This window comes from Carettochelys insculpta, chromosome 1, assembly GCF_033958435.1.
Source record: "Carettochelys insculpta isolate YL-2023 chromosome 1, ASM3395843v1, whole genome shotgun sequence".
Lineage (NCBI taxonomy): Eukaryota > Metazoa > Chordata > Testudines > Carettochelyidae > Carettochelys > Carettochelys insculpta.
Window position 1 is genome coordinate 284,274,838 of NC_134137.1, and position 60,948 is coordinate 284,335,785.

The following is a 60,948-nucleotide window of genomic DNA, read 5'->3' on the forward strand; positions in this document are numbered from 1 at the left end:
GGGTCAGATTCTGAAAGGGTTTTGCAAGAGAAGCACACCCTGGGATCCACTGTCGGCAGAAGCCTGACATACCTAAAAACCCATGCATATGTTTGCAGGTAAGGGGACAGGGAACATGTAAGATGGCCTGAATCCGATTACGGGAAAGATGGCATTGGACAGCCAAGAGTTCGTGGCCCAACTATGCAACCTTGGGGAGGCAGAGTTGGAGTTTGCTCTTAGAGGCCTTGTGACCCTGATGAGCCAATGCAGTCAAAAGAATAAGGGAATCCTGTTCCCAAGCCTTGAGGTTAGGGGAGGCAAGCAAAAGATCATCTATGTACTGCATGAGAGTCGAGCCCCCTGGGAAGGAAACAGAATCTAGGTCTCTCTTAAGGATCTGTGAGAATAAGGTAGGGGATTCGGTATAGCCTTGGGCAGTCTAGTCCAAGTATACTGGAGATCTTGGTAAGTAAAAGCAAACAGAAACTGGTTTTCTGGATCAATTGGAATAGAGAAAAAGGCAGAGCATAAATCCATGACTGTGAAATAGGTAGCAGTGGCAGGAATACAAGACAAAATAGCTGGATTAGGGACAACTGGAAAGGTGGGCAAAAGAGCAGCATTAACAGCTCTGAGATCTTGGACAAAGCGATGGGTATTTTTGCCAGGTTTTTTAACAGGCAAAATGGGGGTGTTACATGGGCTAGTGGTGGGTACAATAATGCCATGCTCCAAAAGCGACTCAACAACAGGGTGAATACTTTCCACCGCTTCTCTAGAAATAGGACACTGGGGAGCAGGGGAAGGGGTTTGGACGGATTCAAGATAATGCGCACAGGCTCAGCACTAAGCACATGACTGACCTCGTTGTTGTGGGAGAACCAGAGTTGGGACGGTACTGGATCAAGAATCTCCCGTTGCATAACAGAAAAAACTGGGTCAGCAATAGAGTCTGTTCCTTGGTCTTGGAGCAAAGCCAGAAACTCACTCTCACACCACGCGAGGACATCCAGGAACAGGCCGTCGGGAGAACAATAGATTGTGCATCCTAATTTACAAAGCAAATCCTTCCCCAGTAGGTTAATGGGAGAGGTCGGACTTAAGAGAAAGGCATGTTGTTCAGAAATGGGTCCTAGGGATATGTTTAAAAGGGAGGTAACTGGATGCGGAATGGGTTGGCCTGCGACACCAATGGCCTGTATAATCTCTGAAGACAGAGGAATGTTAGCAAAATCAGGGGCACGCAGAGTAGAGTGGCAGGCACCTGTATCAACCAGGCAAGAGACTGTTCTTCCATCAACAGAACACTGAAAGTAAGGACCATCCTGGACAAGAGGTATGAGGGGTGCAATGAGGTCAGTATCCCTCAGGCTGTCCTATTGTGGAAGGATGCATTAGGGTGGCCCAAAGGGCCATAGGAGGTTGGATCAGTGCCAGGGCCCTTGGGTCATTGCTGCAGCAGATGTGGACATTCTGATTTCCAATGTCCCAATTGTTTGCAATAGTGGCACTCGTTGCTTGAAGGCGGGGTTCTCGCAGGATTCTCTAAGCGACCTCTACCATAATTATTACCAGGGAGAGGAGGACATGGAGGGCCCCAGGGTCTGTGACAGCCCTGACCCCTTTCTCTTCCTCTCCCCTTTGATAGGCCCCCTGAAGCTGCTGGGTTTGAAGGGCCATAAGTTTACTTTCATTGTGATCCTTGTTTTTTATCATCTTAATATGGAAGTGTTGGGTGGCTGCAAGGAGGTCATCCAATGTTTTAGCCTCCTAGCTAATAACAAGTGTTTGAATTTTTCAGAAATCTTAGGGTCTAACTCTTGCACGACGCTGCAGCTATAGCCTGTTGTGCATTTGTGATAGGATTGTCCATCCCTGCATATCTCTCAAAAACTTGTTTTAACCTTTCTAAATAATCTGCAGGGGTTTCATCCTTATTCTTCTTACAAGCATAAATTTTGGTCCAATTGGCCTTTGCCTTTACCAAATTTTCATGGTGCCCATTAAGAGTAGCTTCTGCGGGCTCCGTAGTAGGCTAGTGGGCAGATGCAAACAGGCGATTTAAAGTTTCCCGAGGCAATACAGATTTTAAGAGTTGATTTAGGTCTGCCCAGGTGGGATTACAACAATTGATCCCAGTCTCAAGTGCTTCCTTAAACTTGACTGGTTCTTCTTGAATTTTGGGAAATTTCTGCACCGGATTGTACAAGTCACCTGGAATCCAAGGTGTGTGAACGGTGACAATATTATTGTTACCAGGGTTGATACTGAGCATTTGTCTGAGAGGATATTGTTGCACATTATCTCCTTGACCCAGGTTTTTAATTCCTTTACTCCTGGTACCATAAAAAGAGATCAAAGAAATAGAGAGAAGCCAGTACTAGAAGGAGGATAGGGTCCTTTCTCCTTAAGATATGAGCGGTTTGAGGAAGGGGCTGAGGCCTCATGTGTTAGGGGCTTACTAGTAGTGTTGGGTTCTGCATATGGCGGTGGCTTAACTAAATCAGGGTGTATTAGTCCCAGGCTCATTCCGGGACCTCAAACATCCTCAGGGGTTTTGGCCAGCCAGGGTTCTGCCTGCATAACTGGGTATAATGAGCTAGGGGTAGAATTTAGTGGAGTAGCCAATTTCTCCTTCATTTGTTTTAATTGCAACTTAAGTTTCTCTTGTGGGTCTTTCAAACTTCTAGTTTGAGACTCAGTTCTTTTAGATGCCTCTTCACACCAACTAAAACAGGCATCCCATTGAACCTGGGGGACCTTATATCCTCTGGACTCCAAGGCACCCCTTAAGTGCACTACTTTGTCTAACTCAAAGGTACCTTCAACCAGAAATTGTTTGGACGGATCATCCTTAGTATACAAATTCCATTTATCCAAATACTTGCAAGTCTTAGGAGAGGGATGTGTATATATATATATAATATGCCAGGGTTCACTTGGGGGGATTAAAACTCCTTTGGACTATCCTGTACCCATGATGTCAGTCACACAGGGAAACAAAGGTTAAGCATTAAGGATTCCACACCACCCAGGCATCAGCCTACGAATTACCTCACCAAAGCGATGACCTGACCTGATAACAGTTTGCTTATTTAGTGGGATACAGGTAGGGAGAGGAAACAATCACGCAGAAGGGGTCCTCTAAAGTCACAGGAGCCTCCACCACGAGCCTGCCGTTACTTAGCCCGGCCAAAGTCGGGTTTCTTTGGTCAATGGATCTATAGCGGCTCATGTGGGAGCCAAAGACATGGAGGGAAGACGGGTTCACTTGCCACTGAAAGCTCACAGCATCTGAGACTTCAACTGCTAGAGCTAGTTGCTCCTTTGCAGCGGGCAGCCTGGGTTGCTGACAGATGCTGCAAGAGTCTGCCCCCAGGAGGCGACTAGACTCAATGCTCAGTTCTCAGGACTCATACATTCATTCAGGCACATTCATACATTCAGTCCAATAACCAGACTCTCCTTATTTACTAACCAAAAGAACGTTCTTATTCTAGGAAATATCTCAGACAGAAATTACTTTTAGCCAGCTTTCTGGTTCTTAACTGACCTGGGTTTCACAGGCCTGGATCCAGCACACTCACACGACAAGGAGCCTACAGGCAGTCCTCCTCTGATACTCCAAATAGGGATTTTAAAAGGTCCCTTACCTTTCCAAGTGGCTCCTGGGGTTCAGCAGAAAACCGCCTGCGGTCCTCCGAGCCAGAGCGGGGTGTGTGGATCTGAGTCACGGCACCCGAAGTGTTGTGGAATAAACACGCAGTCACGTTTGGAAGTTCAGGTCAGACAGAAGTAACAACAGGAGAGAATGCAGAGCAACAGAGGTTCAGTCCTCTGTCAGTGCAAACTCTGCCTCCTGCCCTAAATACAAGGGCTTATATAGCAAAATTACCTCTGTGATCATATAGTGAAATGCTGACAACAGGCACATAAAAGGAAACGCAGTAAGGCACAGTTAGTCCATATAATAGTAACAAACAGATAGATGTGCTAGTCTATATACTATCAAAACAAAAAGGCAGTCCAGTAGCACTTTAATGACTAACAAAATAATTTATTAAGTGATGAGCTTTTGCGGGACAGACCCACTTCTTCAGACCATAGCCAGACCAGAACAGACTCAATATTTAAGGCACAGAGAACCAAAAATAGTAATCAAGGTTGATAAATCAGAAAAATTATTATCAAAGTGAGCAAATCAGAGAGCAGAGGGGCAGAAAGGGGTGGGGGAAGTCAGAATTAGAAAAGGAAAGTATGTAAAAGCGTCCTTATAATGGGCCAGAAAATTGCCATCCCAGTTCAAACCACGTGTTAATGTGTCGAATTTGAATATAAAAGAGAGTTCAACAGCCTCTCTTTCCAAATGCCTGTTAAAGTTCCTTTTCAGTAAAACACAGACTTTCAGGTGATTAATAGAATAACCCACTCCATTAAAGTGCTGGCTGACAGGTTTGTGAATCAGGAGTGTTTTTATGTCTTTTTTATGCCCTGTTGATCAGAGGAACTAAGAAATAGCAAAGGGAAACTAGCAGGTCTTTGGTAATTAGGCAACGGTCGATAAGAGTCTAACTGCCAGCCTTGCTGTTTTTACGTACATTCAACTAAGTCTATTAATATCTCGCTTATGACATAGCCTATGCTAAGATAAACCAAACAGCCTTGGCCAAACTTTTAGGCCTAATGAGGTCTTCCTCGACAGGAAGATCCTGTGGCTTGAATGAATCACATGTTGTTGTTTGAACATAGAATAAGAAATTCAGGGCCACTTCTTAACAGCTTATCTCTTACTCCAGAGCATGGACCAATCTCTGAGCATGCCCCTCAGTGTTGGCAGTCATGTCCACCCTTTCTCCCATTTCCAGTCCCCATATAGTTTATTCAAACCCTTCCTATGCAATACCCCTGGGATGAGAAAAAATACAGAGATGCTGATTTCTGAGCAAATGCCAGTGCAGTGCACTGGCTGGATTGGTAATGCCCAACAACAAAACAAAACCCTACTATTAAAGCTGGAACTTCCCACACAACATATTTCAGTTATTAGTATGTGACAAGGCACCCTGAGTTTTCCTTTCTCCCAACTGCCAACCTGAAAACAATTTGGTGCACCCCAACCCTGACGTTCCTGGTTACAGAACTCTACCAAGAAGAATGAAAAAGTCTTTTAGCAATCAAGGGACATCTACTCACCTTCTCCTTTTGGGGTTACTTGCATGGCAACTGCAGGGCACCATGGTCTACAGGGTAGAAAAAAAAAAACCAAACCAAAGCAGTGGCTCTGGAAATATGGGACCATCATCAGCCATTTCAAGGTGCACCTGCAGGTTTTCAGAAATCTAGATCTACTTTTTTCATCTGGAAGAAAGTGCCATGGAACAACTCTGTTAATCTCACTTGAAAGATGGTAGAGCAAGAAATATAAGCATGAGCAAGTAAATGAAACCTGATTCCTGGCATTCCCCGTCCCTGACAGTATCATGGTGATGGAGTCCTCTAGTATCAGTCCAGTGGTGGTCAAGAAAGAAAAAAATATATACAAACCTGTGGCATAAATGTTGCTAGACTTAACTTTCTGTCTGTGTTTTATGATTAAACAATATGTCAGTGTTTGAATAAGTGTCTGTCTTCTTTCTTATATGTGTTTACACTTTTTTTTCCTTAAACTTTTCCTCCCCTCTACAGTTAGGAAGTGCCTGGATCCCAAGCCCTGTCCATCTGGCACTACACTTGTGTAGCACAATCCTGCACCTGGCCAGGTGACTGGAATAATAAAAATAAGACATGGAAAAGAGCTGGTAGGTCACATCTTGACTGTTGCCGTCCAGTCCCTCTCCAGGGCAGGCTGATTCCGTATATTTCATATACAGTTCATCTAGTATCTTGGACTTTGTCCAGCCTGATTTTAATCACAGCAAAGCGTAAGGTCTAAGCAACAGCAATACTGTCTCTGTCTCGCAGTCTGTCAAATGCACCCAGGAAAATAGCAGAGCTCCTCTTCTCCTTTGTGTGGGAGGCGACCCCACTGGTTCCCCCGAAAGGCACAGGCTGCGCTTCTGAATCAAGCAGGCGGTCCGCACGCTGCATTGCCTCACAAAGCCAGACTAGCGAGGCAACCCACTTGCAAGCCAGTGAGATTGCCTCCTCCCTCTCCCGCGCCCTCCCCCTCCGGTCAATAGCCCTCCTACCTCGCTGAGCCGCCGGCCCTTTACTGACACGTGCCAGAGTCCTGCCCTGCCCTGCCCTGCCCTGCCCTGCCCTGCCCAGACACGCCGCCCACGCGCGCGGCTGGCACCAGCCTGCTAAGCTCCCTGGGAGAGGCACAGGTGTGCCCCGGTTGGAGCACCGGCCTGCCGAGCCCAGAGTTGTGAGCTCAGCCCTGGAGGGGGCCACCTAGGGACCTGGGGCAAATAGATACAAACAGCCGCTGCCCGGGCTGGTGACAGGGGACCAGGCTCTACGAGCGCTGGAAACCCCTTCCAGCTCTGGGAGATGTACGTACGTATGTATGTATATAACCCCGCCTACGAGCACCCATTGGCCCGCCAGACCCAGCTGCGGCCACGCCACGCCACGCCCCTTGCCGGTCCCACCGCCCATCCCCTACTGCCCCGGGGGCGTGGCCGCGTGCCATGACGTCAAGGGGCGTGGCCGCGGCATAAGGCGTTGGGGGTGGATTGGGAGCCATTGGTCGGGAAGATGGCGCTGAACAGGAACCACTCACAGGGCGGCGGGGTCATCGCCCCCCCCGGGGAGAGGTACCGCGGCGCGCGGGGTGGGGCGAGGCGGCCCAGGCTCAGCAGCTCGTCGCGATCTCCCCACGGGCCCCAGCCAGGCGCTCTGCGAGAGGCTCCGGGGCCGCTGCTCGGCGGCGCGGGGTTCGCCCTTGGCAGCCTGCGCGGCGCTCCCTGTTGCGGGGGTTACGGGCTGCGGGAGCCCGGCCGTCCTGTCGGCCCCGGACCCCGCGCGGGCTGCCCGGGAGCTCGGTCCCCGCTCGGGAAGTGGGGCGGAATGGGCCCGCCTCTGGGGCAGGGATTGGCGTAGTGCCAGGCTAGCCGCGCCCCGCCCTCCGGCCCCCAAAGCCGCTGTGGCGCGTCGGTGAAACTAGCGACCGAGCTACGTCACAGGGTGTTACGGGCCCTGTCGTGACATCCGGCGCGGTGCTGGGTCACGAGCTGCAGGGCTCGGGGTGTGTCCAGGGACGCAGAGGGGGGCGCCCACTTCCTGAATGGGCGTCACGCGCCGGTTCAGTATACGAGCCCTGCAAAGAGCAAACGCACCTCTCCTTTGAGCCCAGACTAGCGCTGTTGACCAGTAACACGCTTACTGGTTGACCAGTTGCCAGTTAAAGCTGGCAGCCACTGGCCAGACCGGGCGAGACTAAGCTCACAGCGGTGGGGGAAGGGGGAGGGGCTGGTACGGGTGGTCCTGTATATACATCAGGGATTGGGACCATAAAGTTGTGACTTAGAGCAAAGTGCCTTATGATGACAAGTATTGGGGATAGCAGTCAAGTAGCAATTTAAAGACTAACAACATAATTTATTAGGGAGCAACAAGAAGTCCTGTGGCACCTTATAGACGAGGAGATATTTTGGAGCATAAGCTTTCGTGGGTAAAGACCCGCTTCACTCATGCATCTGATGAAGTGGGTCTTTGCCCACAAAAGCTTATGCTCCAAAATACCTGCTGGTCTATAAGGTGTCACAGGACTTCTTGTTGTTCTTGAAACTACAGACTAACGGGGCTACCTCTCTGGTAATTTATTAGGTGATATGTTAGTCTGTATCTGCAAAAACATACACTGACCAAATGGGTCTTTGCCCATGAAAGCGTGTGCTTCAATATATCTGTTAGTCCATGAGGTGCCACAAGACTTCTTGTTCTGATATCTGAGTGAAGAATTTTCCCCACAAGAAATAATGTAAATAGAGGGAGATAGGGAATATAAGTGTGTAAACTTTGCCTGTTTGACTATTTAAACCCTAATGTACCACTCACGTGCCATACCTTTAAAACATTTTAAGCAATGTTCAAAGAAATGATCTGAACCCAAAGTTTATTTTTTATCCTTTGGTCTCATACTGCACAGGAAAGTCTATTTTCTAAAATGATGCAGTGGGGCTAGGTGACAGGACCTACATTAAATCAGATGATTGGCTATATGCTATTGCTTAACCAGTTAACTGTTTTAAGCCGTGTCTACACGTGCACGCTACTTTGAAGTAGCGGCACTAACTTCGAAATAGCGCCCGTCACGGCTACACGTGTTGGGCACTATTTCGACGTTAACATCGACGTTAGGTGGCGAGACGTTGAAGCCGCTAACCCCATGAGGGGATGGGAATAGCGCCCTACTTCGAAGTTGAACGTCGAAGTAGGGCACGTGTAGACGATCCGTGTTCCGCAACATTGAAATAGCGGGGTCTGCCATGGTGGCCATCAGCTGAGGGGTTGAGAGACGCTCTCTCTACAGCCCCGGCAGGGCTCTATGGTCACCGTGTGCAGCAGCCCTTAGCCCAGGGCTTCTGGCTGCTGCTGCTGCTGCAGCTGGGGATCCATGCTGCATGCACAGGGTCTGCAACCAGTTGTCAGCTCTGTGGATCTTGTGTTGTTTAGTGCAAGTGTGTCTGGGAGGGGCCCTTTAAGGGAGCGGCTTGCTGTTGAGTCCGCCCTGTGACCCTGTCTGCAGCTGTGCCTGGCACCCTTATTTCGATGTGTGCTACTTTGGCATGTAGACGTTCCCTCGCAGTGCCTATTTCGATGTGGTGCTGTGCAACGTCGATATTGAACGTCGACATTGCCAGCCCTGGAGGACGTGTAGACGTTATTCATCGAAATAGCCTATTTCGATGTCTCCACATCAAAATAGGCTACTTCGAAGTAGGCTTCACGTGTAGACGTAGCCTTAATGTCCCTAGACTTGACTAATTCTCCCTGTCCATGAATTTGCTTTGGCTGTAAAATGCTGAGGTATGTAGTAAAGTGCTGACTGTGTAGCTTCTATTTTGCCTTTTCCAAATGAAATGCTTATGGTCATTAAAGATTCCTTAGTGTGCCCAAAACTACAAATCAGGAAAGTGGGTCTTCTCATTTCATTAGAGTAGTTCCTAAGCAGAACAAAAAACATTTTCTATTCTGGTGCCCTTACAAATAAATCTGGATCAGAGGTTCTCAATCTTCATTGCCTTGAGACCCCCTTATGACAACAGGTGTGGGAGTCAAAGTACTTCGGCAGTACTGATTAGGGTAGAAATTGAGTCTCTTGAAAGGTAGGTGACAAAATAGTGACAACTAGAGAAGGAGATGGAACTAACAAAAGGTTGTCTCTGATGATATGAAGGGAGGGTCTGAGCAGAGCAATTTGTCTTCATCTTGTAGAAGGAAAAAAACCCTGTGAAGTCCAAACCAGGTGTCTTGGCATTGTCCCATATCATCCCACTAGTTCTGGGCCTCATCTGCAAGTGAGGAAGCACTCTGCTTAAATTGCTGACGTCCTGGATGCACACCCTTACAGTTCTTAAATAGAGAAATGTAGGAAAGTAAACGGCTTTGTAGGTAGCTAAATTGTCCTATGGGCTGGGAGAACAGGAAGAAATAAATTAATTTGTAGTAGTCTTAAGCTTGAAACTGTAAAACTTATCAAATAATATTTGGCAAATGTTCTATGACCTTCCATAGTTTTCCTTGTATGTTGTTGGGCCATCTTGCTGGACAGCAACAGAACATCAGTCCTCCTCTTCAGAGCTGTTTACATCTCAAAACTAAAACATTCCCATATGAATTAGATAAACGAGGTCCTGGCCCCTTTTCAGCTCATTTCCCCACATCTGCTTTGTGTAGTTCTCTCCCAACTGAGCCTCTTCTTGGCCTGTTAACTATTACAGGTGACCTGCCAGATATCACTTGATCGCTGACCCAAACCCACTGTCTGGGATAAAGCTTAGTCATTGGCAGGGTGAGGCCAATACACCCTAAGGGGCCAGCCCTCCCTGTGACCGTATTAAGTGCTGTTTTACTTGCATATGCATATTGTGCGACTAAAACAGGCACATTTGAAGTTGGATACATGATCGTTATTCTTACAGTTATAAACATGAGCTGTGAAATTGTCTTAATTAAGGAGAAATTCCTCCCCATAGCATCATAGAGTTGAAGTGAATGTATGAGGCCATTCATTTGGTCCCTCCCAGCCTTGCTAGAGTGTAACTAGAGCTTGGTTTCCCAAACTTGGGGGAGGGGGGTGAGGCCATCCCAATTCACGCTACTTCAAGAAAGAGTCAGCCTTTGCTTCTGGCTCTCAGCCCCTGCTATTTTATGTGGGTGACCTGGCGCAGCTAGTGTAAAAAGCAGGCTGCTGGCAAAGACCCATGTGGAGATAGCTGCCTCCTGCAAAGGGGTGCAGGCTGTGGGGAGGAGGGGAATGGTGTTAGATAGGGGACTGGGGGAGCCTGCATCTGGGGAGGGGAGGGAGATGGGGTAAGAGTGGGGGACTGCTGGTGCCTGGCTTTGGGGGAGGGGAGGGGCTTGGGTGAGTGGCTTGTGGGGCTCGGGCGGCTGGCCCTGGCTTGATCTGGTGGGCAGGTGGCTGGTCCGCTGTTTGGGTGGGTGGTTGGCCCTGGCTGCTGACCGGTGGGCAGGCAGGCAGCTCTGGCAGTGCAGCGATCATGTGGGTGGGCGGCTGGCATGGGCAGCTCTGGCGGCTGGCCAGCTGGGGCTGCACCAGGCATCTTCAAGGTGGGGGCTGTGCTGTTAGCCTCACCAGTCTGTAGTCGGCTTCCGGGCTGGGATGGGGCCGGCACAGTGTCTGGCACCCCAGTCAGGGCTGCAGCTGGTCTCTGCATGGCCCAGGTCGTGTCTGCAGCTCTGGGGCCATGCCAGCAGCCCATTCAGGGCAGAGCTGATGCCCATGGGGCTGGAACCAGCCATTGCAGCTTGTGGCTGGGCTGGTGTCAGCCCAGCAGGGGTCAAGGTCCAGCAGGAGGTAAGGGGGTGGTGGGGACACGAAGGCTTTGACAGTTGGTGCGCGGCTCATAGAGGGGGCAGCACAGCTCCACTGAATCTGCTATCCACTATTTTCTGGCAACCCAATTCATAAATTAGTACACAATCCATTCAGTGTTGATGTGGATACATTGCCAGAGGTATTGCAAGAACAAGCACTGGAAATAAAATATAATTCAAGTGCAAAAGAATTTGAAAAACTCAAGCCTGGAGGAATTGCGGACAAGATATTTCCCAATGTACTTGAAAGTTGGGGAAGAAGTGCTACATATTATTCTTCCCTTTTTGTAAATATACCCCTGTGAAAAAAGCTTTTCAAACTTACTCACGTTAAAAATGAAACAAAGGAATCGACTAGATGTCTGACGATTTGCATTGCGCACTTCATCTTTCAAACCTAGGATGTCCCAACTTGTGAAGAAAATGCAGCATCATCCTTCACATTAAATTCATTTTGTTTCTGATGTTAACTACATTTTTATTAACTTTTTGGGCCAAGAGAAACTATTTGTGCTTATTTTTAATTTTAAATAACATTTTTATATCAAGTTTTTTGTTTGTTTTAAATTAATTGAATTTTTGGTTAAAAGCAGGGTTGGATGATGGTAAAGAAGAGGTGGGGGTGTGAAGGTCTCTCAGAAATCAAAAGAGGGGTGTGACGCTGAAAAGTTTGGGAACCACTGGACTGGAGTATTACATTTTCAGTAGTTCTGTAAATGTCCCTCCCTCCTTGACATCTGCACCTTTCAGGTACTCAGTATTGTTATCCTCCATGTCTCCCTTAAATAGCTCCACTAAATGTTATCTGGGCTCTTCAGAACCATACCCCTTTAATTCTTCCCTTCCAATAATTTTTCTGTTCTCTAATTTGTCAGTATTTCTGTAATAGGGTCCCTAAAACTGAATGGCACATTAGAAATATGGTCTCATCAAGGTTGTATATAGCCACCCTGTCTGATGCCTCTGCTGCTTAAAATTGCACTACTTATTGCTCCTAAATCTATCAGTATTTCATCTTCCCTGGCTTTGGTTTCACTTTCCTGAGTTGACTTTCCCTTCTAGTCACGCTTGTTATCTCTAAGTCCCTCTATTATTTCCTGTTGTTGCTAGTGTTTGGGTGCAGTGTCTGTAGCAAACTTTGCTAACATGTTGACTGTCTGTTATAGATTGTTGAGTAAGTTTAGATCCATGCTGAAATCCCCCAACTCATGCATCTGACAAAGTGGGTCTCTGTCCACGAAAGCTTATGCTCCAAAATGTTAGGCTGTAAGGTGCCACAGGACTTCTAGTTGTTTTTGAAGGTAGACTAACACGGCTACCTCTCTGATACTAGGAACAATGGCTCCACAGTTCCCTTATCCCTTGATGGATTGCTCTGTATCACTAATTTTTGCTGTTCATCCTCAGTCAGAAATAGTGGTGATGTTGGCAGCTACTGTTGGGATGAAGAAACATCTTACAGTTGAGACAGCTGTGGCTGCATCATGGGGATTATGCTTTCTTGAGTAGCATCAACATTTGGGTACTGGATTATTCAGACAGGGACTTGGCTTGAGTTGTTCCAGAAAGAAATACTACAGCTGTACTTGTTGTATGATGTGACCTTTTGTACTGAGCCTTTCAATGAGAAATGAATGGTTTCCCCAACGACTGTTTCAAATAGCTCTGGAAATGCAAGGAGAAACTGTGGTGAGGCTACAGACTTCCCTTGGCAGCACAGGGCTAAGAGTTGCGCTTATTAAAAGAGTAGCTGAAACTGTCTACATATGCATAAAGGAGGTGGGATCTGTATCTGAAGTGAGCCTGTTGGGGAGGTGACTGGCTCCTTGGCATGCCAGCTAAGGTATTTTGATTGTATGTGCTTTAGGACTGTGTTTGCACCTCTCCACCTGTCTCTTCCTTTTTCTGCAGTATTCTTAAGCAGTGTAAAGATGTGGAGCTTTCCTTCAGCGATCTGTCTGACAAGCCTGAAATCTTCAAAGGCACCAAGAAGGGAATGGTATACCTCACTCCCTACAGGGTAAGTCTCGAATCAGGGGTGTTCTCCCACAGGCTTTTAGTCCTGGCACGTTGTAAATGATGGGGTAAATCCCCTAGCTATGTGAGGAGGCTAGCAGTTCAGTTTGGGAGAGTGTGGTGGAAATAAGTCATGCTGATCCTTTTCTCCACAGCCCCCTCTTCCAGTTGAGGCCAGTGTCAGATTGTTCTCCACAGCATGTTGGCATGTGTCTTTTACATTGATCTGTTTTCAGTGTCAGTGGAGCTTTCACTCCTTCCTTTGCAAGTTTCCTTCGGAGTGGTTGTTGGTATGGAAGGAGGGGTGGAGAATGTTTAGATGTGTGATTTAAACTGAAAATGCTCCATACCCACATTCCAAAAACCTCTCTCTTCTTAACACTAACCACTGTGTAACTTGGTATATGCATTCTCAAGCCTGCTGCTGTATGTGGCCTTTTAAGCTCAAACAGGAGTTGACTTTCATGTGGGACTAGGGTATGATGAGTACAGCCTTTGACCTGGTAAGGCTTAGCACACAGGCCCAGTGGCCTAACCATGCTACAATTGCAAAGTTTAAAAAAAAAAAAAGCTTGATTGTTTTTGACAAATGGTGAACATCTAAAATCTCAAAAATGAACAACCCCTGTCTAAATAGCAAACAATATGTGATCTCCGATCGTTGGATAACTCCTCCTTTAATGTGTGCAGTGCATTATGGGATATGATGTTATAGCTGTGTTTTGATCGTGTTGCTAATAAAATCTTGATTTTTTTGAAAAGGAAACTTGCAGCATTCCTGCTGTAAAGGGTAACCCACAATTTAAGAAAAAGAACTGTTACTGAACATGAAATAAAATTGGCATAATTAAAGTGGGGTTGGAATGCCTTCAAGAAGGAAGAAAATTAAGATGAAAACAGAATTTCATATGGAATGGGCCCAATCCTTCACATTTGTGCTGGGTTAAGCTGGTTCCCTTTGTCTCATTTGCAATGAGAAACTTGCCAACAACAAACAGAAACCTCAAGAGAATATGTAAAAAGTTTCTGAACATCCTGCAGTAAACATGTATCACATCACAAATCATTGTGTGTATGCTGTTCTTAAAATAGGGGTTACAAAAAATAGGGTTTGATGTTATTTATTAAGGAGCATCTTGTATTCATATGCATTGGGGCGCTTGATTGATTGAGTTGGGGGAAAAAATGGCCCTTCTTGTTATATTGTTTGTCAACCCCCTTGCCTAACCTCATTGTGGGAGAACCTTTGAAAGCTAAAAGTTGGGAACAAAAAACAACTCCTGTTCCAAAGATTACTGAAAGAGGGCTGTGATACTTCTGCAAGTGTTTGATGGGTGAATGCACACAAAGGATGAAGGGGAAACTTGGATGAGGGTAGTCCAAAAAAATTGGACTAGGAAGGTCCTGGAAAACCTCCTAAGGGGTCTGTTCTGTCCTTGTTTGAGGGATGGATGGACAGTAAATTTTTTTTTTCATATCTTCAGTTCTGTGGTCTGTGGTGTGGCTGAGGCAAAATTTTGCATGCCCACAAGTATTTCTTGTCCTTATGGGTTATATCCAGTGTTGGGGTGCTAGTATCACATTAGGGTTCTTCATTTAGCCAGGGCTTCTCTAGAGGCTGTCACCAAACAAGCTAGTCCAGTCTGAATTCATGGCTTTTAGTTTGTGAAGTTGTAGATGGACAATCCTCATTGTAGTTTCCCTTGTTTTGACTTTAGACTCAACTAGTTATGCTTCGCTAAATCTGCCAAAGCACTGGATGCACCAGTGAGTTAGATCCTGAAAGGATATCAGAGTCCAGCCTATACTAACATTCCCTGTCTCATTAAAGTGTCTAATGTCAAAGGCAATGTACAACTCACTGGAGTACAGAAAAACTGCTGCATTGTACCTTACACAGCTCTATCTCCTACTGCTGGCTTTCCTTCATTAAGAATGATCAGAATAATTAAGTTACTATTCAAACAGACAGCTAGATTAGGGCAGCAAGATCACATTCAAGACTCTCAGGTCTATTTCAGTGCAAAGGACTTTCATGTTGCAGTGCTGCAAAGTAGTGCAGTAATTTGAGGTTTCTAAGACGTGAAAATATTTCTTGTGTGGTGTCAGCTGCACATCACTAGAAGCTGCACATGTGCCAGGAGAGTGAGACCTACATATATGATTGACAAACTTATTTGGGATCTCTCAGGAGGAAAATTATGTAGCTGTACGCTGGGAGCTTGCATGTGGTGGTGTTCTAGAATTTGAATGTATTTTTACCAGTCTCTGCTCTGAACACTCCTGAAATTATCTCTTTGACTCTACATGTAAAGATTGATTTGTACATTAACCTATAAATGTCCCCTCCTCTATCTTGCAGGTGATCTTTGTGTCCAAAGGCCAGGACCCTATGCTGTCCTTCATGATGCCATTTTACTTGGTGAAAGGGTGCTCCATTGAGCAACCTGTCTTCTCTGCCAATTACATCAAAGGCGTGATCCAGGCTGAGGCAGGAGGTGCGTATTAATGTGTTGCAGTTCTAAGCAGATGTGCTTCTGAGCTTCCAAAGCACTACTTCCCTTCTCCAGAATTTTTGGCTCAGGGCTTGTCCACTTGAGAAGTTGACTGGCTCCGCAATAGCAAAATATGCCAGTTGGCTTCCCTGTGTAGACATGCTCTAAGCTTAATGTAAAGGCCCCTTCGCCTCGTCGTCGCCCCCCCCCCCCCCCCCCAAAAAAAAAAAAAGCCTCATAGTGGACATAGTAAACCCTCAATTCTATGCACCCAGATTTAGCAGACTTCAGGAGCAACGGACATCCGCCACCTCCCTCATTGTTACTGAAGTCCACTAAATCCACCAGTCATTCCTCCCCTAAGGTAGTACGTAAATGCAACTCGCCAGAGCAGCTGGAGGACCCACCATGGCTGGAGAAGCCTCCACTGCTGCCAGCTGCTGTCACTGGAGCCGCCACATGCTCCTGCCACTGGGGTGGGGTGTGTACACTGGCAGGTGGGAGAAACGTGTGGAGGTCCAGGCCATGGCAGCTGCTGTGGCGGCCACAGCAACAGTGGTGGCAGCTTCAGCGGCTCCAGTGAGTCGCCCATTTATTTGGTGGGGGGCGGGGGGTAAGTGAGCTATGGCAAATACAGCAAACCCTTGTGTTGAACAGACTTGTGGGATTAGTAGGCCCCCTCCCCCATTAGTCTGTTAAATCGAGTGTTTACTATATTTTAGTCTTATTTTAAACTTCTGGCCATGAGCCAAATGTTCTAAGCAAATTACTGGATCTTGAATTTCTGCATATCTTAGTCCCTAGGCCCAGCTTCTGAGGTAGGCGGCGCTTGAAGGAAGTAGGGGAGTGCTGGGTTTACCAGCTTCAGCTGCTGATCTTGCTGGCTGCTATTCATGACTGCAGAAAGTGAGCATGCTTCTCTGGAGATCTCCAGACCTTTCTTAACTGAGAGGTGCATGCGTGCATCGCTGGTTCAGACTTGACCCCCAGAGGATAGTGGCTGAAAATTACCATGTGACACGACAGCCTGTTAGAGGCCACCAAGTCATTTCACTCTAGTTCTTAGTAGTCGGATGTCCTGTCTCAGGAACACCACGCACAGATGGTATTAACTGTTGGCACTTACAGACTTAAAGTCAGGATGGAAAATCGCCATCAAACCTACTCCCCTCAGTTGTAGTATTAGTCGCTCCTGGTTTGAGGCACCTGGGTAGGAGAAGGCAATGCATCTGGAAATCTTACATCTCCACTGGCTGCTGCTGTGTTTGTTCTAGTGATGACTAGGTCCGCAGGGCTTTGAATCCAGTACCTTCTGCTGCCAGTAAAATCACTCTTTAAACTCCCAAGGTTGGGAAGAGGATGCTATACTGCTGATGACTTGTTACAGTCAGGGTCACCCTGGCTCTTGAATAGCTAGAGCTTGCTGCATAATCTGCTCTTCACGTACATTGCATTGGTCTCTGATACCTCTTTTGCTAAGCCAGTGTGTTTGTCATGCTCCTTAAATCCTCTCCTCTTTCCACCAGACTTTCTTATTGGCTATGCGTGTTTATTCGTGATGGGAATTATACAGCTGAACTGCTGATACGCTTGGGCAAGATTCCCCAATATAACTGCCAAACTACTGCTGATAAGATAATAAGAGAAATAAAATGTGAGCAGTGTAGCTATACACTACACTTATAAACACCAGCCACTCTGTTTATATGCCTAATTTTTTTTTTTTTTTCCTCCCCCAGCCCCACTCCTAACAGTGTGCAGAAATTGTCCTTCCCTCCAACTTCTCATAGTCTTCTGATAACTTTTCTCGGAAGAAGCCAGTCAAGGATTTTGGAAACTGAACTTTTCGTTTTTAAAATTCAATCTTTAATTTTCTCATCTGACAGTTCTTTCTTTTAAAAATTCCCAATTCAGTTAATCTGCTTGCCCTCCAATAGGGAAAGCTGCACTCCAGTTTTGTACAGTTTTGGTGGCTTATCTTGGAGTCTTGGCACATATTAATGAATTTCTGAAAACTCCTGATAGGTTTAAAATTTGTAATCTCTCTAAGATCCTCTGCTTCAAAGAGGATAAAGTGTCTGCTGATGAAATATTCATTTCAAATCCTGGCTTGTGTTTCAGACCCTGATTCAGAACCCATTTAGTTTCCTGGAAAGATTCCCAGGAAATGGACAGGCTCCCACTGAACAAAACATGTCCTCTTTTTAAATCCAGTTTGTAACTGGATTCTCCTTTAGCCTGTCTGCAGCAAATGTAAATCTACAGCAACCTTTACATGTCCATATTTCAAACTGTCCTTTTAAAAATCAGGAGTTTCCTAATCCTGTCCTGGACTCTAGTTTTATCTAGTACACAAGTGGGCTGAGTGACCAGTGTACAGAAGCTGGCAGTGCCTTCTTGCTGGCAGGTCTGCAGTAGTGTCCAGACCCTGTTTAGTCTCTTGTTTAAGTTGGGAGGTTCTAGGAAACAAATCAACTAATCTGTATCCAAATTCAGGCAAGTTTCTTGACATTAATCTCTTACTGTTTATTTAATGGCTTCATTGTTTGTTCCCACTTTCTCTGTTAGGTGGTTGGGAAGGGCAGGCTTCCTTTAAAATGACTTTCAACAGTGGAGGAGCCGTTGAGTTTGGACAGTTGATGTTCAGGGTTGCCACTAATGGTAAGTGAGTTTCAGGGGAATGAATATTTTTTTAGCTAGTAGAACTGGCTAGAAAATTAACTTTTTTGCTGCAGTAAACTCTTGGTGTGGGGATGGGGTTGGGAAAATAACCCTTCTAAAGTTCTGAGTCAAAAACTGGAATTTTCCACAAGAACTTTGTCTTGGTTCTACACCCATCTACTGGTGCGTTAAGGCTTTAGTTTTGGGAAACTGAAAGATAAATTTCCCATGTTTTGGAATGACCCTCCACCCCCTTACCTTTAAAAAATAAACACTTTTCTCCTCTGTCTTCCAACTACAAGAAGTAGGGAAACATGAGATTGCAATGGAGTGCTGTCGTTTTACACACAGTTCACCTATCCTCGTTCTCCCAATGGGGACAAAGTATTAAAAGTGGAATGGAGGGAGGCAAGCATAACCATCCTGTGTTTGGCTTCCAAAACCGATGATAAATCTAAACACACAATTTGTTGGTTGGAAACAAATTTTTCATAGCTTTTTGTAGGGGTGAGGCGGTGTTTATTTTTGATTTGGGTTTTTAATGGAACCATCTTCTCAGAAGAGAGATTTTGACCATCCTTAATAGCTGGTATCTGTGTAGATGTTGCAGAGCAGAGTTAATCTGAGTCTTCCACGTAAGATTTGAGCTTGGGATCCAGACCCATTTCCCAGTGTCCAAACTGGCAAAGCTGCCACTGCAGCGTGTGAAGTTGGCAGAAGAAGAGAATATTGCTAGGTGGGTTTCAGGCAAAGCTATCATGCCAGGACCTGGTGGCTCATAGCTCTGTTGCAGTGACAGATCAGACTAAATTAACATGATGGTTCTTTCCTTTTCTTTGCAGCTCCATTTTAATTGCATGGCAATGTGCTGAGTCAGAATTGCTAAACTTACTCTTTTAGCTTCCAGAGGGGCTCCGGCCCAGAATACTGGCTATGGCTATACGCCTGCCTTTGGGGGATACACACCTGCTCCAGGAGGCTATTCACCTGCACCAGGGGGCTATGCCCCCCAGCCAGCTAATGGACCGTATCCCTATGCTCCCCCACCGATGAATGGATATGGACCAGCTCCACAACCCATGGGATACCCTTATGCACCACCTCCAGGTAAAGCCTCACAGCTTGTAACTCACCAATGGTGTGCAAGGGGCAGGATGCATGTGCTGTGTATCCTGGGAGCTGTAAAGGGCTGTCATTTTTTGTCAGCGTAAAGGACACAAGACTCCCTTGTAGCTGTGCGATGCTGGGTATTGCAGTAGCCCATCCTCTCTGCTTTGAGTTTGAAAAGGGCCCTGGCTCCTCGGGGTGACTGCAGCATTTCCTTGCAAGGGCTGGGGTAGCCTGGTGAAATCTAGCCTGAGTATTGTTGTCTCCCTAGAATTCCAGTGGGACAGGAAGTAAAGGTTACAACAGCCTTAATGGAGACTGGCTGCCAACATTGGGGCATGTTTGTCTGCAAAGCCCTCTGGAAGCAAAGGTGCTACAGAAATACAAAATCTTACTGTGGAGCTGCTGCTCCTTAAGCTTGGGTAATTTGCCTTGGCCTCTGTATAGCAGCACCAGACAGAAGCAACAGGCCTGTAAACTCTGCTCTGTATCCCATGGGAATGGCCTAAAACATTGCTTGTAATGTCTCCTTTCTCCAGGCATGTTCCCACCTCCTCCTGAGATGAACACCATGTATACGGCTCCTCCTCCCCCCTACCCTGGCCTTCCTACTGCAGGACCTTCAGCTCCCACAGCCCCGACAGCCTGGGTGGAGCCTGGAATGCCAGGTAAGGGGGCAGAAAGGACTCTCAGGGTCCCGCTCCAAAAGGGAGTGTCCCTGCTGAGGATGTGAATGATGGAATTGGTCGTGCTGAGCTGCCCAGTGCTAGGCAGTTTACGGTGGAAGGGCAATGGTGGCCTGGCAACCTGGCGCTGTGCTGATTCTGTCCAGCATGAGCAAGCCCGGAGAATGCTGGCTCTGATGTTGCAAGCTGGGCCTCCTCGTAATGTTTGCCTCTAGAGTCTGCTTTTAAAATAAAAAACTGTTTTAATGGGTATGAGGAGGAAGAGGACTCGGCTGAAAATGTTACATGGAAATCCTTTTGGAAAGGTGGTCTGCCTAAATGCGCACAGATCGACCTGCAGCTGGATGTTCCCTGTTAGAATTGGAAAGGTGAAGTTCGGATCATTTTATTGTCTGGCATGCTACGTAATAGCCACAATTCCACTGCCCACTACTGTGCTGAGGTTTTCTTAGAGATAAGAGTGAGGTGAGACACAGCTGATGTGATGGGAGGCTTGTTTGCCCTTCAGAGAGATGTAAAGCGCAGGACATCTAATGAGGACGCATTTGTCTAGTGGTTAAAGTGCAGCTGGGAGATGGATGTTCCATTCCCTGCTCTGCTGCAGACTGACCTTAAAGCTTGTTGGGGACTCCATTCTCCCATCTCAAAAACAGGTTTCTCTCTGGGGGCAGAGCCGGGAAGCTGAATTTTTCACTAGTTGTGAAACACTTAAAGAGAGCTGTTTTTGACCTTACACTGTAGGTGGCAGTAAAGCAGCAGAAGCAGCTTCCAGTGCCTATTACAACCCAGCCAACCCCCACAATGTCTATATGCCTATGGTAAGTGACTAGTTGCATTGTCTGGTGGGCATAAGGGTAAGCGGAACTAATGCACTTCCTGTTCAGCTGCTACAGCTGGATCCTGGGCAGGTTGCCCTCTTACTGCAGCAGACAGTCCAATCATAGCACACAGTATGTGCAGTACCATATCGTACTAGGTCTATACCCTGCTCCTGGGTGTAGCAGAGCAAGTGGCTTGCCTGTCTAGTCTAGTCCTGGGCCCACTGTTGATGCTCAAGGGAAAAGTGGACCCACACGGTTGCACTAAGGCAGGGGGTCTGCAACCTGCAGCTCTTTAAGGACTTCTTGTTGGCTCCCAACACTATAATTGCAAAGTTTTTAAAAAAAAAAAAAAAAAAAATCCTCCTGATTATTTTTGATAAATGGTGAATATCTAAAAGCCCAGCAACAAACCGCTATCTAAATAGCAAATGATATGTGATCTTGAAGCATTAGATAACTCTCCCTTTAATATGCACAGTGTGATGTGGGATACGATACTGTAGCTGTGCTTTTGATTGTGTTGCTAATAAAGTCTTGATTTTTGAAAAGGAAAAAGTAGCTTACAGCATTCCTGCTGTGAAGGGTAATGTGTTTTAAGAAAGAAAATTGAAATTAAACGTGAAGTAAATTGGCATAATTAAAGTAGGCAGGAGTGAAAGTCAGGAAGACAGTGGTACAAGCGCACACGTAAAATGTGAGGAAGTAGAATATGTAAAAAGTTTGAACGTCCCGCATTACACATGTATCGCATCACAAATCGTGTGCACAGTTCTTAAAATAGGGGTTACGAAAAGTTATGGTTTGATGGTATTTATTAGGGACCATTTCGTATTCACGTGCATTGCGGCTCTTGACGTACCGAGTTTTCACCAAATTTGGCGGGGCGGGGGGGGGCACGTGTCTTCTTGCTATTTTGGTTATTGACCCCTGTACATAGGTGAGTCTTGGTATCGTTTCTTCCTGATGCCTGTCAGCAGTTAACTGCACAAAGCTGGAGGTTTAGGATCATTTTGGCTTCAGAATAGCACAGCTACAGATCATGGAACAGTCTATCCACACTTCTACAAAGAAGATTTATCAAAATAGCCGTACTTAATCATTGGTCCTGGAGTCGGTCGTGGTTATTTTTCTGATCTAGAAGGGAGGGGGATGCTAAAACTTGTACAGGAACAACTTTTCTGCAGAAATAACATGTAGTTCTCAGCTTCCACAGGAAGAGGGGGTAGCCAGATTTAGGAACTTAGAGGGGAGGGTTAATAAAGGTTTAGTTTGTTCTGGGCCAGATGGAGACAGACTGGCTAAAGGAGCCTAGATCAGTACCTTCACTTGTGGGTCACAGCTCTCCAAGAAGTCACCTGGGGATCTCCCAGCCGAAAGGCTTGTTTCTACTCCTATTCCACCCTACCAGAGCTTCTCAGGCAAACTTACTTGTCATATAGTGCCACAAGCTGAGAGTTATATGGACAGAACATACATGGCTCAGTCTCGATGTGTTTGCCATCTAAATAGCCTAACTGCCACAGAACTGCAGAGTCACTAGGAAGTGTGAGAAGGAAATGAGGGTGAAAACAACGTCCAGTCCCAGGCCTCCTTTCTCTGAAGTGTGGCCATCTTGATGGATTTTTATAGAGATTCTTAATGGCTCCAGTTTTGTTGTGCTCAGCAAAGGTTCTGGGTTGCAACTGAAACTGGGAAGAAATGACCCAGGGTAGCTGTAGCCTAGCACATAGGTCCCACATCTGTGACTGTCGGCTCTCTGAAGCACCTGCAAAGGTTGGGTGCATAGGCGAGGCCTGGGAATGTCCAGGAAGCTGAATGTGTAAAATTGGCAGTACCCCCTTATAAAACAGACCTGGTGACTGATTCTTTCTCGCTTTGCAGGACCAGCCGCCTCCTTACACGCCGCCTGCTGAAAAAAAGAACAACTAACAGAAGGAACCCACCCACCGACCTCTCACGTTCCTTCTCCCTGAAGAGACTTCAGTCCCTTCCACCACCACCAGCACCACCCCAGTGCAGTGTATCTCTAGGCTTCTGAGTGTGTATAGCATATCTAGTGTTGGGTGGCATATCGCCCACCCTTCTTCAACAGTGAGTGTGGCAATACAAGTGGAGCAGCAGCAGCATTTTCCTGCCTGGTTGCTTTACATCCTACGGCCAGAGCGCTGTCCCTCAGAGGCTTTTGGAGGGGAGGGCTGAAACCTTAGACCAGCAGAGAAAGCAAATAACTAGCATAGGAATAAAATGCTGAGGCTGCTTGAGGTTTGAATGAAGAAAAATGGCTTGAGACAATGGCTTTCAACTTGCTGGGGGGCAACAGTAAGTAAGAGGGAAAGAGGCGGTGGGCTGCTGGGTTTCTTCACGTTGGTCTAGAGGAGGAGCATTCTGTGTCCCCCTCCCCTCCCCGCCCCACTGCTGCTCTCTTTGGACGGGGGTTAAGTGAAGCACTGGAGGCTTGTCACCTCAACTTCACTGGAACTGGGCCGCATAGTAGCCAGGGAATCCGCTCCTGAGACACGCTCAGTGTAGTTAAGCATGTTGCAGAGTGGGCTGCAGTGCGGTGAGGCCAAGCCCAACAGCTAACTAAGTAGCAGCAGCAGCAAGGGAACGTGAACTGGCTTTGGCTAAGTCTCTGTGTCTGTGGGCAAGAGGAACAAACAGGCACACCTGCCTCGGACACTGCAAAGGCCCTTCCTTATATGCAACCATCTGTCTCATTTCCCAGGAAACCTGCCTCAGTTAACATGGATGGTGGCAGGAAGAGGCGAGATGCCCACGTGGGGTGCATAGACAGCCAGTGTTGCCTGCTTCTTCCTTCTCCTCTCTCCCTACGGCTGTGACGGGCTGTTCTTGTTAGCAGGGCGCTTTGGTGCAGTGGAAGCCAGCCTTCGTGTCCATCTGGTGCTGGTGGCAGAAGAAAAACTTGGGATGGGCTTGGGGGTCTGAACTGGAACCTCTGTTGCTGGGGGAAGAAAAGCAAATTGAGACTGCATGGAGGGGAGTGGGATCTGGGCAAGAGCCCTGAGTGAGTGGGAATGAAGAGGTCGTCTTTTCCTTCTCCTAGAAACTGGCCCTTCTGTGCAGCAGTGCTGTGTTCAGCCAGTCGTGCAGCTGAGCGAGACGTGTTCTGCTTTGTGGCCAAACATGTTACACCAAGGAGAGAATAACCCTTGGCAACTGCATCCATGTAGGAATTGGCAGGTTGGGGCAGGAAGGCTACTGCTGAGACTGCTGAGCAGCCTCGTAGCTGGCTTACCTAGAAGGCACTGTGGGGGAACAAAGTGGGAGGTGTCTGTCTTCCCTCTGCATGTAACTAAAGCCATGCTGGCATCTGAACAGTGGGGAGTAGAAGGGGGTTGGGGGTGGCAGTGTGTAAGGAAGGGATTCCCCGGGGGGGTGGGTTCTGATTCTTCGGGAGCTGGGATAATGAAATGGCTCTTACTGCTTGCATAGTGTCCCTTCCCCCCAAGGTAAGGTGGTACCCTATGCTTATAACCGGCATTGTTGTAATGTAAATCTTACCACTAACCCTCAGCTCTCTGAAAATAGAGCAGCTCAGCTGGGACCTTCTCTTCTTATGCTGTGTGAAATTTCTCTCCAAAGAGAATCACACTTGTGTAGTGGAGAACTCCAATTCCCAGTGTAGGGCCTGTTCAGCCCTGTTCCCCCCACCCCCCCCGTTCTCACTCAAGGGTAGGGAATGTTTCCCCCTTTGCTCATGATGTGCGTAGGACTTGTACAAACAAGGCTCACACAAAGTGTGTGGTATTCCTGTAATTGCCTGACATTCCTCTGTACAGCAGCCATCTGCAAGAAACTTCCTTTTCTATGAAACCTTTTTAATCGGAGTCAAAGATTCTCTAAACTTTCTGGAATTAAAAATGTGCTGCCATGAATGTTTGTAATTTTTGCATTGCACTTTAATACAGAAGCATTGAAATCCTAAGGTGTGTTTCAGTGTTGTACGTATTCTGATGCAGTAACCACTGGCTTGCTGTGCAAGGGGCAAGAATGTGGGATGGATAGGATAAGAATTGCAAAAAAAAAAAAAAAAAAATCGTGATGGTTAGTTACAGCTTGGACAAATGCACTGTCCTTGTATCCCCTCACTTTGTCTGGTCCCTGCTTTGCTGGCCTGGAGAACTAGATGGGGGGAAATGGACATTAGTTTAAAAATCCTATTCCATTTTCCCCTGATGGTGTGGTTATATTGTACTCCTGCAGCAGGGAGGTTGCTTTTCAACATCGCTGCCTTAGCAGTTGTACCTAATGCCCTAGTAACTCACAGGTGGCATGCCAAACTTCATGTGGTGCATGGCATGCCACATGTGAGGGGGACTGTGGGAGGCCTGTTAATGCAATATTCCTTCAGCTGTTCTCAAGGGCTATGTTTGCTCTGATCCCACAACTAATGAGAATCAGTGCTAGTTAATGAGCAAAAGTGGAATGTCCCCATTTCTTTGCTTCCCTGTTGAGATACTCAGCTAGTTGCGTTTCTGGCTGTAAGGATTTTGTCAGAGACTTTAACTTTTCCCCCACATTCACCTGCTCCCCTACAGCTTGTCTTGCATATCCCCTACTACTCTGAAAGAGTCCCACCAAATGTGGGATAGCTTTAACGGGGCGAGGTAGCTGGACAAAGAGCCCTTGGGCCAAACGTCTGCTGAAGATGAACAATAAGGGCAGGCCCAAAGACACTCAGATTCAAGGCTGAGAACTGCTGCCTCCACAGCTGTTGTGGAACCTTTGTTCCAACCCCAAGTTGCAGAAGATGTATGATTTCATTTGGCTGGATCAAGGAATGTGCCTAAAGCTATGTCTGGGCTACAAAATGAGGTCCAGGTTAAGGTCAGTTTTCTAGAACCTGATTTGACAAGTTGGAGGGTGCATGTTGGTATGTAGTCGGCAGAGCATGTCCCCCATAGTGGTGCCAGGTTTGACTTTGTCAGCAATGCCCGGTGGGTCCCTAGTCCACTGGTCCTGCTGCCCCCTTGCATTGTGGGTTTGGCCCAGTTTGAGGGGACAAAAACCTGTTGCAGGGGGTTGTGGATGTCTCATCAACATCCCATAGTGCATTTGTCTCCTCCCTCTCTGATTAGAAAGCAGGGCCAAAAAGCACCTGTGAGAGTGAAGACTCTGAGGACCTGGACATAAATGAGATGCTGTCTGCACTCAATGCTTTGTACACAGTGGCACACACCCCTTTTGGTGCTGTGAAACAAGCTGGGACTGGTAGGACCACATTGGTTACGCAGTTATGGGATGATGAGTGGCTATAAAACTTCCATCCACATAAGCTGCTGTCATGGGACCTTGAAGTGCTTTCCACTCTGTAGCACTGCCATGCCAGACAGACCTGCTCTGACAGCTCAGGAGTGAATGGCAATAGCTCTGTGGAAGCTTGGAATACCAGCCAGCAGCAGATCAGTGGGCAAATCTACAGTGAGGGCTGCTGTCAGCCAGGTAGCCAAGGCAATCAATACCCTGCTATGAAAGAGTGACCCTGGGGAATGTGCAGGACACAGTGGACTGTTTTGCTGCAAGGGGGTTCCCTAACTGCAGTGGTCTCCATGCCATATGTGGACAGCTGGCCTGTGTCTACACTAGAGTTTTGTCAACAGATGGGACCTCAACAAGTAGGAATAAGGGGATTTCAAAGTGTGCAGGGTCCTTTTCAAAAAGGACCATGTAGATGAGCTGCATGCAATCAAAAACAGCACTTTGGAAGTGCTGCAGCTGCTGTTAAGCTAATGAGGTGCTGCATATTCACTGCTGTGCCTAATTAGCATATCCCCAATGTCTCCAGCATCCCCCTTTCAAAAGGAGGGGGTGCTAGCATAGACATAGCCAACATGTTAGTCTCTAAGGCTATGGCTACACAGCAGAGCTATTTCAGGACACCTCAGTATAGTGAAATAGCTACTCCATCTTTGAAGTATGCCTCTCTGTTTCTAATACTCTTCAAAATAATAGCTGTGCAATTTCAGCATCCCTGTACTCACTGCAGGAAGAGTAAGGGCAGCTTTGAAATAGTGCATCAGTTCCACATTTAGCACTGTTTAGACAGGCTATTGGGGCATGTGGTGCTATTTCAAAATAAACTTGAAATAAGTAGTGCAGATTGTGTATTTCAAGTTAAGGGTCCTGTGTAGATGTAGCTTAAGGGGCTACAGGACTCCAAGTTGGTTGAAGCTACAGCCTAACAGGGCTACCCTTCTGAGACTTGGTTCTTTGTGGGAGGAGAAGAATGGGAAAATCTAACAGTGACTCTGACACAGGAGGAGAAATCTTAAAATTTGTTTTTACTGTTGACAAAGTTACAAAAGAGGATGTCTTAATTACAAACAAATCTGACTGTGGCAGTGAAGGCTGAGTCCTCATTAAGACATGACCTTGCCCTGGAAGGGTGCCAGCTCTCTAATGTATACAATACCCTTTCCTAGGGTGGGGCTTATGGCACCAGTCATCCAGGGGAGATGGTAGAAGTCTGAATAAAAATGCCCTCCCAATGGTCATTGTTTTATGCTGCCTCTTTAGCCAGCCTGCACCATAAAACAGACCTGCCTCAGTGCTCTAGTTAAAAATAGAGCTAGAAGCTACTAGCCAGCCCCTGGTGCTCAAGTGCACAGTAGGTACCTCTGACGGGCAGGAAGTGTGCTTGGTCCTTCATTAGCTTTCATTGGAAAGCATAATGTAGAGTTTGCGTCGTCAGCACCTGGCTGGGTCAGCAAAGCCTATGGCACTCCCAGCTCTCACTGCTGGGAACGGGGTGGGGCAGAGTGAAGGGGTGATGCAGGCCTGCTACAGCAGAGCTCTGGCCCTGTTCCTTGCAGAGGGAGCCCTGAAGGGAGGGAAATCAATGTCATCAGCTTGGACAGGCACAAGTACACACTGGCTCCTACTTCTGGAGAGGAGAGGGAGGGGTAAAAGTGGGGTGAGACTAGAAGATCTCCTAAAGGCCATAGGCCAGCCCTGCAGGGCACTAACAACCAGCTATCAGTTACACTGGGGACAGAGATCTAGCAAAAGACTTGTAGTTCCATCCACAGTGGTCGAGGCCAGCTCAGCACCCAGCTTTTTTAAGCAAAGGCATCTCCCCTAGTATCAACAGTGCCTCCTGCAATGGGGCAGGTCCCAGCATGGCTTCCCAGTGCCCTAGGTCGGTTGCCATGAAGGAGAGCGGTGGGCAGCATTGCCTGGGATCACTTGGTACACACAAAAGCCTGGCTTATGGCCCCCTGACAAAGTCCCTGCACCAACCAGTTAGCATCTGCTAGTCCACACCTTCTGCTGCACGGCCAATCATCTGCTGTTGTCTGTCACTTCCCTGCAGCTTAAGTGTGTTCTGAACCATTCTTCTGCCACTGAGGGAGGGGCTATGGGTTGAGAACCACTGCTGTGCACTTAAAAATTAGACCAACCTAACTGCACTGCTTGGAGCTGTGATGAATTACATCCCCGAGCGCTACAGCTAGGCTGGCCTGGCCCCTTGCTTTCATGTGGCCAAATTCTTCCATCCACTTAGCCACCTGCCTGTTGGAAAGGTGGATTAAAACACCACCCCTGGAGAAGCCCCGTCCATCCATCCATCCATCTCTAACTCCCAGGCCCTGCTCTGGCTACAGGACAAGGCTGCCTCCCACAGGAGTGAATATACTTTCACAGCTGTGGAAAGGACCGAGTTCTGCTGCCTGAATGGGTCGTTCTAAGCGGAGGAAACACTACAAAATTTGCCCCCCAGTGGAACAGGGGCTTGCCTCTCTCGCCCCTGCATGGAGACACTCCTCACGACAGGTACCTCCAGGGTCAGAACTAAGGCCCCACCACAGATCTAGGAGAAACCATCTGTTCAGGGAGCTGCGGCACCACCTTCAGCTGCTGCTACTCCAGCCAGGGATCAAAGCCAGGTGCTCAAGTATTGAGAATTGGCAAATGCGGACAGGGGCTTTGCTCGGCTCTTGGCTGGTGCCGTCCAGCCAAGGGTCTCAAAGCATTCACAGTTGGAAATGAATTAGCCCTGCCCTCACCCCTGGGAGGTAGGTCACAATTCTCCCTGCTCCACAGAGAGGAGAGCAGAGGCACAGAAAGGCAAAATGTAGATCATTAGTTTGCGTGCTATAAACAAGCAAAATGTCCATCCCGTGCAGTGTTGGAATAGCCCGAGGAGTCATGTTTGGCCAGAGAAACATGTACCTGCAGGTGGCTTGATAGCACCACCGCTGGTGCCCCCGTCCTCTTCCTCTGGCTTCACAGCGCGAACGGGTGGAAGCCCTGCCCATGACGGTGCTGCCGGACAAAGTTCAAGGGTTGCTCCAGGTGCATTATGGGATAGAGGTACCACATGACCACCCCTGAGGGGTTCACGATCACAGTGAAGTTCTGCTCAGCCTTCAGGCCGCTGATGATCCCGCCGCTGTACACATCCTGGGCCTGGAAGAGACATGGCGGATACCCGCATTTCCAGGGTGTGTCTCATCCCAAAGCACTTCAGAACCCTATTTACATACTGGGACCCCTCATCGGCCTTAGAAGCATCACCCCCCTCTGGCAGGCCAAATAGCTCGGTAATGGATCCAGCCCCAAGGGATTTTGATCAAAGCTTGCAGGAGTTGGAGGGCTTCCAGTTTTAAAAAAAAACCCAAGCGTCAGAATGATTCCAGAAAACCCACGATGCACAACCACCTCCCTGCAACACCGAGCACTCTCTCATCCCCGCACACTGAGCCGGGCTGAGCCAGACTAGCTGGTGAGATCCACAAGGTGGACCCACCTGCAACCCCTCCACAAACAAGGTCCCTGCGCCAGGCTGGTCACTGATTTGGTGCAGTTCCCCTCCCCTAGGCACCATCTTGGTGGAAGCATCGGGGCAGGAGCTTTGTAGACATTGCCACCCGCCCCACAGCAGAAAGGACCCAGTTGCCCATGCTCAGGACTGCAGTATTCAGAGTTCACCGAATCCCTGGCATGCCTGTGTGGTTGGAGGGATGAGCCCCAGTGCCGGCGGGTGGATGTGATGGGTCTCAGGGGGCTTGGCTTGGGGTCTCCAATAGCACTGCGTGCTGTGAGGCAGAGGGTGGGGAGACAGGCAAACTCTGCATTTGGGGGCAGGGGAATGCCGAACCCCACTGAATCACGCGTGAACGTGGCCCTTGGACTCCCCGCTCTGCAGAGACAAGGGGACTGCGGGGCTCTCCCGGCTCACCTCGTACACGGCGCTGGCAGAGAAGTTGAGCTTGCTGAGGGAGGTGGTGTAGCGGTACGGCATGTCCGTCCGCCGGCTGAGGAAGACCAGGGCGCTGCCTGAGTGGGAAAGCGGGCGCAGGAACACCTCAATCTGAGACTTCTCCTAGGGAAGACCAAGGGGGAGGAGAAAGCGGATGTCTAGGTGTAGAGAAGCTGGAGATGCGCCTCTTCCTGCAACTGCCATCTGCTCCCACAAATGTTCCCCGGCTCTCGGGCTGGCCCAGGAACAGAGGCCTAGAAGCAATGCTGACCACGTCTCTGTGCTGGGCAGGAAGTGCCCTGCCAGACACTGACACATTCAGCAAAAGCAGGAGGGAGTGAACTGGGATTGTTTGATGGCCACCTGCTACTGACAGACGGCCCCAGAGCCCCAAGATTAACCCTCTGCAAATCAAGGGACGAGACAGGGAAGAGGAGGACAAACCAAGCAGGTGAGGCCAGTGGGGAGGGAATGGAGGAGAATATTAGAACTGTTTGTAACAAGCATGTCTTAGTTCAACCTTTCCTGTGAGGTGGCGGGGAAGGGCACCTCCCGCCCCTTGTGGAGGCCTTCCCGGATTATGCTCGTCATGTAAATGCCCAGCTAACCGCAGCCAGTCCCAGGCTGGGCTCCCCTTCACCCAGGCCTGTATGCTGGGGGATGGACTTGATGACATCGAGGTCTCTTCCAACCCTATAATTCTCTCCTGACACACAGCCAGTCCCTAGCAATGGCTGTTCACCCACCCACTCCCCTCTCCCAGGCCTTTAGGCTGTCAGGTTCCCACCTGCTCCCTTCTGTACCTTAAGGACCCGGCGTCCCTGGATTCCCAAGGGGTCCTGGTTGATTTTGATCATCATCCGGTTCTGCAGGATCTCCCTGGAGCTGCGGGAGAGGCTGCGCAGGTCAGTGGACATGAAAAGAGGGGCAGCCAGGACTGTCCATAAAGCCATCTGAGCTCGGGACTGTTCGTAGCTGAGGCCAAAGTTTCCAATGATCAGCTGTGGAGGTGAGGGATGCGGGTGGGGAGGAGAGAGAGAAGACGAGTAGAGGGACAAATTAGCAAGATCATGGCTGCAGTCAGCGGCAAGGCCCAGCCCATGGAGAGTAAACACTGAAACCTGCAAGAGGGTGGCTCGTGTCCAGCTAAGACAGGTGCCCAGCCCCATCCATGCTCACTGATGTTAAGAATGCATCAATTAATACACTAACACATTTAAACCCCCACCTTACCCTGCCTCAGCCAGGGCCTTTCCCAATGGATGAGGGATGCTGACTGGGGAGCAGAAGTTAGGCAGCTCTGGAAGCCTGCAGACCTAGGCCTATGCAGCATTCTGAGGGTCAACAAATTCCCACCATTCCGTGGTCCTAATTCTCCACCCTGCTTCTAGACAGGAAACCTCTGGCGACTGTCCTCTCTGCCAGTGACAGCCCAAAGTTACCATGTCTGGGTCGTTCCAGTGGCCAGGCCCGGAGGCCGGCTGCAGCACATCCTGATTGGCCGAAAACCAGTCCACAATGGAGAGGATGCTGTTCCAGGAGTCCTGAATGTCCCCGTAGTTCCGCCAGAGGTTACAGATGTTTGCCAGGAGGGTGTAGTTCACCTGGAAGAGAACAAGATGTCTGGGGGGTGGAGCTGAGGAGAGAGGGAAGGTGCCTACTGAGGTATGGGATGCAGTCCCTCTCATGGGGAAAGCTGAGAAAGGAGCATGGGAAAGAGGAGGGGAAATACAGCTTCCCTCCCCCAAGCACATATTGTACTTCACCAGATAAGAGGCTGATGGTGAGGCACACTGGAAACACTGGAGAGCCTCAGGTAAGCCCTACCTTGGGTGGAAGCCCTCCCCGGTAGGCTGGCCAGCTGCAGGAATAGGCAATGGGACGACCTGTTGCATTCAGGGCCATTGCCATTTTAGGGTAGCCTGTGAGAGATGAGAAATCCAGTTAGTCATGGAGATGGTTGGCATTAGCAAGACACAAATGGGGCTGGGGTGGGGAAGGGAAGGGGAATAACAGGTGCTATTTCCTTAAGAATCAAATATTTGAGGGCTCCTCCACCCACATGGAGATCCTGAGGCTGGAAGCCCAGATCTCCTACCACCACTGCCAAATCGTAGCATTGCCCACATTTCCTCTCATTTTTTCCATCTGTGGGTGGAATAAATTTTGTCATGTGCACTCAGGCATGTGTGGATGTGCACAACCAATAGAAACACATGCTGCCGGCTGCGGGTGCTCTGCTAATCAGCTGGGCAGCATTTGAATCTCTCCGGGAGGCTGCCCAAGCGCTCAGCTTACAGGGAACATCAGTTGCCCACCAAAACACCATCCACTAAAGGGATTTCTGCAGAAACACAGTTCTGCCATACAGTCAGGAGGACAATCTTTCCCCTGCCCAGGCCCACACTCCCTACTGCCCCAGACAACCTCCTATGCATGTGTAAGGCTCTTCCCTGAAGGTTCTGTAGCCCCACTGTGATGCAAATATCCTGGATACCTGCTAAAATCCCAGCTAGGGACTTAGCTCAGAGGTGAAGATCCAGAATGGGAGGCACGAGGAAACGAACCCAACACAACGTGAGTTTGTGCCTGTTAACAGAGGTGCTCTCAGCTTGCTACTGAGCCAGAGTTGCACATTCAGCCACACTTCAGCACATCCTCCTTGAAACACACCACCACCATCCTCAGAGACTGCCCCGGTCTCCTGCCACTTCATGGGAAGCACTGTAAGAATCAGCCCAACGGGCTCTGGAGCTGGGGAGCAGGAATCGAGGCAGCAAGCCCAGGTTCCCCTGATATGTGCAGAAGAACCATCTGAGGTGGCCCACGAACTGCCAGAGCCTCTGCGTTAGCATACAGAAAAGATGTCCTCCCACTCTCCGACACTGGGGACGGTAGCAGAGTGGCGTGGCTCCAAGCCCACCCAGCCCAGGAGACACAAGCTTCACCTTGGGCCTGAACTTCTGCTGATGAGTAGCAGCCATCCAGCTTCAGCATGTCTACACCCCACTCCGCAAAGGTCAGGGCATCCTGCAGCACCAGGTCCAGCGTGGTGCCTGGGTAGCCACCACATGTGTACGTGCCCAGGTCTCCATAGATGCCCAGCTTCAGCCCCCGCGAGTGTGCCTGTGAGAAGCAGAGGGCTGTGAGAGCGCGTCTCAGCTCCCCTGGCTGCCGCTCAGGGCGCACGTGTGGGTTAGGGAGACCAGGTCAGAGTGGACAGTGTTTTAGCATCTCTCACTGCGTAGAGCATCACCTCCCGCATCTCCCAGGTCACTGACCTCACGCCTCAAGGCCACGAGAGTGGACGTGGATGAAATACCGAGACCCCACTCTGCTCCCCATGCCCTCTCCGGTTCCAGCCTGTACACCAAAAGAGCAGCTCACGTAATCCGCCAAGGCTTTGATCCCATGGGGAAACCTCTCAGGGTCCGCCATCAGCCGCCCGGCGGCGTCCCGCTTCTTCGCCATCCAGCAATCATCTATGTTCACGTACACATAGCCCAGCTCCTTCCAGCCATCGTCCGCAAGACGATCTATCATGTCCATGAAAAGCTTCTCACTGCCACGGGGATGACAACAGACACTGAGCAGGCCGGGGTCACAAAGCAAACCAACAGATCCATTATTAACAACTACACTCAGCACCTGCTCCCCTTTATCCCCACAGGCAGCTGCGCAAACCAGTCACACGTAACCACAAGTCATTCAACCTTCAACCAAGACAGAAAAGCCCTGTGAGGTTCCATTTTCCCCCGTCACTGCCAGCGAAGGGGTCTGGTCTTCACAGAAGAGTCTTGACTGCTTTGTCCAGTCCAGTTGTAAAGGACTCCAGCAACGTCTGCTATCCCGGGAGACTATTCCCTTTTCCAGGAGATCTCATCAAGAGGAAATGGTTCCTGTTACTCCCCCTTGCAGCTCTCAGAGCCTCAACAATTCTATCCAAGGCACGTATTTGCCCCCAGGTCTGCAGGGGCTGGGCCCCTCATAACTGTAAAGCTCCTAGCCTCACAATGCCCCCAGGAGCTAGGAGAGTGCGGTTATCCCCATTTCACAGATGGGGGAATGGAGGCAGAGGGCACACAGGGAGTCTATGGGGAGCAGTGAACTGAACCTGGGGCCCCCAAGCTCCAGACTAGTGCTGTAACCACTGAATCAGTCTCCCTTCTCTACTTGGCTTGCTCTTTGCACCCTGCGTGTGCTAGGCCCTGCCCTCACGCCTCGTGTGGCCGTTCAGGCACGTTTTGTCCTTTCGCTCTCTCAAGTCACACCGCCAACCCCCTCAGCAGTTGTGTTCCTTAAACGCTCTCAGCTCCTCCATCTCTCTCTCTGTTACCGATGCCCCAGAACAGCACACGGAACGGTCTGGGGGAATCTCATGCGGCCTGCACAGAGAGGGACTAGCCCCCTCCCTCATCAGCCACACGACCTCCACCTAGAGTCTGGCAGCTCCTCAGCTCCAGCCTGAGCCTCGAGGGGCCCTACTAAAAAGGCCCACAATGTACACAGTTACCACTGTCCCCTCACCCCGTTCCCAGCCTGCCTGGAGCAAGGGACAGGGACAGAAAGCTCTAAACCCTGGCTGGGGACACCAGGAACTTGAGGTGAGCTAGGCCTGGACAGGCCACTGGACCAAGGACAAGGAGAGAGACGGCGAGTGCAGATCCGAACTCCAGCTGCACGGCTCAGGCAGCTCCAGCGCGGCAGCGACCGATCTGACCCTGCGCCTGCCACAAACAGCCGGCTGGTACCTTCCAGGCCAGGGGAGGGTGAACTAAAACCAAAGGTAACTTTTGCTGAAGTCAGCCAAAGGCAGAGCTCCACCCCAGGGCGCACCACCTCAGCCTAGCACCCTCCTTGGCCAGGAGGCGTTCAACAGCGCTGGGCAGTGGGGAAATGGCCTGTTAACCCTAACCGTCCCAGAGCCCAGCTCCCTGTTGCTGATAAAGTTCCCTTTGTGAGCCTGTTATTTTGGGGTGCGGTTCCCTTGCTGGGATTTGCTTTATTTCCTTTTGCGTCTCCTGGGCTTTCCACCCCTGGCCAGCTAGTACTATGATCACTGATTTCTGGCAGAGCTAGGAATCACTGGAGCGGAAACACTTGTGCGGGGGGGGGGGGGGAAGCCAAGTGCCAGCTGGCCCAAGGAGAATGTACAGGCTTCAAATATTGATGCTTGGTGGGAGACAGACAGGAGGCGGCTCTGTCCACCCCTCTGGGGAGCGTCTGGAGCTAGGATTACCACAGATGCCAAGCAGGAGCAGGACTAGGCAGAAGAACGTGCCCTCTGTGGTGGGGGGTTGTCACATAATGATCACCGGGAGGGAAGGAGCTCGTGCCAGGGTCACAGTGACAGGAACATAGGATTAAATACACTAGCTAAGTGAAACGATACATGGTTGTGGCTTTGTCATTCGTATTACATACACTCAGCAATCCCTGCTGGCCACCTATGCTGTGATGTCTCTGTGTACTCAGCTCCAAAGCACATCAGTCCTTTTACAACCCAGCCATATGGTAAATTCTTAGCTAATTTGTCCTCCTCTACACTCTCGGACTGTCAGCAAGATCAAAGAGCAAGCGGGGTGGGGGAGCCAGGGCTGCCTCGCTCCTTTTTCAGGGTTGAAGGAAAGACTGATAATGTTTCAGACCTCAGGCTGCTGGTGCAATCCCTGCTTTAAGCACAGAACACCCTGGCGGCCGCAGTGCAGAAATGAGCCGCACCTCAACTCACCAGAGCGTGCAGGCCCCGGGTACATTTCTGCAGCTGGAGGGAAAGGGAACTTTGTCCCTCCCTTCAAAAAAAAGTGCCTTGTTTCTGCAGGAGCGGACCAGCCATTCCCCTGGCTAAGGACTACACGTGCTGAGAGGCCAACTGGGGCACAACAAGGATGGACATCAACCCTGTGGCTTCAGGCCACCAACAGGACACCCCATCCTGGCCCGCCAGCTGGGGCCAAGAAGAAGCATCCCTGCAGCATGCGATGTGGTGCAACAGTGAGTTATGACAATGTAAGTCTTCCATCGGTGCTGCTCGGGGCAGGGGCCAGAGCAGCTGGACCAATGGACCGACCCAGCGTGGTAATTTTCACCTTTCCTCTATCGCTTTTGCGACGTTTTGCAATCACCGTTCATGGCACACGGACGTGACGGTGCCAGGCTCAGTGACCTCTGCCTCATCTCTGACTTGCGTCAGGCATGACATGAGTCTAGTTCTCTCCCCTCCACTGCTCCCGAGCACACAGCCGTTGCACAGCCCAGCTCTGCAGCCGCCTCCTCCATTTCCCCAATGTCTCTGCTCCAACCCCCTGGCCACGCCCCCAGGCCTTTTATTCTTTTCAGCTTCCAAAGGGCTGGGGGGGGGGGAGGCAGGAAGGAGCACTGGGAAGAGGTCTGAGTGAGGGAAGGGTGGGGAAGACAAGGGCATGGGAGGGACAGACTCTGCCTAGGTGTGTCTGAACAAATGGGAGGATGTGAAGTGAAGGGGATGCTGGCACGGCTCAGACGGGGCCCCCACGGGAGGTGGGAAGGAGGCAGAGCAGGCCAAGAGGGGCACTGGCTCAACCCCAAGGTTCAAAGCTCCCCCACTGCCTGCGCTCTCCAGGGCACTGGGGCTATAAGCTGTTCAAACAGGGCACAACCAAAAGGTGATGCTCTAGCCAGCGACACGCGGGGGGAAATGCAGGAACGCCTCCTGGTGCCCTCACAGCTGCAGGGGAAACCACAAGTGTGGGGGGGGAGAGGGAGGTGTTTGCCCTCTCCTCCCACCCTCGTCCTCTCCACACAGCGCATCTGGACACAGCCACGGCGCTGCCTTACTCACCTGATACAGTTGTCAGGGTCCGTCTTGCAGTCCGTGTTGCAGCGAAATCTCTCCCAGGCCAGCCAGCCCATCGGGGGCGTCCGCATGAGCCCATTCTCCAGAGCCAGGACCCAAGTCACCAGGGCCAGGCCAGAGACACAGACGGCCAACTTCATTGCTCTGGAGCCAGGGATAAGGGCTGATGAGAGAGAGAAAAACCTTTCAGTGGAATGAGCCCTCTCATACCACCTTCTACCTCGGCAGTGGGTCACCAGACTGCACCTGCCCACCCAGCACACCCAGACGGACAGCGGGGAGGGCGCCAATGAGATATGGCATGTCCAGCTCACTCCGCAACCCAGCCCTATGCAAATTATCGTTATCAGCTCCCGGCCGCCCCCGCTGAGGTATCCCCGTTAGGGTCCTGCAGTGGCTTCCATTGTTAGTTGCCCCCCTCTGCCATTGTTCACCTCGCTGGGGAGGTCAAATCACTCCCTCATTACTGCATTCAAGTTCTTTCCATGTCCCCCCTTCCTCCTCTCTCTAGTCCAGCAGCCCGAGAGCATTCTTGTTGGGTTCCTCACAAACACCATCTCCAGCACAGCAACCAGGAGTAACCCAGAGCCCTGCCTGTAATTCTGTGTGTTACTACATCACCTGCCCCACCACCCGGCATCCCACCGGCATGGGATCATCTATTCTACCTGTACCCCACTGTTCCCTCACACGCTGCCCAATGTCCTGCATCCCCCAAGCACCTGAGTCTGACACATGCCACCTGCCCCCTATATCCTTCCAAGTGCCATGGCAGGTCCATTGCTCAGTGACTCATTCTGGTTTGCACAGCATCCTCCTGCGTTCACTCCATTATTCCCTGTGCACTGCAGTCTGCCACAGAAAAATGGCTGGGTGCAATGCCCTGTCTGTACCCCCAAGCACTGCACTGGTGCCTCCTGCACCCCAAAGCAGAACCGTGTCACACCCAGCGTTCTCCTGCGCCACCACCCATCAGCAATGGCCCAGTGCGCTCCCATATCCCAAACACACACTGGCCAGTCCCGCTGTTTGGCCACACGCCCTCCCACCCCGCTCTCAGAGCTGGACTACAGGCTTTTGCAGGGCTGTCGCAAACTGTACACTGGCCAGAGGGAGAGGCAATGTTCTCTGTCTCATGGCCTGTAAGGCTGTTCTGCTCTTTGGTAAACCTGGGCCACAAGTGCGATGGGAAAAAAAACCACACCATTACAATCTCAACCACAGGGTGAGCAGTCCTGGGGGGAGGGCCTACACAGCACACTAAGCTCAGGCTCGGACTCAGGTTTAAACCAAAGCCCCACTCTGTCTGCACGCAAGTCAGCCTCATTTGAGACAGCAAGCGCTCAGCACCTGGGTCCTAGGACCCACTGGAGGGAAGGATCAGAGCTGGGTACAAGTCCTGTCATTTTGATGCTGCTCAAGCTGCCGACCTGAGTCCAAAAGGTCAGCATAGATATGTTAGCATGGCTGAGAAACCCAGGCCAGCGAGGGAAAGCCTGGGCTGCAATGCAGAAGGGGCTCTCGAGCATGGCTTCAGAAAGACAGAGCCCACAAGCCCAGGTCCCACAGACCCAGGTTTACAATGAAGTGCACAAGTACCTAGTGGTGGACTGGGGAGGCTGGGTGGGGACTTCGGGCAGCACAGGCTGTGGCTGGCTAGCGAGGTTGTTACAGAGCCAGTCTGTAACCAGCAGCCTCAGGAAAGGAGCCTGCTTTGTACTCATGCCAAGGGAGCCCTGTTCTGCGAGACACCCCAGGCAGGAGCAGGGAGTGGAAACACGTCCTAGATCACACGGGAGATCTGGCTGTGTGGGGCGGCTTTAACTATACCCACTTCCTTGATGGCCCAGTCTTTCCTCGTTTGACTTGATGTTCTTCTACTCTTTGATCCTCGTTGCTGCCTCATGTTACTGTGGTTTGCGCTGTGGTTAGAGTCAGAGTTTGCTGTTTACCTGCAACACCTCTCCAAATGGTGTTCTTCCCTCCCCGTTCCCAGCTAAACAACTAGTCTCTGCTCTAACAACCTGTCTTGGACACAGCAGCTTCCTCCTCTTTATCCACTCCCGTCTGCTTCTTCCCCATTACCAAAAATGCCTCCCTTTCCTTCTGCTGGCCCCGGGGCTCTCTGCTCTTCTTGACTCTGCGCAGATTGCCCCTCGTCTTCCTTCCACGTAAAACGTCTCCTTGCTCCTCAGCCTCTCCAGGAACTCTGACTGCACTTCTGCTCTCATTTCTGGTTCCCACACAATCTGCCCTGTGTGACACTCCAGCCATTCCGCCCTCCTGACTGCTCCCTTGGCAGTGCTGGCACTCAGGGAAGAACAGGTTTTGGAGGCTGGGGGCCAAATCCGAACCGGAGGCCCTCCCTTTAACAAAAACAGATTACCACTGCAGAGCAATCCAGGCAGCACTCACCACCCACAGCCCTGGCTCAGCTCCTGTCCCACTGGGCTAGGCCTCATCTCCCCACTCCAGGGGTTGCGACTGGGCGCATGGGGTCACCATATCACTCATATTTGGCCCTCACATTGGAGGGGCAACCAGCCAAAGTCTCGTCCCTATGCCACTCATTTGAGGGGAGCTCTCCAACAGGCACCTGGGGCAAACTGCCCTTCTTTGAGTGGCCCTGTCAAAACTGGGCCTTTTCCTAAATACAGGTCCACCCTCTGCTTGAGCTGCAATGGCCTGATGGGAGCTCAAGTACAGACCAGCTGTCAGCCCTCCACATCTACACTGCCCAGTGCTTACCTCAGGGAAAGGAGCCCTGAGGAGCCTGCATCTGGCGTCTTACTGGGGAGGTGGTTAGGAAAAAGTGCAGTGTTGCCAACTCATGCAATTTTATTGCAACTCTTGGAATATCTGGGGTTGTCTTTCAAGTCATAGCTCCTGGAGTCATGGGATGATGGGAGATGTTCACCTCTCATTTAAAAGCCTCCCCCATCTCCCTCATGACTGTAGAGAAAAGCTTGAGGACCTGACCCCTAGAAGCTCTATCCCCCAAAGACCAAAAGAAGCCAAACATTAATATTCTGGCTTACATCAGGAGGCTTTTAAAATCTCATGACTAGCAGGGCTTGACACATTGTGCTGAATGCCTGGAACTGACAAAGGCCATAGGTGCTGGAAGAAAGGGGGCTGGGGGGTGTGGCCCTAGCCCCCAGCTTGAAGAGGTTCCCATCATATAAAGGGTTTAAAGTTTGGTTCAATGGCTCTCAGTACCCCGACTGTACAGCTTGTTCCAGCCCCTCTATACTTGGGTAAAAAATGGCACTTTCTTCCTCACCTGCACCCTGTTGATCTTCTACCTGGGTCTGCTTAGGTTAGTGACAAAGACAAATTGTGGGTGCTCTTTGCCCAGGAGTACAGATACAAAGCAAAGCAGCAGCCTGGCACTGCTGGGGAATATCTCTAGCACAGAGGGACTCTCCGGTCAACGCAGTGCTGCATCTTCTGGGGCAGCCCCTCTGCAGCATTGGTGCAGAGGAGCGGCAGGGGCTTCGCTACACCCAGGATATTTGCCAGTTGCCACAAGCACGTTAGATCCAGGGCACAAGGCAAGACAGTCCCGAGTGCTCCTCAACCGCACAAGGGGCTGAACCAGCCCCGGCAGCTCCAGCACAGGTGAGGCTCCAGCTGCCCTGGGCTCTCCACCGGGCCAGGGACGACTCTGTGCCAGCGTTGGGCATACACCTACGCAAAGGTCTGTCCCATCAGGGGCTGTTTGATAACGTGCTGGAAAACAGGGAGGCCAAGCAGTTGGACTAGAGCAGGGATGGGCAATAATTTTCATGGGAGGCTACCCCACGAATTTTGGTAGCTTGTCAAGGGTTACTTGTTTCTATTGGCTGATCCTCTCTAATCCAGAATCTCTTGTCCAGCAATAGCCGTAATCCAGCACAATTTCAGTTAATAGGATGACCACTTATTGTGGGTGGAGCCAAGTCTCCTGTGGTCCCATAAAGTTTGTTTCCAGCCACCAGTCCTGGCTCTCAGTGTTCTGTGCTGTTATGCAGCTGTAATTTACTCCTACATATCTTCTAAGAGCCCAGTAAGCAGTGGAAGCGCTGGTAGAAAATACTGACCTCCCCTAGTCTGGCAAAGTCTCTCAGTCGGCACCACTCAGGTCCCAAGGGTGCTGATGAGAGATGTTCAACCTGTACTATACAGTAGGCTCTCAACATTCACAATCCTAAGGTTTGCAAATTCAAGTATTTGCGAGCATCCATTTCGCTGGTGCTCCGGGGAGGAAAGTGCTGGTGGCTGCTGTTTCGCAGGGCTCCGGGCAGCAGCACCAGCAGCCGCCACTTCCCAGGGGTTCTGGGCAGGAGCCCCTGAAGCTGGGCTCCAGGTGGGAGCAGGTGCCATACAGTACAGCATTTGTGAAATTCAGCATTGGCGAGGGTTCTCAATACGGAACCCTTGCAAACGTTGAGAACCTACTGTATTAATGAAATTACCTCACCGTCTATTGCAAAAAGACCCCCTTATGTTCTTTATACAACAAGGCAATTACACTTCACAATTAACCACATTCAAAGTTATCCAAAGCTTATCTCAGAAGGCAACTTATACTGCAAACCGTTTTGTGAACACTTGTAAAACTGGTGATAACACTAATGCTAAACACTTACTTACAACTTACGTTCACAGTTAAAATTCAGCATCAAACAAATGAAATTCACTCCATGCGAAGAAGAAAGTTTCTGATTAGCATTAACAAGGGACAGACTTGCTGAGCCCCTGGACAAGTGGGGTGAGACGGAGGCACTACCCTGGGAACTCAGAAGGGATGGGGCCTCAGGTAGAAGGGGCTGAGCTGGGGCTAGTTCCTCCAGCCAGCCCTTCAGGGCTGCCCGGCCCATGCCCCCCAGCAGTTTAAAGCGCCTGGGGCTCTCTCCACTGCTGGTACTACAGCGGCAGCGAGAGTAGTCCCCCAGTTGTGGGCTCGATAGGAACGTCAGGAGGGCTGGATTTGGCTTCTGGGCCAGGTTTTGCCCACTTCTGCACTGGAGGGTAATGCATTCACTGCTCGTTTAGTTAAGCTGTGTGTGTAACCGACATGCAAACCATGGCCCAGCTGGAGCGGTGCACAACAGTGTTCCCATGGATGGTTTATGTCCATGCGCGGAATGTCTTTCGTTAAGTGCACCAATACGGAGGTGATGGATCACGTCACCAAAGTCCTTCTGCACATGGACAGTGTGTGGCGGGAGTGGCATCGACAGGGTGAGGTGCAGGAGAGGGGTCGGGGCTGGGGCAAAAGGTGGGGTGCAAGCTCTGGAAAGGAGCTGGAGATAAGGGGCTCAGGGTGCAGGCTGCCCCAGGGAGAGAGGACAACCCACAGCCCTCTCTCACCGCAGCAGCTCGAGGCCAGGTGACAGGAACCTCTCCTCTGCCAGCACAGCTCCAATGGGCACAGCCAGGAGAAAGGTGCTTGGCCCCCAACAGGGCCCGTCCAGGTGAGGCTGTGAGGGAGCCTGGGAAAGGGCGCCCGTCCCCTGGCAGTGGCGCCTCTGGGACAACAACCCTCCCCAAAGCCCCAGCATGGAGCAGTCACGGTTGGGGGAGGGAGAGGCCCCTCCCTGCAGGCCCCAGCACCATGTCCTGGAGGCAGGGAGGCAGCGCTCTATGCGGCCATGGCTTGTTAGGCCACTCAGAGGGATCTCAGAGGGACAAGGGCCTGTCTGGAGGGCGGGGACTGACCAGAGTGCCGTCATTAGGGAAGGGAACGGCCAGCACCAGGAATGGGCTGGGCTGTGTTTACAGCTCAGCCTACAAAGGGAGCAAAGCCTATAACTGACCTTGTCTGTTACATGCACAGACAGCTGCTTACCTCAGGGCCCCAGAGCCGGCTCTGCCTACAGCACCTAACAGGACTTCGGTGACCCTGACTGCAGTGGAAACGAACCTTTTCCGATTGCCACCCAGCTGCTGAGGGTCCTACCCCTTAATACGCAGAACACTCCCTGACACTTCGGAACTGAATTGGTGCATTTCTCTCCGGGGCAGATGGAGAAACACTGCTGAGTGGAGCGCAGGGCCTTGCTCTGCTCGCCCCACTTGAGAGAGGAACTGGGTCTAAATCGGACAGAAAAGAGAAGCTGTGGCCCAGATCCCTAAGCTTCTGCTTTCTGTTTAACAAGGTGTGAAACCAGCCTGGAGATTGGGCAACACATCTTGGTGGGGTCACAAGTTCAGAGACAGACAGACAGCAAGGAGACGGCAGCAGTACAGACTGTCTGCCTGTACTAATGTTGGCTGCAGACACCAGGGCAAGAAGACACATTATAAATACCTAGAGAAATAAGGTGGATAGAGCCAAGCATGGCAGGTCTCATTACTCCCTGAGGAGCTGGTCTGTATTATGAAAACCTCGTCCAGCTCAGCTCTAGTCGACACTGGTGAGGCCGGGGCTGGGGCACTGCATCCATCTCTGGGTGCCACACTTCGAGAAAGATGGGCGACAAAATTGTTTATTCTGTAACCTCTCCTCCAAGGTCAGGTTTCCTAAACTTTCTGTCGTCTTCCTCTGAACTCTCTCCAGTCTGGGGATTGGAGCTTTCCGGGGAGGCTCTGTGCTGGGGATGGCAAGGAGGGACCCCTTTTCTCCAACAGCAGCTTGGTGCTGGAGCCCTGAGCTCCTGCGCATGGCTTAAGGGGACGCTCTGTGGCCGCACAACTCAGGGGGAACTTAGCTCGTAACCTACAGTGCACATCCACTCCATGTGCTGTTTCCCCTAGCTTTCTCCACATGGCTCCAGTAGTACAACTTGGTCCTGACCAGGAGCATCCCTTCCCCTGCTGTTCTAGTCCACGTGGGCTCTCCCGTGAGAAACTGTGATAGAAACAGACATGCAGGGCTGGAGAGGCCCTCTCATCCAGCCCCCCTGTGCTGAAGTAGGACCAAGTACACCTAGACCATCCCTGTCAGCTGTTTGCCCAACCCGTTCTTAAAACCCTTCCACTGATGGGGATTCCACCACCTCTCTGGGAAGCCTACTGCAGAGCTTAACTACCCTTAAAGCTAGAAAGTATTCCTGACACTGCTGAGTACAGCTGAACTGAATGAGGTTTTCATAATACAGACCCATCTCCCCAGGGACTAATGAGATCTGCTGTACTTGGTTCTATCCACCTTATTTATCTGTCTTTATTTAGACATGTCCCTCTTTCTCTCACTGAGTGATCTTGGGCAAGTCTGCCTAGCCAGGATCTTCTAGCATCACTTTCCCTGTCTCTAAACTGGGACAACAACATCTGCCTCTCAGAGGAGGTTGTGAAGCTCGTTGTGTTAATACTTCTCTGATGGTCTCAGCGCATTAAAGGGAAGGAACTGCAGAGCAACGTCCCATTTTTATTGGCAAGAGGACGTGTCAAAGAAAGGACTGGGTTACAGCCCACTCTAAAAGCCCCAGATCATCATCTAGCTGTGATCTGGGCAAAAAACTCCAATGGATATCAGAATATGATCGTGGAGATGCTCTCTAAATTCTTTAACAGAGCTGAACGTTCGTAACACACTGCTCCTTCCCAAGGGCCCCAGTCCAACACCATGGCAATCAACAGGAGTCTTTCCCTTAACTTTTAACAGGCATGGGATTTTGCACCATCCCCTAAGATAAAATTGGGAAATATTCTCAGAGATCTGAGAAAGGGGAGGACTCCACCTTGGAAACAGTACAGCAATGTCACAACATTTGCTACTGCAACGTACATGAATTCAGTTATTGGCAAGCGGCCACCTCTTCCTCAGGCAGGAGTGCCCGGGACCACCACGTTGCTGGGGCTCCAGGCGGGGAGTGCTGGTGGCTGCTGCTTCGCCAGGGATTCATGTGAATGATAACCACGAAATTCAACATTCATGGGGGTTCTCAACACCAAACCCTTGTGAATGTTGTGACCCTACTGTAGCTCACTAAACATACTTGCAATGAAGGGATAAGTAGGTCAGAGGCCTGGGGAATAGAAACTTTTAGTTGTATTTATTCCAAACCAGCCCCAAGTCAGTAGCAACTGAGAGTTGTTACCCTTTGATGGCTGTTCCTGAGCTATGTGGAGCATGAGAGGATATCAGTCCAGACTGCTTACATTGCAAAAAAAATCACCTAAAAAGCTTCCACAAGCTCACATTCCTGCCGGGGGGGTGGGGGTCATGAACTGACCAGGTCTACAGTCAAGTGAACTACTCATTAGGAACAACACAGTTAATGAATTTGCAGAAGCAACAAGAAATCCTGTGGCACCTTGTAGACTAACATATTTTGGAGCGTTAAGCTTTGTGGGCAAACACCTGCTTCCTCAGATGCATGTGACAAAGTAGGTCTCTGCCCACAAAAGCTTATGCTCCAAAAAATCCATTAGTCTGTAAGGTGCCACAGAACCTCTGGTTGTTTCTGAAGATACAGATGAATACAGCTACCTCACTAGTACTATTAAAACAAAAAATATTGAGTCTGGTCTGGTCTGGCTATGGTCTGAAGAAGTGGGTCTGTCCCATGAAAGCTCACCTAATAAACTATTTTGTTAGTCTTTAAAGTGCAACTGGACTGCTTTTTGTTTTAATATAATACAGACTAACGTGACTCTCTCTCTGTTACTTCTCTAGTCCTAATGAAGCTGGTTATGAGAAAGTCAGAGGGCACACGGATGAATACTCCTGGCAGTGACTCTTCTCGGCCTCTGAATTCGGGTATTCGCCTTCCGAGCAACCACGTCCCAACCTTGTGCAAACAAAACCCCATTCCGAACAGGTTAACAAACAAAGAGCGGGTGTGGGCAGCGGGGCTGACAGCCAGCGCTGGAGCACCGCGTCTGAGCTATTTCCCTTCCAGGCAGGCAGTGCTATATCACGGACACTAGGTTAGCTCCCCTCACCCCGCCCAGCTTTAGGGGCGACCCGGCTTTGAACTTCATTCATGCAGGCAGCTGGTTCCAGGGCCCATGTGGCGCTGTAGTTACCAGTACCCCAAGGCCACAGCACCTCGCCCTGCAGGGTCCCAGGCCCGCTGAGGGCCCCCCGCCCATCTCTGGGGTGGAAGAAGCAGCAATCGAAGCAACCAGCCCACCCCCACGCGGCTCCTTATCCTGCCCCGCTCCGAGCAAGCGCCTGCAGCGCGCCGGCCCCCGTCCCCCGGCCCCCGCCGGGTCCCTTACCCGGGAGCAGGAAAGCAGCGACCGCCGCACTCAGCCTCCGCCGGGCTCCCCGCCAACGGAGCGATCAGCTGATCGGCCGGTTTGGTGACTTCGGAGGCCGGGGGCGGGCTGGGCCTGGAGCAGAGCTGGGGGCGGCGCTGCGGTGGGGTGGGGTGTTCCCGGGAGCAGCGCCGCTCCGCGGCCCGCGTGGGCCCGGCCGGGGCGTGCGCAGTCATGGCAGGCGGCGCTGGGCGGGCCGGCGGCAGGGCGAGCGCGGAGCCTGCTGCCGGGGAGGGGTGGGGTTTGCTCGCTTGGGGCGGGCGCCGGATTCGCCGCTGCCGAGGAGGACTGTAGCCCCCAGAAGCGCCTGGAGCCCAGGCTGCGCCCCTAACCCTCCCGCGGCTGCGCACACACCGCCCGCCACCGGCCCGGCGGGGCTGGGAGGAGACCCGCCCTCCCACGTGGCCAGAGGGGCCTCGTCGAACCCGCCGCAGCACGTGGCGGAGTGCTGGGCAGCCCCGTGCCGCCCAAGGCCCAGGTCTCTAGGCCAGGCCGAGCCGAGCCGAGCCGAGCCCCCATCGCTGTCTGGGCGGGGGAGGGGCAGCCTGTCCTGCCCTAACGAGCTCAATCTGTGCCCCAGGCAAGAATATCAAATTGTGCCTCCCTCCTCTGAACAGCAGCCTCCCACCTCTCCCATCCTTCCGTCTGCATAGACTACGGATCACGCCCTTTATAGTTTCAATTGAGGGCTTCATTTGCAGCGTCTACTGTGACTACGAAGACCCACACGAGAGTGCCAGTCCTTGCTGCATCTCTTGCAAGCCTGGGCTAACCCACTAAGCTGATGGTTGTGAAGCTTTCCCAAAGTTTTTGGCTGAATCTGCTCCAGTTTTGATACGTGCTTAAATGGCCTTTAAAGTAGATGACCTAAACCCTGGGTCTTCCACCACAGAGGGAGCAAGTTTGAGCCAAGCAAAAGCCATTAGCTAAATGTGCAGGTAACTTTTCAAAGCTGCTTGGAGTGTGAGGTGAAGATCCTGTTCTCACTGTTTGCAGATGGTTCCTGATACGATTTCATAAGCAATGAAGCATTTATATTTTGTCACAAGGTTCAAATTTTTCCAGTAGCAGGTTAACACCACTTCAAGCAATTGCCTAGAAAAGGGGAAATACATCAACACGCTGGGCGGGGGGGTGTCTGGTTTCCCTAGGCTTGCTGGCAGAGAGCAGTGTGTGCTGGACCCACCACACCCCTCATCTATCCCACTGCAGAAGGGCCTGCAGGCTGAGGAGCAGCTGGTGACAGGGTAGGCAGGAAGTGGGGGTAGAGTGTGCTAAGGGCATTGGGTGTACAGCCAAGATAGTAATGTGGGAGGCTGTGCAGTGCGTGCGTGGAGGTGCTGTGCCCATGGGCAGTGTGTGTGTAGGTACACACGTCTCATAGAGCTCTCCCGTATCCAGTCCCATATCCCTTTGAAAGAGCCAGCACCATCCTTTTATCTTATTTTTTAATTAATTAATCTGCACCACATCCCTAACTGGCCTCCTCAAAGACTGAGCTCACAACCAACCCTGGGTTTAGCAGGGCCATGGTCAAACCACTGAGCTAGACGCTGGTGGCACAGTGTGTTGGGAGAGGGTGTGCGGAGGTAGTGAAGTGTGTACAGGCAGGGTATAGATGGTAGTGATGCTGTATTAAGAAGCAGGTGTATGTAAGTGCTGGTGACCCTGGGTGTGCAGGGGCAGGGTGTGCAGAAGTGGAGCGATGGGCAGGGGTAGGGTGTGTTGGTGGCACTTTGTGCCAGGACGGGTGTGTGTGTGTGTGTGTAAAAGCACTGCTAATGCTGTGTGCAGGGTGTGCTGGTGGCAGTGGAGCTGTGTGCCGGGGCACGGGTGAGTGTGGGGCTGCGCACAGGGAAAGGGTGTTGGAGGTGTGTGTACATGATCAGGGAGTGTAAGTACTGTGCTGTGTGCAGAGGTAGGGGTGGTGGGTGGTGCTGTTTGCAGGGCATGGTGTTATGTGCTGGCACTGTGGTTGGGGGCAGGGTGTGTGGAGGTGGCACTGTTGTTGAGGGCAGGGACAGGAACAGGGAGTGTGAGCGGTGCTGTGCACCCCTAGGGCCCCGCTCTAACCCAATCCCCCTCCATTCCCCCAGAGCCAGGCACCCCCAGGCTCCTGCTCTAACCCCAGCCCCCTCCCCTCCCCTAAAACCATGGCCCCCCAGATGCCCGTTCTAACCCACTCCCCCTCCACCTTTCCCCTCTCCTAGAGCCAGGCACCCCCTGCCCACCCCCCCAGCTGTATACTCCGGCAAGTCACCAGAGCCACTGCTGATAGAGCTGGGGACAAAGGTGCTGGGCTGGGCTGCGGCTGCCCAGGCAGCATCGGGCCACAGGAGCTGCACCAGGGAAACAGCGGTGACAGGGGCCGCCGCTGTCACCACACGCTTGTCCCACTGTGTGGTGGGGCGCGTGCATGGAGCAGCAGGAGGGCACCCCACATGTGCAGCTCTCCTGCACACGGTGCCTGGGGACAGGGGCCTGCACACAGCCAGGCGCTGCATGGCTGACCAGCACAGGCTCCAAGCGAGCACAGGGCTCATGCTGCTCCATGCCAACTGCCTGCCCCCAGCCCCACCCTGCCCCTCTCCCCACCGGCTGCCATGTGACCCCATGACCCAGAGCAGCCTGAGGCAAGGTAACAAGGGTGCGGCAAGTAAGGCACTCGCCTCAGGTGGCAGGACCTCTTCAGGTACCTCGAACGGCATCCTGCACCCCCCCAGCACTGTGCCTGAGGCAAGTGCCTCACACATCTCGCGCCTGTTACAGTCCTGAGCCTCTCCAGTTATGCCCACCACCCACAGCCATGGGTTACAGCTCTAGCCTAGGACTTGGGAGCTGTCAATTTCACTTCCCTTCTTTGCTAGACTTCCCATATGACCTTGGGCAAGGCCCAGATCCTCAGAGATATTTCACAATAACCCCCGACACAGATTCCTAAATGCCTTTGAAGATCTGGGGATTTGTCTGGACATCAATTCACCACTAGTAAAATGGCTTTTCCCTACCTCACAGGAATGTTGTAAGGATAGATACTGTCCTGCTGTCTGGAGTGACTGGAAACCATGCGTACCAAATTCAGGGCAGACTACCAAAAGCAGGGCATGGACCACAAATGGGTAGTATGTTCTATAATCAGATTTCACCAACCCAGATTTCACCAACTCAGATTTCACCAGGAACAAGTATTAACTTGGAAAGTACCATAACAGTTTTACCAACCTGAAACAAATTCTCAACAGTGACTCTAGACTACACCACAGTAACTCAAACCTGGAACCAAACCCTGCAACAAACCTCAGTGCCAACTCTGCTCACCTATCTACACTAGCGACATCATCACAGAACCGAACCACTCCATCAGGGGCTCATTCACCTGTATATCTACTAATATAATATATGCCATCATGTACCAGCAATGCCCCATTGCAATACACATTGGCCAAACTGGAAGGTCTCTATGTAAGAGATTAGATGGACACAAATCAGATATCAGGAATGGTAACATGCAAAAACCTGTAGGAGAACACTTCAATCTCCCTGGACACTCAATAACAGATTTAAAACTAGCCGTCCTGCAACAAAAACACTTCAAAAACCAGACTCCAAACAGGAACTGCAGAGCTGCAATTCATTTGTAAATTTGACACCATCAACCAAGGATTGACCAGAGACTGAGAGTGGGTGGCCAATTACAAAAGCAGTTTCTCCTCTTTTGATGTTCATGGCTCCACATCAGCTACCAATAATGGGCCACATCCTGACTGAACTGACGTGGTTCCTCTTCTCTTGATGTTCACGACTCCACATTAGCTGCTGGTAATGGGCCACATCCTCCGTGACTGAACAGACCTTGTCAACTGTGGGCCTCCTCCTGCCTGAGACTCTCTCCTTTTCATGAGCCTATAAATTTAGACCCTTCTCTGGAACCCCCACTCATTCATCTGACCAAATAGATCTTTGCCCACGAAACCTTATGCTCCAAAATATCTGTTAGTCTATAAGGTGCCCACAGGACTTCTCGTTGTTTTTCAAGATACAAACTAACTCAGCTACCCCTCTGACAGTTTTACCATAGAGTCACAGATAGACTGGAATGCCCAAGGGGACTATCTTACCACCTAAACAAGCTGGACTCCATTGGTTGCCGCTATATGTCAAAGATCACAACATATTAATGTTTTTCCCAATTCCAAGAGGCCAGTTAGATCGCCCATCAAAGATGCTGACAGCCAATCCTATAGTAAACTATCTAAAGATTTATTAACAAAAAAAAAGTTCTCATACAGTTAAAGCATGCAAAGATATATTCCCAAATGAGTTACGGTCTATTGTCCCATGCAGTGACAGAACAGTAGTAGTTTGTAAGCTGTGACTCTCATTAGGGCAAGCCCAGGCTGATCCTGGGGATCTTTGCTTCTGTTTCATAATTTTAATACTGTGAGAGTCCAAACAGCAAAGGAAAGGAGAATTTTTCTTGTCAGCTATTTTTTTTCCTTCTTCCAAGTTTCAAGCTGATGTAGCAAGTCCTTTTCCATCCAGCATTTTCAGAGGTACAAGGAAGCAATTAACAAAGTCTTTATATTGTGCTGTTCACAGTGGCCCATTTAGTTTTTATGATTCTTCTTGATGGTCAGGAGAGGATCCCTCCTGACTGGGTTTGTAGTTTCAGAGCAAACATTTTTGCAGTTACAAAGCAAATGCCTAAATATTACCTTATAGCATGGGATAAAGCTATTACAGGTGAGATCAATACATGCAGCAATGCACAATTATTTCATAAAGTCTAAATACTAAACACATTATTATAGGTCCCATGCCCATCTCTAAGCATATTAACATACAGGTGAACCAGACTGGTTTCCAACAATGAATTTGTCAGTATTCATCTGACGCCTAAAGCCCTGGAAGAGCTGGCAGATGGCCTGCCAGCATCACAGATATGTTAAATACTGAAATGCTAAGTTACCACAATAATGGGGACCTTATAAGTTCTAAAAGCAAGATGCTCAAGAGGTAAACACTCTTTTTTGTTTTTGTAGGGTTTTTGTTTTGTTTTTTACAGTTAAGAGTTGATTTTGGTTTGGATGTTGAGCAGTGCCTCAGGAGTTTTCACCTGGCCTAAGAAATGGGGCAAACTAGGTTGTCATGACATGGAAGTTCTGGCCCATATGTCGGGAGATGCAAGTTGTGCGAACCATGTCACGTTTCTCTCTCTTCCTCCCTGTTGTGCTGTGCAGGGAAAGACTGCAGGACATGATGGGGGAACCAAAAGCACTAAGAGAGCTGTATCAAAACAAAAGCAGTCAAGTAGCACTTTAAAGACTTTTTGTTTTGATAGTGTATAGGCTAGCACGGCTTCCTCTTTGTTACTAAGAGAGCTGTAGTTCCTCAGCTAGCTCCCTGCCTAGAGAGCTGGCCCTGTAGCACAGAAGGGACTACATTTCCCATGTACTCTGGACCCCTAGCAACAGGAAACTAACTATGAACATGTCTTAGACACTGCTGTGAACTTACTATCATGAAGAAAAGTTTGCTGTTACCTAAAATCTATTTCATTAGTACTAGCCTATATATAGTCTTAACTGGAAAACTCTGCAGATGAAAACTGGAATGTTTTTGAATATTGTTTTTCATTTACGATATTACAAGAAGATTCCAAAAGGTAATTTTTATAAAACTTTTATTACAGTATAAATTGTTGGTATGTTATATAGGTTGAACCTCTCTAATCCGGAACTCTCTCATCTGGCAACATCCATAATCTGGCATGGTTTTAGTTACCTGGATGACCTCTTTTTATCGGAGTGACCAAATTTACCATGGCCCCATAAAGGTTGTTTCCAGCCACCTGTCCTGGCTCTCAGGGATCTATGCTGTCATTTAGTTATAATTTATCCCTATGTGTCTTTTAAGAGCCCAGTAAACAGTGTAAGTTTTGGCAATGCTGCTAGACAATATGGACCTCTCATGGTATGGCAAATTCACTCATCTGGCACTGGTCAAGTCCCGAGGGTGCCGGATTAGAGAAGTTCAACCTGTAAGAAAAATAATTTTGCCCATCACTGTTTCCACTCAACTTTTCCACTAACCTCTCTTACACACTCTCTTTGCACAACTATTTTGAACTCCTTTACATTTTAACAAAATGCATTCCGCATTTACAAAAGAGGCAGAAATTCCTGCAAACACCTCTACTGTCTTTTGTCACTATACTAAGTGTCCGGAGAAGGCAAAGATTGTTTTAAGCCTTATGCTGACAAAAAGTGAGCTGTAGTGTTCTGGGTGCCTCATACACCTTCCAGAAGCCAGAGCTGGTATGCTTGTTTCTCCTTCCTTGGTATACCCACTGTGATGGGTTCAGGGGTCCCCCTGCACTGCATCCCATCCGCTGGCAGGAGTGACTCTCACTCAGCAGGTACAACAGGAGGTTTATTAGGCAACAGATGCCCAGTTTCTCACAGAAGCGTCAGTACAGCAGTCAGAGACGGTCCTTCCAACCAGTCCTGGGGAGAAGACCCCGAGGGGTGCCCCTCTGGGGTGTAGCTTTCCCCCTCCTCAGGCTGGCTGCCTTCTAGCTCTCCCTTCCCCTAGCCTCTAACTGCCACCCCACCCCCCCCCATTCAAACCCAGCTCGGCTCCTCCCTCCTCTTTGTTCAGGGCAGAGGTGTAACCTGCCAGTTGTAGCCCTAGGGTCATCCTTAGCCACTGGGAGCTATTTTGCTTGTCTCTTACATCCAACCTGAGTCTCGCATTTGCACTCCCCACACTCCATCACACCCACTATACTGGCCCTGTGCCAAGCGGGGAGCCCCCTCTATACAGCGGTACTCTTCAGAGCCAGCTGCACCGGCAATCTGGCCCCTTTATGGCTGTGGAGCAAGATAAAAAGACAACATAAAAGCATCCTGCAGTGGAGAACTGGCCTCCTCTAATAGCCTTAAAGGTCGCCTGAGTTCCACGCGGCCTGGGCACAGCTACGCATCGGAAAGCAGGAGCGGAGAGCAGAGCAGGGAAATGTCTGGGACGGACGATGTCTGTCGAGGCAGCACCCTGCTGGGTCGATGCGCTCTGGGGCCTGTCCCAGCTACAGCACGAACGTTTCCCCCCGTCTGCGGCGCAGCGGGCTGTCCATGGGGCTCTGGCTGCGGGGCCAAACCTGCAGCACAGCAGGAGCCCCGGGGCGAAGCCCGGCGGAGGCTGGGCGGGAACGAAGCGCAAAGGGCGCGCTGCGGCGCCGGGGTTCAGCTCTTACGCGGCTCTCAGCCCCCCGGGGTCGGCGCGGCCCAGCCCCTCTGTGTCCTGGAAAACCCGGATCCGCGGGGCTTCCGAGCGCCCGGCCGGCGAGATCCCGCCCCGTCCCGGTGGCTCCGCCGCCCTCCGGGTTTTGCAGGGAGCTGAGCGGGCAAGGGCCGGGCCGGCGGCGGTGAGTAACCCGGGCGGCCCGCGGCCCCTGGCGCTAGGGGACAGGGCCAGCGAGCCGGCCGGGCGCCTGTGCGGCTGCGATGCCTCCTCCGGGCGATCGGAGCCAGGGCTGGTGCGGCGTGTCCCCGCTCGGCGCCCCCCGGCAGGGCTTCCGGGACAGGCCCCTAGGAGCTGGGTAGAAGCCGAGAGCCAGTCCCTCCTGCTCCCCGGCTGGGTCGGCGTGAGCGCAGGGTGAAGGGCCGCCCGGTGCTCCCCGCCTGGTAGTCCCAGGTGAAGGTCTGCCCGCCCTTTGGAAACGCCCAAACAAGAGGCCCTAGGACAGGTAGGCGCCTAGTGAAATCCCAGCTCCACTGAAGTCAATGCCAAAACTCCTGTGGGCTTCAAGGATGCCGGGATTTTATCATTTCCTTAGTCTTCTGTAACCGTGGGGTCCAGTCGGTCCTGCAGCAGGCAAGCGGGACTTTGCCCAGGAAAGCTTATGCTCCAAAATATCTGTTAGTCTGTAAGGTGCCACAGGACTGCTTGTTGTTCTCGAAGATACAGAGTAACCTGGCTGCCTCTCTGATCCGTATAGCAAAGTAGGCACGTTGTTCTGAAAATGTATTTCTTGTTCACGCCAACTAGCCACATGCAACCAGCCAAACAGACACATGTGCCTCGTGGGCAACCTGTTGGACCCTACCGTTCTATAAGGTGGTTGACTTGGCGTTGTGTGAGGTTTTGGTTTGAAAAGCCAGAGTGCTGTGATTTAACACAACAAATATTAATTGAACGACGGGAAAAACAAAAAAAACAACCCCCCACCCCAAAAGTAGTCCTGTGGCACCTTGAAGACTAACAGTTTTATTTATTAGGGAATGAGTTTTTGTGGGTGAGACCCACTTCATCAGACATCACTTCATCACTTGCCGCTTACCCATGAAAGCTCATTCCCTAATAAGTAAAATTGTTAGCCTTTAAGGTGCTACAGAATCGCTTGTTTTTTGTTCTGTTTTGTTTCTTTGTGAAGCTACAGACTAAAACACCTACCCCTCTAAGACTATTAAGTGAATTAAAAACTGGCTCACTCAGAGGTCTCCAAATTAACTTTAATCAGGGAATCACCATCAGATGGGTGGGTTTCAAGTGGAGTCCCATAGTTATTAGTTCTTGGCTCTATAACGTCTTGATCAACAATCTGAAAGAAAACGGAACATTGTCCCCGATAAAGTTTGCAGGTGACACAAAAATTGTGGGCATGGCCAGTAATGAAGAGGACAGGTCACTGCTTCAGAGTGATCGAGTTTGCTTGCTAAACTCCATGCAAGCAAACAACATGCATTTGATGATGGCTAAATATAAAAGTAGAAACAGAGAGAGCCAGGCTATAAGTCACAGGAAATAGTGACTTGCTAAAAAATTTGAGGGTGGTGACTGGCAATAAATCATCAGCTAAACGTGGGTTTCTAGTGTGGCACTGGGGTCAAAAGAGCTTATGTAATTCTGGGATGCATAAAGAGGAACACTCAGTTGAGGAGTATCACCAGGGTTTATTTCCACCATTTTCAGATATACAGTAGGTGACATTGAAGGTTGCAGGAGGTAGTGGAGGCTTATTGTATGTTAATGCATTCCACTGGCATCCACGATTTTTGTACTGTCCAAACACCCATGAAAAACCAGGGTGTGATTTTAGCTCTCTCTTGCACCGGTCAATGGAATCACTTACCTCTGCAGTCAGAAGGGAGTTGGCCCTGTGTCCCTGCCTGGGGAGGACCAGAATATTTGGAGTGAGGAGGTGGAGGAGATTTGATAGCCTAATTGACTGGGCAGGGAGGTAGGAGGAGGAGAATCTTGAATGCTGATTGGATGGGGGTGAAGCGCATGGTTTCGAATCCAGTCCATCCCTCTTGGGTTGTGCATTTCTTCGTCCTCACTTTTTGCTGGAGCAGACGTGCTAGCGCAGTAAAAAAACACATTATGTATGATCCACTGTAGACTGTGTGTGGGACTGTTCATTGCAGGGTGCCGATGGTAAATGCTTCTGGAAATATTCTCCCTTCAAACAAACAAACAAACAAAGCTGTTCAGGCTTCAGAATCAACCACAGAACCTCCTTCCAGCCTTGAGAATTTCGTTCCATATATCTTTCAAAGGGAAAGTTTAAAATCCATTCTTCCATCAGCTACTGGCAGCATTGGGCCACACAGGGCTGGGCTGGGCTGGGCCCCAGTTCAGTGTTTATGTCTAGACTGGAACTCCCTTTCCACCCAGTGACTGGGTGTGTGAGTTTGACATTGGCTGAGAATATGATTCAGGCAACCCTGGTGAACATGTGCTCAGCCCTGTCAGCTGGGTGGATTCTGATCAGGTTCAGTCTGTTGACTTTAGGAGGGGGAATGCCCATTTGAGTGATGTGATCTTGTGTTTCAAGCTGCCCTTGTCTCTGTGTCCCTGTCTTCAGCACCTTCCCTCTGACTGGACGTGAGGAGCAGAAGGATGGAACACTGGGGACCCTTGTCGAAGAGCCAGCCTGTTCAGGGAATGGGATAGTGAACTGCAGTCTGACCTGTGTAGCAGGTCTGGCATGGTCTCTCCTTCCCCCGTCTCTGATCCTGTCCATATTCTGGGCAACCTAGGCTACAGCACAGAGGGAAAGGGACTGGGGTGAGGGCTGCTGCTGGTCTTGCAGAGGGCAGGCATCAGACACTGTTCAGTCTGAAAGACACAATGGGATTATCTTGCCCCATAATATTAGAGTGAGAGTGCACTCAGAGGCATTAACCAACCAAAGTAAAAAGCCCTCTAAAAAAACATTTACAATCCAAGCAAAAAGAATAAAGGGAAAAATACCTCTTAAGTGACTGACAGTTAATCTGTGGAACTCACTGTTATGGGATATTATTGTGGCAAATAGTGGAATTCACAAAAATTTAAAGAAGTAATCATTGGGTTGAATAAAATAGAGTCAGAGGCCACTTTGTCTTCAGCTGGTGTAAAGCTGAAGTTAGAAGAACTGTGCTTTATTTTGCAAAGCGAATTGATGATTTGCAATAACACTTGGATTAACCATTGACAAGTAGCCATCACGATGGTTCTTTGTTGGAATCAGGATGAAGTTTTTTTCCTCCCTATCATCTAGCTCTGCTTACTAAGGTGAAGTGGGAGGAACAGGGCGGCGGGGGAGGGGGGGCGTGGCGCATTACAGTATTCTGGTTAATATGGAGCCATAGCTGCTCAGCAAAAGACTTAGCATTGTACTAACTGGCTCACTAGTCTGCTGCCAAGCAGGAGCGGTCCCTTGCACTGACTCCCTTGTGGTCTCTGTCTTCGCCCAGCCAGGACAATGAAGCTGAATGAGCGAAGCGTGGCGCATTATGCCACGAGTGACTCTCCTGCAGACCACGCCGGCTTCCTCCGCAAGCGCGTTGACCGGCACCACCACCACCACCACCACCACCACACCACTTCCTACCACCGCCGCTGGTTCATCCTCAAGGGCAACCTGCTGTTCTATTTTGAAGACCGTGAGAGCCGGGAGCCCCTTGGGCTTGTTGTGCTGGAGGGCTGCACCGTGGAGCTGTGCGAGGCCGCTGAGGAGTTTGCCTTTGCCATCCGCTTCGACGATGCGGGTGCCAAGGCCTACGTGCTGGTGGCCGACTGCCAGGCCGCCATGGAGGCATGGGTGAAGGCGCTGTCGCGAGCCAGCTTTGATTACATGCGTTTGGTGGTGAGAGAGCTGGAGAAGCAGCTGGAGGAGGCCCGTAAGAGCTTGGCTGCCTGCCGTAAATCTCCAAGGAAGTTGTCAGCGGGCAGAAAAAGGCATTTATCCAACCCTGCAATGGCGCCCCTCCAGGAACAGCCTTCCCTCTTGGAGAACGGCTATTCCACATGGGGCAGTGGCTATGTGCCTGCAGGGGCCTCCTGCTCTGACCTCAATGGGGGGTGTTGCAAACCCCCACCCTTGCCTCCCCGCCGGCGTTTGGCAGCTGGCAGCGGGTGCACTGTGCCTGGCTTTGGCCTCTCTTTGACTGGGCAGGAAAGCCCTGTGTCTCCGGAGACAGCCTGTTTCTCCAAGCTGCACAACTGGTACGGGCAGGAGATAGCAGAGCTGAGGAGGGAGTGGCTGGAGAGCCAGAGGAGTGGGGAATTGTGAACTGCAGATGGCAGAGTGACACCAAGCCCATTTTGACACTGTCGTCACTGTGCTTGGTGACTCTCCCCCATTCAGGAATAATAGCCAAATCAGGGGCAGTGTTTTCTCTCCTTCCGTTCTGGAGTCGTTGCCTGCTGGCCGGGGGGGGTCTGGAATCTAGGAGAGATAAATCTTCCCAAGGCCTTGTTTTCACCTCTTGGGTCCTGGGCAACATGTGCTTCTCTGAGGAATATTGCAGCAGGGCTGTAAAATGTCCAGCATTGCAGATTTTGAAGCTGGGATGGGAGGTGGTGGAAGGAAGGGAGTGATCAGACCTGCACACACAACATGAACATAGCTCTGCTTTTGTCCGTACCACCCTGGGGGTAGTGGATTGAGTGGTATGTTTTACGGTTACCCCTTCCGACTGATCTTCATCATCTAAAGGTTTGCTTAGGTGAGCGGTAAGGAGCATCTATTGCCTGTTTGCTTTTAGAAAATGATATCTTGTGTCACCCTCGTGTTCCTTCTGAGCCACAGACAACCAGCTGTGAAATAAGACTGGATTGAACAGAGTGTCTGAACTGGGCCCTTTGCTCCAAAGAGCACCTGACAGTGTGTAGTTCTCTCACTACTCACTGGCCTGAACTCAAGCAAATTTGGGGCCCTGTGGTTTTGCCTGGTCCAGGGGTCATAATTCACCTTAATCACTTCTGGATGTGTTTTATGCCTGTCTCAGTCTTTCTGATTGGAGTGGGCTCAGATTTATGGATATAGGATTCCCAGACATCAAAACTAGGATCAGATTCTTATCCAATATATCCAATAATGCACTATAGCCTCGGTTAGCTAAAGAGAAGAATTTTATGAAAGGCCACCAAAGGATTTTGGGTCATATTGTTGCACCAAGTAGGAGGGCAGGTGCGACTCAATAATCAGAAATAATTTACGCAAGCCTGTTATACCTCCCCCAAAGAAATTCTGAGCAGCAGTGAGGGATTCAGTGGTCATTGCCCATCTCATTGTATGTTATAGAATTAACATTTCTACATGTGAATTTCAGGGGCTGTAGTATTCATGGAAGATAAGGAGATGCAGTGAGGTGCAGGGTGGGACTTGCTGCACCACTTGCCACTTCCATAGGCACAAAACCCCGCAAACCAAACCCTGGTAAATCCACCATTCAGACTTGCTGAAGCTCCACAAACTCATCTCTCCCCCTCTCTGAATGCAAGTTTGGAAGCAAGGCCCCTAGAAAGGCAGCAAGTTCTGGACTGAACCAAACGCGGAAGGCCAGAACTATCAAGTTCTAATCTTGGTTCTATCACTGATGTGCTTTGTGGCTTTGGCCAAGTTAATTAACCTCAGTCTCCCCTTCTTGAAAATGGGGATAATAATACACCTCTACCTTCCCATAGCTTCAGAGATAGCATTTGTAATATTCCTCTTCTTCCTTTTATCCTCTTACTAAGAACTTTGTTTCATAGCAGAATACATTGCACACATCCCTGCTACCATCCAAAGGTTTTTTTAAATGTTTTTTAATTACATTTATCGCTAATGAGCCATATCATGAGCACTATGAGTGACTCTGGCTTGTGCACTAATAGGCTGCTGGTGCACTTCTTGGCTGCTTGGTGCATTCAGCCCTGTTCTTCACAATGCAGGGAATCTGGCCTCCAACTTCTATTCCCAGGGGTGCCTGACTACACTTTGTGCCTTTGAAAATCTCCTCCCAGTGTGCTGTACCAATAGCCTTCCTCAGGTGTTGTGCCCTGCGGTCCTCTACTGCTCCGCAAGGGGAAACCGGGTCTGAAAACAAACAACTGCAGACAATCGAAAGGAGTGATCTTGAGCTATGAACAATATAACCTGGGTATTCACTGTTGAATTCACTTTCTTTTCTGCATTCTTTGGCTGAAATCGCCAGCCTTTTACCTGTCAACTAATGAAGGCTCCAACCTCTGTTGTAATCTGGGAAATTTGGCTGGGGTTGGGTATGCATCAAATGTTTATAAAAGTTGGTCAAGAGAGAAATATTTTCGTGACTTTTTAAAGTCAGTAATAGTCAGTTGTATTTGGAAGGATAAGCCTCAGCTGCCACTGTTGTTTCTCAGGCACAAGGAAAGTACTTCTGTCTTCTAATTTCCAAGAAGGGAAAGTGACTTTGAAAAAGAAAATGAGTGATCAAGCCAGTTTTGCTATTGGAGCAGAAATTGCAGTGGTAGAATTGATTTTTAGTCTATCTGATTTTCAGTTTTCTTGTTTTAATAAGACAAAGTAGTGATAATAATACTGCTAAAAACTTTATTTTAATATTTTTTATTTTGCCTACCCTATTACACAGTTTTCACACTACCTAGTTCCCTAGCTTGTGTGTTTGTGTGTGTGTGTGTGAAACAGTTATCTTTGAGTGTGACCCATAGTGTTATCTTCAAGCATCCAGTCTTTTTCTGATTTTTTTTTATTCTTATATCCTAAGTCCTGTGAATGAGGGGCAGGATACCAGTGGCTGTATGAACAGTGGGTATTTGGGTAATTTTGCTTGTTAGTGATAAGAAACCAAAACATGGAGATATTTTTATTTCTCCATATATTATGCTTTCCTTATATATGTTTTTGTGACTTCCTGTGGTTATGGGGTGCAGCATGAATTTAGATGCAGTGATTTAGGGCTTTCCTCCTTCCTATCCCACGTCAGTTCCATAGTAGGTATTGGCACCCGGGGTCTTAAAAAAATCCTGTCTGACTGTGTGCAAAGATCTGCTGAGGGGTACTTTTCTCTGCTGGTTGAGCAAAGGCACGTGCTCCTTTAGCAATCGATTAAGTAAGCTTGTGTGTACACCACTGCCCTCTCTTGGATAGAATGCCAAACCTGTTCAGTGGTTCTCTTGGTTGTGCAGAAGGGCGGAATGTCTGTTCTCTGACATTGCCAGGCTGTCCTTATGACTTCACCTCCCCCCACCAGAGAGCTGGGCAGCAACTCTGCAGAAGAGGGGGAGGAAGGATGTGGTCAGGGCTGTGGAGGCAGGCACAGGAGAGGGAGGCTGGTGGGGGAATAGATGGAAGTGAAGCAAGTGCAGCCCATCAGAGCTGTGGGCCTAGGAGACGGATCAGGGAGCCAGGGGATCGGGGCCACCGGAGTGGTCAAAACAGGAGGTGGGAGTCCAGGGGATTCATTCTTTGGTGCTGGGAGGTGGAGTGGGAGGGCTGGGGGATTGGGCTGTGGGGCTGGGAGGCAGAGCAGGGGGAATGAGGGGCTGTGAATTGGGCTGCAGCAGCTGAGAGGCAAAGCAGAGGCCGGGGGGTTGAGGCTGCTTAAGGCAGCACTGTCCTAGGCATACGCAAGTGCATCATAGGCACTATATTCAATCTGGGACAAGTGGT

General features: G+C 50.1%; 3 protein-coding genes across 5 annotated transcripts; 2 read left to right on the forward strand and 1 right to left on the reverse strand.

Moving 5' to 3' along the window:
• Window positions 1-6,604: 6,604 nt before the first annotated feature.
• Window positions 6,605-24,718, forward strand: WBP2NL (WBP2 N-terminal like). The gene is made up of 8 exons (XM_075010263.1): window positions 6,605-6,740; window positions 12,898-13,006; window positions 15,365-15,500; window positions 18,066-18,158; window positions 19,059-19,265; window positions 19,805-19,933; window positions 20,693-20,769; window positions 22,654-24,718. The coding sequence occupies exons 1-8, from the start codon at window positions 6,682-6,684 to the stop codon at window positions 22,699-22,701; spliced, it is 858 nt and encodes a 285-aa protein (XP_074866364.1). The 5' UTR covers window positions 6,605-6,681; the 3' UTR covers window positions 22,702-24,718.
• A 104-nt stretch (window positions 24,719-24,822) lies between these two features.
• On the reverse strand, window positions 24,823-46,222 carry NAGA (alpha-N-acetylgalactosaminidase). Its single transcript, XM_075010251.1, has 9 exons — window positions 45,984-46,222; window positions 36,816-36,993; window positions 33,383-33,557; window positions 32,944-33,121; window positions 31,823-31,917; window positions 31,438-31,599; window positions 30,799-30,996; window positions 29,975-30,118; window positions 24,823-29,202 (listed from the first exon to the last, which is right to left on the reverse strand). Exons 2-9 carry the CDS (start codon window positions 36,968-36,970, stop codon window positions 29,020-29,022), a joined length of 1,290 nt encoding a protein of 429 aa, XP_074866352.1. The 5' UTR covers window positions 36,971-36,993; window positions 45,984-46,222; the 3' UTR covers window positions 24,823-29,019.
• Window positions 46,223-53,433: 7,211 nt separating this feature from the next.
• PHETA2 (PH domain containing endocytic trafficking adaptor 2) lies at window positions 53,434-60,740 on the forward strand. 3 transcript variants are annotated; one of them, XM_075010294.1, is made up of 3 exons: window positions 53,434-53,448; window positions 55,891-56,006; window positions 56,765-60,740. In XM_075010294.1, the coding sequence occupies exon 3, from the start codon at window positions 56,773-56,775 to the stop codon at window positions 57,580-57,582; it is 810 nt and encodes a 269-aa protein (XP_074866395.1). In that variant the 5' UTR covers window positions 53,434-53,448; window positions 55,891-56,006; window positions 56,765-56,772; the 3' UTR covers window positions 57,583-60,740. The 3 variants fall into 3 exon arrangements, with proteins under 3 accessions (XP_074866395.1, XP_074866386.1, XP_074866376.1); XM_075010285.1 differs by lacking the exon at window positions 53,434-53,448 and adding an exon at window positions 53,450-53,769; XM_075010275.1 differs by lacking the exons at window positions 53,434-53,448; window positions 55,891-56,006 and adding an exon at window positions 53,450-53,769.
• The last annotated feature ends 208 nt before the right edge of the window (window positions 60,741-60,948 follow it).

Bases quoted from the DNA above. Each gene is read 5' to 3' on its own strand.
- WBP2NL (XM_075010263.1), top strand. From the start codon at position 6,682: ATGGCGCTGAACAGGAACCACTCACAGGGCGGCGGGGTCATCGCCCCC. The intron at 19,266-19,804 runs GTAAAGCCTCAC...TCCTTTCTCCAG, and splicing joins CCCTTATGCACCACCTCCAG to GCATGTTCCCACCTCCTCCT. The intron at 20,770-22,653 runs GTAAGTGACTAG...CTCGCTTTGCAG, and splicing joins ACAATGTCTATATGCCTATG to GACCAGCCGCCTCCTTACAC.
- NAGA (XM_075010251.1), bottom strand. From the start codon at position 36,970: ATGAAGTTGGCCGTCTGTGTCTCTGGCCTGGCCCTGGTGACTTGGGTC. The intron at 30,119-30,798 runs GTACAGAAGGGA...GGTCTTCCCTAG, and splicing joins AGGGACGCCGGGTCCTTAAG to GAGAAGTCTCAGATTGAGGT. The intron at 29,203-29,974 runs GTGAGCCGGGAG...TGTCTCTTCCAG, and splicing joins CTGCCAGCGCCGTGTACGAG to GCCCAGGATGTGTACAGCGG.
- PHETA2 (XM_075010294.1), top strand. From the start codon at position 56,773: ATGAAGCTGAATGAGCGAAGCGTGGCGCATTATGCCACGAGTGACTCT.